The sequence below is a fragment of the Sander lucioperca genome, chromosome 10 (assembly GCF_008315115.2).
Source record: "Sander lucioperca isolate FBNREF2018 chromosome 10, SLUC_FBN_1.2, whole genome shotgun sequence".
In the NCBI taxonomy this organism is placed as follows: domain Eukaryota; kingdom Metazoa; phylum Chordata; class Actinopteri; order Perciformes; family Percidae; genus Sander; species Sander lucioperca.
The window spans coordinates 9,382,132-9,439,631 of NC_050182.1; the positions used below are offsets into that span (position 1 = coordinate 9,382,132).

At 39.4% G+C, this 57,500-nt stretch overlaps 4 protein-coding genes and 2 long non-coding RNA genes across 7 annotated transcripts; 4 read left to right on the top strand and 2 right to left on the bottom strand.

Moving 5' to 3' along the window:
- The first annotated feature begins 6,812 nt into the window (after window positions 1-6,812).
- On the top strand, window positions 6,813-7,383 carry LOC118496092. The gene is made up of 2 exons (XR_004898571.1): window positions 6,813-6,903; window positions 6,980-7,383. It is a non-coding gene; the product is annotated as an uncharacterized LOC118496092 (long non-coding RNA).
- A 451-nt stretch (window positions 7,384-7,834) lies between these two features.
- Window positions 7,835-11,527, top strand: LOC116037836 (C-type lectin domain family 10 member A-like). The gene is made up of 7 exons (XM_036006335.1): window positions 7,835-7,917; window positions 8,366-8,437; window positions 10,072-10,161; window positions 10,679-10,834; window positions 10,920-11,089; window positions 11,177-11,289; window positions 11,366-11,527. Exons 1-7 carry the CDS (start codon window positions 7,890-7,892, stop codon window positions 11,487-11,489), a joined length of 753 nt encoding a protein of 250 aa, XP_035862228.1. The 5' UTR covers window positions 7,835-7,889; the 3' UTR covers window positions 11,490-11,527.
- A 4,878-nt stretch (window positions 11,528-16,405) lies between these two features.
- LOC116037834 (C-type lectin domain family 12 member B-like) lies at window positions 16,406-21,727 on the top strand. Its single transcript, XM_036006379.1, has 9 exons — window positions 16,406-16,544; window positions 16,636-16,705; window positions 18,407-18,478; window positions 20,125-20,214; window positions 20,303-20,403; window positions 20,442-20,544; window positions 20,637-20,800; window positions 21,392-21,504; window positions 21,581-21,727. Exons 1-9 carry the CDS (start codon window positions 16,527-16,529, stop codon window positions 21,714-21,716), a joined length of 867 nt encoding a protein of 288 aa, XP_035862272.1. The 5' UTR covers window positions 16,406-16,526; the 3' UTR covers window positions 21,717-21,727.
- Window positions 21,728-22,357: 630 nt separating this feature from the next.
- On the top strand, window positions 22,358-41,962 carry LOC116063921 (CD209 antigen-like protein C). 2 transcript variants are annotated; one of them, XM_036006333.1, is made up of 8 exons: window positions 22,358-22,567; window positions 22,983-23,054; window positions 32,721-32,810; window positions 36,916-37,005; window positions 40,617-40,796; window positions 40,848-41,011; window positions 41,606-41,718; window positions 41,795-41,962. In XM_036006333.1, exons 1-8 carry the CDS (start codon window positions 22,540-22,542, stop codon window positions 41,928-41,930), a joined length of 873 nt encoding a protein of 290 aa, XP_035862226.1. In that variant the 5' UTR covers window positions 22,358-22,539; the 3' UTR covers window positions 41,931-41,962. The 2 variants fall into 2 exon arrangements, with proteins under 2 accessions (XP_035862226.1, XP_035862227.1); XM_036006334.1 differs by lacking the exons at window positions 22,358-22,567; window positions 22,983-23,054; window positions 32,721-32,810 and adding an exon at window positions 36,704-36,824.
- LOC116064012 lies at window positions 24,388-40,795 on the bottom strand. Its single transcript, XR_004108423.2, has 4 exons — window positions 40,726-40,795; window positions 39,627-39,633; window positions 33,809-33,818; window positions 24,388-24,398 (listed from the first exon to the last, which is right to left on the bottom strand). It is a non-coding gene; the product is annotated as an uncharacterized LOC116064012 (long non-coding RNA).
- Window positions 41,963-51,294: 9,332 nt separating the features above from the next.
- LOC116063870 (C-type lectin domain family 10 member A-like) lies at window positions 51,295-54,234 on the bottom strand. Its single transcript, XM_031318871.2, has 7 exons — window positions 54,071-54,234; window positions 53,894-53,965; window positions 53,604-53,693; window positions 52,661-52,993; window positions 52,397-52,563; window positions 52,137-52,249; window positions 51,295-52,060 (listed from the first exon to the last, which is right to left on the bottom strand). The coding sequence occupies exons 1-7, from the start codon at window positions 54,096-54,098 to the stop codon at window positions 51,931-51,933; spliced, it is 933 nt and encodes a 310-aa protein (XP_031174731.1). The 5' UTR covers window positions 54,099-54,234; the 3' UTR covers window positions 51,295-51,930.
- Window positions 54,235-57,500: the final 3,266 nt, after the last annotated feature.

Below are 57,500 nucleotides of genomic sequence, written 5' to 3' on the forward strand. Positions count from 1 at the left end.
TGCATCATTCATCAGGAATGTCTATGTAAGTTAGCCTGGTCCTACCAGACTCTGGTACATTTCATTTGTACAGAGAGTCTGGCCTCTCTCCATTGACAAGTGTTAACTTCCTTGAAGGCGGGTACTCTGTTGAAGTTTAAAACTATTGGATCTGTCCAGAGCCACTCTGGATCTGCCATAACCAATCGCTAATGTTTGGTCATGACGTATGTCATGCGCATGTGCAACAAGAGGGGAGACCGACAACAACTATCAGCTTATATTTAGCATTAGCATCGCTAGCGTTAGCCTTAGCCAACTCCTTCACCACTAACAGAGCGAGCTGGAAAATCAAACTTTTCCCAAACCCCGTGGGGAGGAGGGCCACAACATCACGGCCACCAACACAACTCAGCAAAGATTGTTCTTGCTCGGGCTTTAACTTCTGGATATTCGGCAGCGTTGCCACAACGGACCGAATGGCTTCGCTCGCATCTTTCTAGTGCACGTCCTCAACGTCATCGTTCTCAGCCACTCCCTCTGTTCACTGATTGGACCTACAAATATTTGACCGGAGAAAACCTAAGAATATACCGCAAACCCAGATGGAGTACTGAAGGGAAATGAAAATTGAGCGGAAGTAAGTAGGAGGGCGGAACCAGGCTATATGTAAGTCTGTATTGCAGCTTAATCATGTGGTGAATCCAGTAGTAAAACTTACTTACTGAAACGGTACAGTTTGGTTTTGAGCTACTATGCATGTGTTTTGTTGAAGTTTCTGGTGTAACGTTGCGACTGGAGAGCAGTATCACAGAACAGAAGGCAGCAATAAATTGTTGGGGAGGGTCATGCCTCTTTTCCCAATCATTTTGGAGGGTCATAGAAAAATGGATTGCTGGCGAAGGGAGGGTCAAGTCTATTTTGACTAAAGATCCCAAAACTCTTCCGGTAGCCCCTTAAATAAAAAACGAACAGTCCCTTACAGTGTATGCTGTTGTGACTTGAATAAGCCTTGTACCCTACAAAACTACCTATTTCCTGTAGATATGTGTGTTCTGTACTGTTGTAAAATGAAATTACACTAATGTTCTCAGTGAGGAAACATCACCGTATCACTCTCAGGCCACTAGAATTTACATTTCTGACTTTGTTCCCCCTGTGGTCATACCAAAATAGACACTGTGCACCCCCTTTACTTCCCCTTCACATACCCCTCATACAGGACTGCAGCAGGACTTTAAACATTTGTTCAGGATGAACAGAAATCCACAGGAGGAGGTAGGATGGAGATCAGTGAGCTGTGCTGAGAAACAAAGATGGATCTGCAAAATGAAGGCTTTATCTGTTTAAACACTGGAGTCAAAGTCTGCATGATATCAACTGGCTTATAAATACCAAACTATGAAGACTTCTACTTCACAATGTTTCAAAGCTGTTTTTGTCTGTCACTCATATTAAATGTATAAATGCAGTTAGATATTGGATTATAGAGGTATGGTGTGTCTGTCTACTGACACCAGCATTTAGGAAAATACAGTGACTGGCCTGAAGGGGCACTAAACTGTTAATTATCAATAACTTTAAATTTGCTTTGTTGTTCTTCTTTGTTAGAGATGCAATGCTAGAAGCTAATTAATATTTTGGTCCATTACATTGAATAAAGTTTTTGCCGCATGTTGATTTTCTCTTTCTATTGAAAATGTCAGTTTATGTAACATGTTCAATCAAAGATGAGACAGAAGCAGATCTGGCCTCAGTGTGTTTCTATGTGACACTTTATATTGATGCTCCTGATTGGCCAACAGAGAGCGCTGCATCACTTGTTCTCAACAGAATGTTCCAGAGAGGTTTCAATATTTACTTGTACAGCTGATGGTTGAATGTTATCTTTCTATCTAGAAGCAATTTCATATTTTAGTCTATTACATTGAAAAAAAGATTCTGCCACATGTTGTTTTTCTCTTTCTATTGTAAATGTCAGCACACTTTAATCAAGTGAGGAGGAAAACAGGGGCGTTTCTAGGACTTGAGGAGGTTCGGGGCTTGGCTTTGTGATCTCCTGATTAAAAGTATATATTATTTAAATAAACTGAGTGCAATGCAAAACGGCGATTGGCTTGTCCAGCTTGTTAATAGCCAGTGTTTGCTCATTTTAGCTGCCCAGTTTGTAGATGTTAGTTAGATGGCACCAACATTTGGTGTAATCACACCTGGCCTGGCAACCCAAAGGACAAGGTTTCATTTCCAGAATTGTGTGGTGACTTATGATGGGGGGGTCTGGGGGTCTCCCCCCAGAACATCTTGAGCATTAAACACTTTATTTCCTGCATTCTGGTGAGTTTTTATGCACCTATTTCTACCTTTTTCTGAATCAATTTATGCTGGAAATATCTTCATGTAAAGTGAAACATATATTACTATTCAAATTCCACCGAAAAGAGATACAACAAAAATATTTATTAACTTAATGATTAAATAAGGTAGTGTCTCCAAACTTACCTCAATTATTACTTGTCTCCTGCTAGTTGTACTACAGCACTTACCTTTAAAAAATAAGTTAAATTAATAAATATTTTAACTGTAATGGCTGTTTATACTAAAGAGGAACATGTAATGAGAAAACTGTGGGAATTTTGATAATAAACTTGTGATGGTCTGAACAATGTGAGTCTGTTGATCACAGTGTGTGTATTTAAGTATAGTGTCTAAATCTCTGATAACTTTTTTTTGTCTTGTCAGGGCATGATCAGTAAATACAGTAGATTAAATGTTTTATACCAGATTGATGAAAGGGAATCGTTTTAAATTTTAAATTGTTGCAGCAGGGGGCGCTGCATCACTTGTTCTCAACAGAATGTTCCCAACAAACTTTTCTTAAAGCATTTGTTTCCTGATAGCCTAGAAATCTAGACGCACCCTAGCGGCTGCAAATGGGTCAATCTAGTAACTCTCCGTTGGCTTGCGAGCTGGAAAAACCAAACTCTGGTCGGGCCAATCACATCGTGTATAGAGTCAGTGGGCGGGCTTAACATATTGACGGCAGAGTTGCGTCGCGTGAATTCCCTGCTACTTGAAAACAAAGGAGATCGCTGCTGCTGCTGGCGAACAGCGGTCTTTCGAATCGGCTTTGGCTGCGACTCTGGAATACTTGTAGGAACAAAGAACGGCACTGAAGTCATTCTTAAAAAAGGAAGATGTGTTCGGAGTTTTGCCGACTGGATACGTCAAAAGATTAATCTATCAACTTGCGTTGCTCTGGTTGGTTGTAGCCCTATCCTATTGCGTGCAGAGGGAATTTGAAAGACAACCGTTTATCCCGCCCCTCGGATTGAGCCCTTCCAATGGTGAGTTCCTTGTCAGGCTAGTTTCCTGATGTAAAGAATATTAAAATGAAGAGGTGACTAATGATTCAGTCCATTACTTTGAATAAAAATGCTGCCGCACATTGTTGGTATTGGTATTGTCTTTGTCTTACATATTGCTTATTGAAAATATCAGTAGGCTTTCATCAAGTTATCCTTTGTTCCGATGGCTGTCAGACTCTTTAACATAACATGACATAACATAATGTAACAGTATTGTTGTCTCTGTCACCAGGGGCGGAGCCAGAAGTTGTAAACATTCAACCTAGGACCAAAGCTAGGTGGGGGGGGGGAGCATGTTCCCCCAGGGAGATTTTTTTCCAGTTTTGACAGCAGACATATGCACTTTTTAAAAGTAAAAAACTGTACATTATTTAGGAAAAACATGATAGCTGCCAAAGAAAAGAATCATCCTGTGACATCATACTGTTCTCTAACGTTCTTCATCATACATCATTACAGTTTAACTGCTGCTGTTACGTGAACGGGCCTCAGCAGAGAGGCGGAGTGAGACAACGTCTCTGCATATTCAGGGAGTCAGGGCAATGCCAATAAAGCACTCAAAAGCTGATGACCTAGTTGAGCAGTTAACTGCTGACATAAAGGACGCACGGTGCATTTCACTTGCGGTGGATGAGTCAACAGACAGGACGGACGAGGCCCAGTTATGTCTTTGTCGGATACTTCAGCAAGGTAAAGGGGGAATTCTGTGAAGACTTGCTAGGCCTCATCCCACTTTGCCACACAAGAGGAGAGGACATCTATGAAGCCATAATGCAGATGCTTAATAAAAGGGGAATTGACATCAACAACGTTGTTTCTATTGCCTGCGTCTGAAAGAGGAGCATTCAGACCTTCTGTCATACCACGGTATAATACACCAGTCAGTGTTGTGTGCCAGTCTTGGAAAATAATATTCAGATGTAATGGCGACTATAGCTAAATGTCTCTAGGAGCCCAGGCCACACAGCCTGGATCTGTTTTTTGTAAATAAAATGCCATTAAACATTTTCATATTATACTGCCTGTGTGAACAACAACAGGGATCGAAGAAGCAGTATATCAGTCCTACTAAAGATGGCTGAATTCAACTTTATGCAAATGAGGTGCAGGCAACCCACTTCTTCTCCTGGAGAGGTATGGTGTGTCTGACTGACACCAGCATTTAGGAAAATACAATTGCTGGCCTGAAGGGGCACTAAACTTATTATTATAAATAACTTGAAATGTGATTTTCTTCTTCTTTGTTAGAGATGCAATGCTTGTTTCTTTGTGACATTGATTGGTCAACACAGGGCGTTGCATCACTTGTTCTCAACAGAACAAGTGATTATTTTACTTAAAATACAGGGGGCATAAGTCATTACCCCCCTATGTTAAATTCCCATAGAGGCAGGCAGATTTTTGTTTTTAAAGGCCAGTTATTTCATGGATCCAGGATACTATGCATCCTGATAAATTTCCCTTGGCCTTTGGAATTAAAATAGCCCCACATCATCACATACCCTTCACCATACCCCCACATCATCACATACCCTTCACCATACCCCCACATCATCACATACCCTTCACCATACCCCCACATCATCACATACCCTTCACCATACCCCCACATCATCACATACCCTTCACCATACCTAGAGGTTGGCATAGTTTTATTTCAGTTAGCCTAATCACTGGTTTGATTTGCATTGAGAGAAGATCTTTTGGAAAGTACCCCAAGGCAATTTCTGACTTATGCCCCCTGTATTTTAAGGAATAACATTTATTTATGTACGATACATTATTCATTCACAAAGATAATGGGTGTCCTTAAAGGTTAGATTTTTCCTCATTTTTTAGTTAAGGCATTAAGATCAATTTCCAAAATATAGTTTTTTATTCCTCTTTTTAGTCAACTTTAGCATGGGTGTATTCACTTATGCTGAGCACTGTATTTTCAAATACCATTAATTAGGTTGAAAAATAATCAATAATAATATTAATATCATATTGCAGTATTGATGTTTATTGGTTGGTCTCTGTTGTTTCAGTGAGTCAGTGTAAAGCTTGTCAGGAGGGCTGGATACTCAACGGGTCTAACTGCTATGTGTATAATAACGCTCCTCCTCCTTATCGAAAAAGCTGGGTAGAAGCTCGAGAAGACTGCAGAGGAAAAGGTTCAGATTTGGTTGTTGTACATAATGAAGAGGGAAAGGTAATGAGAAAACTGTGGACATTTTTATGACAATTATTACATTGAAATTAGGGGTGGAACGGTACACAGAAGTCACAGTTCGGTTCATACCTCGGTTCAGATATCACGGTTCGGTTCATTACAATGGAGGGAAAAGCATAACAAAAATGCAGAAGGCAGTTTTTTTTTTTTATTGTGCATGTCTCAGGCTGTACCACCTAGTGGCATCCAGTCTATCCCCTGAGCTAGCTGCAACAGCCTTTAGTGTGTAAAGTAAGATGTAAACAGTAAACAAAGAGTACCCCACATCATCTCCAGACTCCATCTGGAACTTGTAAACAAAATAAGACAATCAGCTATAAAACTGGAAATACAGAATCTCTTATTTATGAAAGTGCAAATTACATATATAAACAATAATAACAACAACAACAAATACGTGGACGGGATGGCATGTTGTAACGAGGTTCGAGCACATGCAGCAAATACTTGAAGCCCTATTTGTATTTGTATTTAAAGGCTGGTTAAGCACTGTAGGGAGGAGAAGTTGGACAGTTTTCTTTTGTCTCGTTCCAGTGATTGGTACAGCTGGGTGATGGCGTCGGATATGCGTTAGCATGTTAGATGTATTTCCACTTACATACCCAACAACTGCTGAACAACGGCGACACACAGTCCTCGTCTTATCCACCACTCTCTCGCCTGTACTACTGTAACTGACCTGAAGAACGAAGTTTTCGAGGCCGGGATGGCACCAGGCGGGAGGGCATGACACGGGAGGCTCCAGGCTTCATCCATACAGTCTCGAAGTTTTCCCAAACTTGCGATCTTAAAGAGGCCGGTGGGTCCTCTAACTCTTGTGGGTCGCCACCACTCGCCATACTCGTCCTTTAGTGCTGCTATCTCTGACTCTCTCACTGGACCGTCGACCTGCAAAAAACTGCATGTAGGCAGAGCTCGGCTAGCTTCAGAGCTAAGGCGGGGCTACAGATTAGGTGTCCCTAGAACCCGCGTATCTAACAGTAGTTCCGCAGTTCCGCATTACATTAGTTCCGCATTACATTAATTAATTTGCACGCAAGTTTTATTTATTTTTATACCGTGTATTCTCCGCGTAAATTCATGTACCGAAACGAGACGCCCGTACCGTTTCGTTTTAATACGAATACATGTACTGTTCCACCCCTAATTGAAATGTATTTTCTGTTTTTATTTTGTTTATATTTAAGTACAGTGTTTAAATATCTGATAACTGTTTCTCTCTTCTCAGAATACTCTCAATGAATTTATAATGAATTATAGTTCAGGAACTGATGGATACTGGTTTGGCCTGAGAGCTGAAGGTGGGAGATGGAAGTGGATTGATGGAAGTAATCTGACTGTAAGGTAAGAGACACATTCCTAAACACTCTGAATCATAAAATCTATCAGCCTTGATCTAAACATCATGTTCTTCCCTCAGCTACTGGACACCACAACCTCCTCCTACTGCTACTGATGGTCAGTGTGTAATGTCTGTCCAAAACGTAGGATGGAGATCAGTGAACTGTGCTGAGAAAAAACAATGGATCTGTAAAAAGAAGGCTTTATCTGTTTAAACACTGCAGTCAGACTCTGTAATGATAATATCAACTTTTTTAATAAAAAGGATCAGGGGTTTTATTTTTTATAGAAAACGAGAAAAGAAATATTTACAGTGAATTATTTTTCAAAGCTGTTTGTGTGTCTCGGAATAAAAACAGACACTTAGATTTGAATACATTTAGATATTTGATTATATAGGTATGCTAATGTAAGTCTGTGAAACATACAGTGACTAGACTGAAGGGACACTGTTATCATTGATACCTGTTGAATGAGCTTTTGTTCTGCTTTGTTAGAGATGTGATGATTATAATTTGTATATCAGCAGATTGATGACAGGGACAGACAGACTGCTCAGTCTCCTGTTTCCTATGTATCATGTAACATATATTGTTGCTACTCATTGGCCTCAGAGCTTTTTGCTTCAGCATTTGATGTTAAGAGTATTAACATGTAAAATGTTTTCTATTTATCTATCTAGAGCCAAATTCATGTTTTATTACATTGAATAAAAACGCTGCGCCACATTGTTGTTGTTATTGTCTTGTTCTTACATAATGCTGATTGAAACTATTTTCACCAATGTAGAACGAACAACATAATTCAGGAAGTTGCAACGTCATTGAACAGGATGTGTGAGACAAGCAGATTGAAAGAAAATATGACAATCACAACCATGAAGTGAATAAAATAGGGCACAACCTCAAATCAGACCATCACAGTGGAGCAGACGGCCTTCTAACAGCTCTCATACAGGACTGCAGCAGGACTTTAAACATTTGTTCAGGATGAACAGAAATCCACAGGAGGAAATTGGTACTTTAAAATATTTTTATTTTTATATGTTTACATCTTATCTACTAGATATTTATATGTACCAAGATGTTGTCTACATTTGCTATGTTTTTAAATGTGAGATGTTTTTGATGCTTCACAACAGCACCAACGGGTTTTAAAATGTCCAAATACATCTCCAATTCCCTCTTTTGCATTATGAGTTTTCCACTCTGCTCAACACATTGGGAATGATTTAATGTATTTTGTCTCAGAGTAAATCATGGAAAAAGCTGACAATGTATCAACTTAAGGAAACAGCAAATAGTGTATTTTAAAAAGGAGGATTTTGATGATTATTGATCTTGATGCTTTGAATGAAACTGATTTTACAATGTTAACATTGATTATAAAATCCATCTTTTCTCAACGTATTTGCCGTAAAACTGCATATAAACATATAAACATTTGTTTGATGTTGATCTTTCAGAGGAAATCGAGGAAGAAGCTAGCTATGTTAATGCACCAGTATGCACTGTGGATAAAGTGGCAGCCCCTGCAGGTACATTTCACACATTTATTATTATTAAGCATGAGATGTATGTATATGACTTTATTCATGTCGCAACCTTTTGTCTGTGATGAATTTTGGAAATGTGAATGTTTAAAAGCTTAATGTTTTCAAAGCACTTTTGACTGTATTAAAGGAAATATGTGGAATTTAAAGAAAGTCCTTGTTACTAATGACATAGTTGGCTGTTAAGTGAACTGCAGTCAACATCCTGTTGCTCGCACTCAATCGACGTGAGCGAGCATCCTGGGCATCATCTGCCAAAACAGTGGCGTGATGTACACAAGACTTTGTACTGTTACATAATTTATTGTTGGCTAAACACATTAACACAGTTTGTTATCATTTTTAAGTTAGTAACAATCTTGTTAGCTGTTGAAGTAATTTGGCGAACTAGCCAACTAACTAATCCACTCCGATAGACTGGACTCCTAAGACAGATACTGGTCCACCCTATACAGACCACACAGCCAAACACAAGAGGAGCAATCAAGCATAAACTGTCCAATGCAGTGAGGAATGAACAGATGTTGTATGTGTATATGTATATTGGTGAAACAATGCAAGGGCCGTCGCTTTAGGTTAAGACTCAGCAGTTTCCTTAACATCTAAAGCCACCGACACATGATCCGCGGTAAAAACCGCCTTGTGCTGGCCATTCCATTGTTTTCCTATAGGAAGAGTGGTGCCGCAAAACTAGACCGAGCGCTACCCTTGGCATCGTGAACCTCTCGGAATTGCCTCTGAGCGCTGGGTCAAAGTTCAAATTATTTCAACAACCACTTATCCCCCACTTACAATCCTGTCCTAGACTCACATTTGGCCTCGTAAGAATGCCAACAATGGTCGTTCAGACTTGGCCTTGGGTGTCTCCAATGACCATAACGACAAGCTGTCATTATAACAGGCAGGAGTTACAACGAACAAAGTTGTATCAATCATCTTGACAACGACCCCACAAAGGCTAAATAGCTTGTTTCCCCTACGCTTCAGTCACAACTGAAGAAGTCTTTTGGATTGAAGACAAAACGCCTTTGAGTTTAACCCTTCCCTGGATAACTATGACCTGGATCACTGAGAGCCTTCACAGACTCTTAGATAGTATTTTGCTATTGATAATGTTAGCAAGCAAGAAAGCTAAGGTTAGGCAGCTAATTGTAACTTATCTATGCTGCTAGTGTTTGGCGTTGGTTGATTCGTAACGTACGCTGAAGAATGAATTTGCAAATGGCAAGCTAGCCAATTTACCAGCCAGTTCAGTCCCAGAAGTCTGGATGAATTATCTGACATTGTCCACTCAAAACAGTATTTTCCTATGTTAGCTAGTTGGTCATTTGTCTGCATTAGCAAACAAGCTAACATTGTTGGTAACTGTTGGCCCTGTAGGGAAACTGAAGAGAGGCAAGTCATTCTAAAGTGTGCATAAACATCACATCCTTTGGATTTTTACATGGATGAATTAGCTGATAATAGCTGTTAGTTGTTTGCTATTTCTGGGAATGTCTCAGTTTTTAAGTTAAGTTACAATCCGTTCACACATTGGCAATGCAACGCAATTATTAAATTTCTTCACAATGTACCTTTAAATCAACATAAATTTAACTGAGTTCTTATTTTTCTCTCAGACCAGAGGTCTCTCTTCTTCACTCAGTCTTTTCCACCGATAGCAGTGTGTTGGCTGATACTGTTAGTTAACATGGGCCTTCGTATCCACTGTGAGTACCACTGTCTTAGCTTGTTGTTGGTAGTCCTTATTTAAAGGACAGGTTCACATTTTTGTCAATTCTGTCAGATGCCCATATGTACATAGAAACAGTTATTGCTTGGTGTTATCCTTCCTCCTCTTCATACTGCTCCTGTGCAACGATGAAGACATGACTTTGGAAGATATTTAGACTACTTGAACCTCATATTAGTTTCAGATAAAGTTATGAATGTGTTTTATCACAGAAGTAGGACTGTGGACTTTGTCCCCTATCTCTTATATTGGAAGTACATTAGAAAGGGATCTCTTATTCTCCAGTATGAACTGGAGGAATGATCAGAACAAGAAAACCCAGTATCAAAGTTCATATGGACATCTGACTATTGTTTAAAGATATATTTAAAACATGTCAACCTATCATTTAATATCTAAAATGATCATGTAAATTGATTCTTTCGTTGTGTATTTCTATAATATAATTCTTACCTTCAAACAAAGTCTCAAAGCCGAACACTCTGTCGCTATAGTTACCTCTGTCATTTCTGAAAATGACGCCAAGCTGAGGGCAGAAAACCAGCAGCTGACATCCCAAAACCAGCAGCTTAAGGCACGAAACCAGGAGCTGGAGACACAAATACGAAACATGACGACAACTGATGATTACTGCTCCAAAGAAAATAACGGTTTGTTAGGATCCAATTAATTAAGTCAAACAATAACCAATAGAAATAATATCACAGTGCAGTTGTTTATGGTTGGTGTCTGTAGGTTCAGAGAGACAGCGTAAAGCTTGTCAGGAGGACTGGTTACTCAACGAGTCTAACTGCTATGAGATTCATGATGCTGATCCTTCTAATCAGAAAACCTGGGAAGAAGCTCGAGCAAACTGCAGCGGATATAACGCAGATTTTGTTATTGTACACAGTCAAGAGGAAAAGGTAATGAGAAATCTGTGGGAACTTTTGACAAAATTGTGAAAGTGAAATGTAGATCATGTTGTCTGATAACCGTTTCTCTCTTGTCAGGATATGATCAATGGTTACAGCTGGGGTAAACAAGATGAGAGTGGATACTGGATTGGCCTGAGAGTTGAAAATGGGAGATGGAAGTGGATTGATGGAAGTGATCTGGCTGTAGAGTAAGAGACACATTCCTAACACTTTGAATCATCAACTTGTATCAGCCTTGATCTAAAGGTCTTGTTCTTCCCTCAGCTTCTGGATAGGAACTCCCTTTGACGGTCAGTGTGCAGTTTCTGTCCAGGGCGTAGGATGGAGATCAGTGAGCTGTGCTGACAGAAAACGATGGATCTGCAAAAAGAAGGCTTTATGTGTTTAAACACTGCAGTCATATTCTGCATGATAATATCAACTGGCTTATAACTATGAAAACTTTCAAAGCTGTTTGTGTGTGTCTGAAAAAACGTCTGTTTTTAGATTAAATGTAATTGAGTTAGATATTGGATTATAGAGGTATGGTGTGTCTGACTACTGACACCAACATTTAAGAAAATACAGTGACTGGCCTGAAGGGGCACTAAACTGTTAATTATCAATAACTTTAAATGTGATTTTCTTAGAGATGCAATGCCTGAGACCGATTATTAGAGGATCTTTGGCAAGGCTTATATTTCCTGTTTCTATGACATTTTATTTTGTTGCTCCTGATTGGCCAACAGAGGGCGGTGCATCACTTGTTCTCAACAGAATGTTCCAGAGTCTGTTTCAATATTTACTTGTACAGCTGATGTTTAAGTGTTGTCTTTCTATCTATGAGCAGTTTCATATTTTAGTCCATTACATTGAATAAAGTGTATGACAGATATTGTTGCTTTTCTCTTTTTTTTTCTCGAAAATGTCAGCACGTGTTAATCAACTAAGAGAAGGAACAACCTTATTCAGGATGTTGTAACATGTTTAATCCAGATGAGACAGAAGCAGATCTGGTCTTCAATTCAATTCAATGAACTTTATTTATCCATCAGGAAGTTCATTTGTGCAGAGCATCAGTGCATGTCCAATCCATATACCCAACAACACAACACAGTTCACATTCACACAGTCACAAGGGCATAACTTTGGGTTCAACATTGGGGGGTGGGGGGCTATTATGTTTTTCCACCACCCCCCAGTGGAATCTCTCGTCAGGAGGGAAACTTATCTAGCATTGACTTGAATGGCTGTGATTGCACGCGGTGCATCCAGAACGCAGTGCAGAGGTGACCAGTGGAAATAGGGGTTAGTCCTGAATGAGAGTGACCTGTGTCTCTGACCTGAGGGTAGAAGACTGTGCAGTGTGGGGGTGGTGTCTGAGGCTATCTGTGTTCCTTTTAGTTTAGTCCTTCTGTTGTGAATACTGATCAGTTATTCCTGTTTCTGTCCTTTTTTTATTTTGTACTGCTCATTGATATGACTTTGTTTAGTGGGTTACAATGGATGTTTGATAGTGACCCAAAACAGGCTGATATATTCAGTGGGTTCTCTGCTTTTAGAGTTTACATGTTCCCTCATGTTCACATGGGTTTCCTCTCACAGTCCAAACACGTGCAGGTCAGGTTAATGTGTTTGTGAGTTGAATCTGTTTCTTTCTGCCTTTCACGCATTGCATGCTGGGATAAGCTCCTGTAAACAGACATAAGCAGGTACAGGGGAGGAGTGATGGATGTTTTGTTCTCTGTGTGATGAATAATGAACTTCAAAAGTAGAATTTTATGTTTGTCAAATGGGTCTTCAATCTCAGCAGATAGAATTTATCAAATCTATTTGATTATGATAAAAGTTACTGTCTGTTGATGAAAGGTTGGTGGCAGCAGCGTGGGAAGATGCTGCAGACACACAGTGTGGGTTAACACCATTAAAGGAGAAGACTTGAGACATTAGCTGCTAACCAAAGAACAACTCTTTCATAGCTTCAAAGCAGAACTAAAAACCACACACTTTTCTGAGAAATTAGTACACTGTAAACTTCATCATTTCCTTCACACAGGCTCTGTTGTTTTAAAAAGATAAATGTTTCTTATCTGCTGGTGAGATACTGTAAGCATCTCATCTTTTGTGTAGTTTTAATATTATTTTTGATAATGCATGATGCTTTTAAAGCATGACAACACATTAATGCTTTTGAAATGGCAAAATTCACAGCAACATATAATCAAACATTTGTGTATTAACATTTGTGTATCAACATTTGTGGTTCATGTTTTTGTTACATTGTATACATTTGATCCAGAAAGTTTTAGTTTCACACTGCAGTTATGCAAGCGCACTAAAGAACTATACGTGACAAAACTACGTCCTGTCGTCATCACATACGTGCGCTGCGTCTCCCAACAGTTGTAACTGATTGGTTTGTAGACGGCTTCCCCGTCCTCTCGTATCCTCTCTCTGTGTCAGAGTTTCTGGCGGCTCTCTCTTTGTTTTGTTGCGTTGTTGAGAAGGAAGACACGGGAACTTTACTCGGGGTTTGAGGAGCTGCAGCATTTATTCAGAGACAAACTGAAACCTATGCTGTACATTTACTACCACTTAACAAGTAAACTGCTGATTTATTCTCTGCTCTGATAGCCGACAGCTGTCTGGTCTGAGCACGCTCACCACCTGCCACTGTGGCAGGTGGATTTAAAAATCCACCTGCCACTGTGACTTTTTACCAGCCATTTTTTTTTGCCTCATAAAGGTGAAAAACAGGAATTGCTGTGTCTTTATGATCCTATCCTGTCCTATTGATGGTAGCCTACTCGTGGACATTGCGCCGTCATCACACGCTGTAGTAGGGGAGCCAATTTTTTTTTTTGTATAGTTCTTTAAAAATAAAAAGGAAACTTGTTTTGGGGAGAATAATAATTACTATTAATTAATTACTCTGGGCTGAGATTTCCTAGGAACCTTACCAAAAAGGCTCAGGATGCTGCAAATGTTGGTATAATATGAAAATTGCTGGTGGATTTAAGACCAAAAAATAATTTATTGAATGAATCAAATATGAACATATCTGTCACTGTCAGTGGCTTGCAAAAGCTTTATCTGTTAAAACACTGCAGTCAGACTGCATGATAATATCAACTGGCTTATAAATATCAAACTGTAAAGTCTTCTACTTCACAATTTAAATGTTTTTTGTTTGTTTTATAATAAAAAGGACCAGGGTTTTTATTTTTAGAGAAAATAAATATTTACAGTGAATTATTTTGTAAAGCTGTTTGTGTGTCTCAGAATAAAAAGAGACACTTAGATTTGAATACATTTAGATATTTGATTATATAGGTATGCTAATGTAAGTCTGTGAAACATACAGTGACTAGACTGAAGGGGCACTGTTATCATTGATACCTGTTGAATGAGCTTTTGTTCTGCTTTGTTAGAGATGTGATGATTATAATTTGTATATCAGCAGATTGATGACAGGGACAGACAGACTGCTCAGTCTCCTGTTTCCTATGTATCATTAACATATATTGTTGCTACTCATTGGCCAAAATGGGGGCACTGCATCACTTGTTCTCAACAGAATGTCCTCAGAGCTTTTTTCTTCAGCATGTTAGGAATATTAATGTGTAAAATGTTTTCTATTTATCTATCTAGAAGCAAATTCATGTTTTATTACATTGAATAAGAACACTGTGACACGTTGTTGTTGTTAGTCTTTTTCTTACATAATGCTGATTGAAAATATTTTCACAACAAACAACATAATTCAGGAAGTTGCAACATCATTGAACAGGATGTGTGAGACAAGCAGATTGAAAGAAAAAATGACAATCACAACCATGAAGTGAATAAAATAGGGCACAACCTCAAATCAGACCATCACAGTGGAGCAGACGGCCTCCTAACAGCTCTCATACAGGACTGCAGCAGGACTTTAAACATTTGTTCAGGATCAACAGAAATCGACAGGATAAAGATGGTACTTAGGGACTGTTAGTTATTTATTTTAAGGGCCACCGGAGGAGTTTTGGGATCTTTAGTCAAATTAGACCTGGCCCTCCCTTCACCTGCAATACATTTTGGATGACCTAGGAAAATGATATAGAAAAATAGGATGACCCTCCCCAACAATTTATTGATGCCTTCTGTACTGGTTTACACTTGGCAGAGAGAAAACAGATAACCTTTGATTTTTTTACAGCCACAACATATGCGACTAAACCTCTGCATTCTCATCTTACGCATCACACTCCTCTGTTATGGTGTGGTGGCCATTTCAGTAGATTTACTCACTAACGTTGTGGAAACACAATAAGCATGGAAACTAAATGCACACTTCCTGCATTACTGCATTACTTCAAATACTAAGTTACTCCTCTAGTAAACTAGTATTCATATGAAATAAAACAATAAAACATTGAGACCATTCAGCAAAGGACACTGGGTATAAGAACACACTGGTTGCTATGGACTCATCACTAGGCTTCCTCAGTCATTGTATATTTTAGCATTATCCAAAACTCCATTTCTCAGACGAGCGTCAGTTTGGGAGCTTGCATGCTACCACTCCTTCCTTCTTATATATATATATATATATATATATATATATATATATATATATATATATAGTCTGCAAGCTTTGACTTTTCAAAATAAAAGCTTGTGTCTGATCCGTTATGTTTTCGTACGGTGTTTTGGATGTTTTTTAACTACACAGTTCGGCAATCACGCTAATAAATACAATGTCAGATCATCATCAGATGTCTTAGTTACAACACGATGGAGCTAGCAAAGCAGTTTTGTGTTTATATGTGCGAGCGGGATTTATTCAGTTTGGGAAATCCCACGGTCTCTAAAGCTACAGTTCATATTGTCTGGCTGACTAAACAGGGAGGGACCCATCTGCTAGTGATGGGGGGCCGACACTGAGAGAGCTACATGGATAAATATGCACCAAAGAAGCCACTTTGAAATGTTGCTGTTCTCATGAATACAAAAGTTGGGTGACCCTCCCCCCTAGACTTAAACAAATTGGATGACCCTCCCCTCAACAAAGAATAAAAAGACATGACCCTCCCTTGTTTTCCTCCGGTGGTCCATTCCATGAATACCGAATGCTCCCTTATACATATTCTCATGTTTATGTGTGTACCTGTAATACATGATCTACTGTATGTATGTACCAGGATGTTGTCTACATTGTTTGTGTTTTGTAATGTTAGATGCTTTTGATTGCAAAACTCTAGCACCAAGGTTTATTGAAATGCCCAAATGAATTATGATTTTTCCACTCTGCTCAACACACTGGGAATGTTAGGATTTAATTTCAGAACTAAAACCATATCTCTACCTGTGTGGTTTTTAGTTCTGCTTTAGTTTTATATGGAGGACTACAGGTGAACAGAACAAAATGAGATCAAAATAGGCTGACTGTTTCTTAGAAAATGTAATGTCTCTTTATCTGCAGGTTGAAACTTTACTCCAGTGTGTTCAACATATTGGCAGTAAAACTGCATCTAAACATATGAACATTTGTGTTTGATGTTGATCTTTCAGAGGAAATCAAAGAAAAAGCTGACTATGTTAATGCACCAGCATGCACTGTGGATAAAGTAGCAGCCCCTCCAGGTACTACTGTATATTTATATTTATATATATTATTTGTGTTTTTTGCAATGTGAGATGCACCAAAGGGGTTTACATTTCCCAAATTCATTCTGACTTTTCTACTCTGCTCAACACATAGGGAATAATAAGATTTTGGGTCCTATTTTAATGATGTAAGCACACGGTGTGAAGTGCCTGGTACAGGTGCGTTTAGGGCGTGTCCAAATCCACTTTTGCTAGTTTAACGGTGGAAAAAAGGGCCCGGGCACCGGGCGCATGGTTCAAAGGGGTTGTACTTAGTGTCTTCATTAATCATAGGTGTGTTTTGGGCGTGCAATAAAATCAGAGTGTCATCTCCCATTCCCTTTAAAAGCCAGGCGCGTTGCAATTATGATGGAGGATTTGCACCGTGATATTTTTATTTGTAATCTTTTGCATGTTTGTGTGCTGCTGCGCTTCCCTGTGTGTGTGTGTGTGTGTGTGTGTGTGTGTGTGTGTGTGTGTGTGTGTAACTAGCATAGTGTGGCGCGCTGTGCATAAACCTAGGCGCATTTTACTAATTTGCTGTTAAAATAACAATGAAATGCTGCGTTATTGACTTTAGACCAGGTTTTTGTTGGTCAATGGCGCGATCACTTCCCGCTGCCTCAAGATAGCAATACGCCCAGAATGCACCTGAACACACCTCCCTGTAAGACCAGCACGCCCATGGGCGCAAAGATGGGCGCAGGTGCATTTGCTATTTAAACAACGCGGGCAGGACAGGAAACTGACAACTGCGTCGGTTTTAAACTAGAAGAGACACTTGCGTCGGGCTTTGTGCTGCGCCGTACAAGATAGAGCCCTTCATGTATTTGTTTCTCAGAGAAAACAGAGAGGAGCTGTCTTTTAACAGCACTGTGGATAGAATGGCAGCCAGCTCAGGTATATTTTAAATGACGGTGTTCTCATCAGAAAAAAAGATGTATTAATGAGCAGAGGTTTTTTAAAGTGTGAGGCGGGCCTCCCCACGTGGACTCCAAACAGTTTCAGGGGAGGTTCAGTGAATGGAAGTGAAAAAATATGACTTAACAAAAGAAGATCACAAAGAATAGTCTAAATGTGTGTGTTGTTGCTGTTTTCCCCACTTTCCTAGAGTCAGAAACTAAGGAATGCCTTACGAGAGACTTATTTGATGTACCTGGTGTAGTCTGAAGTTATGTCAAACAGCAATATGAGGCTGTTTTGGCTCAGTTGTTGAGTGTCTATGGGATTAAATAACATTATCATGATCCTATAGGCATCACAGTCTCAGACTTTGGAAACCCCTGACTTACAGTATTACGGAAAAGCCAATTTTGTATTTTTAAACAGATGATTTTATTTTGTCTCCTGGGTCTTCAGTCTCAGCAGAAAGATATTTGATTGTGATAAGAAGTCCCAGTTGAAAAGCTGTAGTTGAAAGGTGAACTGCAGCAGCGTGAGGAGATGTTGCAGACAAACAGTGAGGGTTAAATCCTTCACAATGAATCAACATTAGCTGCTAACCAAACAACAACTCTGTCACAACTTTAAAGAGGAACTAAAAACATATCAGCCCCATGTGGAGTTTTTAGTTCTGCTTTAGGTTTGTATGGAGGACTGCAGTCTCTTTATCTGCAGGTTCAAACTATATTTCAGTGTGCTCAAAATGTTGACTGTAAAACTGCATATTAACATTTGTTATTGATGTTTATCTTTCAGAGGAAATCATAGAAGAAGCTAGCTATGTTAATGTACCAGCATGCACTGTGGATAAAGTGGCAGCCCCTCAAGGTACATTTTTACGCATTTAAAATTGTTAAACATGAGATTTATTTATTAATATTGTTAAAAAATGTGATAGTGATGGAGATTTAAAATATGAATGTTTAAAAGCTCAGCTTCTTTTTTCTGTAGTACTTCAAATGTATCCAAATCCCCTTTGACTGTTAAATCAACATCATTAACTCAACTGAGTTTTTATTTTTCTCTCAGACCAGAGGTCTGGGGGAAGATGCTGCAGACACACAGTGTGTGTTAACACCATAAAAGGAGAAGACTTGAGACATTAGCTGCTAACCAAAGAACAACTATTTCACAACTTCAAAGCAGAACTAAAAACCACACACATTTCTGAGAAATATAAATTAGTACACTGTTAACTTCATCATTTCCCTTACAGCCTTCTGAAGCAGAAGTCCAGTAAAGATCATCACAGCAGACCAGACGGCCTCCTAACAGCTCTCATACAGGACTGCAGCAGGACTTTAAACATTTGTTCAGGATGAACAGAAATCCACAGGAGGAAATTGGTACTTATCATGTTTATGTGTCTGTATATAAAACTACTATATGTATTTATGTACCACAATGTTGTCTACATTTGTGTTTGATGCTAATCTTTCAGAGGAAATCGCAGAAGAAGAAGATAACTATGTTAATGCTCCAGCCTGGACTGTGGATAAAGTGGCAGCCCCTCCAGGTACATTTCACACATTTAATATTGTTAAACATGAGATTTATTCATCAGTCATTATGTTCAAAAAATGTGATTATTATTTATTATTATTATTATTAGTTTATTTGTCAGGGTCATTTATCATAGTCAAAGCCATAACAATATGTGTAGATGGGTTGCAGAAAAGGTTTCTAGCCAATTGGCTAATTTGCAACCCCATTCCCTGTTCAAGCCTTTCTAGAAAAATAATCCAAATATAATTTTAAAAAGAACTACATAGTGTGAGTTACACAATCATGCAGCAAATACATTGTATACTAATATATTACATCAACATTTCACAGAGTCGTGACCACATTACACAGAACAGCACATCACGTAACAACACAAACCCCAAGCACCCGGACTCTCACACTCACTCAGCTATACCCTAACCATAACCTTGGCAGCCATATACAACCAGCCACGCATCCACAGACAATACATTACTACAACACAACTGACTCAGTGGTTACATCTTTGGTTTTCTTTCAGCCAGTATTTCACCATTCTATTAAATGTTTTCAGTTCAGTTTGTGTTTTTATTTCTGTTGGTAAATTATTCCAAAAATGGGTCCCTATCACTGAAAACATGACTGGCCCAAAGTGGTTTTGCGCCCCTCTGCTATTCAGTTGCCACCCACTGCTCCCCTAGTGGCCACTCTCCTTGTGTTTGTTTTTGTCACAAAAGGACAGAGTACGGCTGGAGCTAGATTATGATAAAAATATGAGTGTTTAAAAGCTCAGCTTCTTTTTGCCCTGTAGGACTTATGAGATGTATTTATCAAAAATGTTAAAAAAAATGTGATAGTGATGGATCTTTAAAATATTAATATTTAAAAGCTCAGCTCCTTTTTCCCTGTAGGATTTAAGATGTATCCAAATCCCCTTTGACTGTTAGATCAACATCATTAACTCAACTGAGTTCTTATTTTTCTCTCAGACCAGAGGTCTCTCTTCTTCACTCAGTCTTTTCCACTGATAGCAGTGTGTTGGCTGATACTGTTAGTCATCATGGGCCTTCGTATCCACTGTGAGTACCACTGTCTTAGCTTGTTGTTGGTCCTTATTTAAAGGACAGGTTCACATTTTTCAACATCATCCTCTGTCTGTCACTTTAGTTACTTCTGTCATTTCTGAAAACGACACCAAGCTGACTGCAGTAAACCAGCAGCTGGAACTGAGCACTGAATTTACCAAGACACGAGACTCTGGCGACACAGCACTGAAAACTCACGACAAACTGAGCTCAGACATGAGAATGAGAGGGACTACGTGATTGACAGCAGTACAAACTGGAATAAACTCAACGTCAGTCGAGCTCAGTGGAGCATTGATGCCTACTGCCCCAAAACAGATAAAGGTATGTTCAGATACCCATTAATTAGATCCAATAATAACATATAATATCACAATGCAGTAATGTTGTTTATTGATTGGTCTCTGTTGTTTCAGTGAGACAGTGTAAAGGTTGTCAGAATGGCTGGATACTCAGTGGGTCTAACTGCTATGGGTATAATAACGCTGATCCTCCTGATCAGAAAACCTGGGAAGAAGCTCGAGAAGACTGTAGAGGAAAGAGTTCAGATTTGGTTGTTGTACATAATGAAGAGGAAAAGGTAATGAGAAAACTGTGGACATTTTTATGAAACAATTATTAAATTAAAATGTATTTTCTGTATCTGAACACACTGAGTCTGTACACTGTAAAAAAAACTGAAACTGAAAGAAAGGAAACACAAACATTAAAACATTACAAAAACACAACATGGTAAAAGAACATTAAAAACCTGTAACTGTAAATAATAATTGCCATTTTGAAAAAAAATTAAATTGTTTTCACAGAAGAAGACCATTTCATAATTATTTTAAGTTCCCAAATATTAATATTTTACATCATATGGTAAACTGTTAAATTTAAGTTATACATTTCTTAGATTAGATCAAATTTGTTTTTACAGGTGTAAATATCCTTTATTAAATATTTATAAGCAAAAATGACACAAGATTTGATGTCAAATTAAAGCTACAAACTATATTTTCATATTGAAAATAACTTTTTACAAGAAAGTTATTTTACAGCATTTCTTTGGTGTCCCAGCTGCCAGATTATTACCATTTTTTGCAGGATTTTTTTTAACAATGTAGATAACAGTATGATTATTTAGTTAAAGTGTTTAAATATCTGATAACTGTTTCTCTCTTGTCAGACTGTTCTCAATAAATACAGCGTGGGTAGTTCAGGAACTGATGGATACTGGTTTGGCCTGAGAGCTGAAGGTGGGAGATGGAAGTGGATTGATGGAAGTAATCTGACTGAAAGGTAAGAGACACATTCCTAAACACTCTGAATCATAAAATCTATCAGCCTTGATCTAAACATCATGTTCTTCCCTCAGCTACTGGACACCACAACCTCCTCCTACTGCTACTGATGGTCAGTGTGTAATGTCTGTCCAGAACGTAGGATGGAGATCAGTGAGCTGTACTGAGAAAAAACAATGGATCTGCGAAAAGAAGGCTTTATCTGTTTAAACACTGCAGTCAGACTCTACATAATATCAACTGGCTTATAAATATCAAACTGTAAAGTCTTCTACTTCACAATTTAAATGTTTTGGTAGAAAACGAGAAAATAAATATTTACATTGAATTATTTTGTAAAGCCGTTTGTGTGTCTCAGAATAAAAACAGACACTTAGATTTGAATACATTTAGATATTTGATTATATAGGTATGCTAATGTAAGTCTGTGAAACATACAGTGACTAGACTGAAGGGGCACTGTTATCATTGATACCTGTTGAATGAGCTTTTGTTCTGCTTTGTTAGAGATGTGATGATTATAATTTGTATATCAGCAGATTGATGACAGGGACAGACAGACTGCTCAGTCTCCTGTTTCCTATGTATCATTAACATATATTGTTGCTACTCATTGGCCAAAATGGGGGCACTGCATCACTTGTTCTCAACAGAATGTCCTCAGAGCTTTTTTCTTCAGCATGTTAGGAATATTAATGTGTAAAATGTTTTCTATTTATCTATCTAGAAGCAAATTCATGTTTTATTACATTGAATAAAAACGTTGTGACACATTGTTGTTGTTTTTGTCTTTTTCTTACATAACGCTGATTGAAACTATTTTCACTAATGTAGAACAAACAACATAATTCAGGAAGTTGGAGCCTATTGAACAGGATGTGTGAGACAAGCAGATTGAAAGAAAAAATGACAATCACAACCATGAATTGAATAAAATAGGGCACAACCTCAAATCAGACCATCACAGTGGAGCAGACGGCCTCCTAACAGCTCTCATACAGGACTGCAGCAGGACTTTAAACATTTGTTCAGGATGAACAGAAAACCACAGGAGGAAATTGGTACTTTAAAATATTCTAATGTTTATGTGTGTGCATGTAAAACATTATCTAATGTGTCTTTATATGTACCAGGATGTTGTCTCCATTCTTTGTCTGTTTTGTAATGTTAGATGCTTCTGATGCTTGACAACAGCACCAACGGGTTTTAAAATGTCCCAATTCATTTCAAATTCCATCTTTTGCATTATGATTCTATTCACTCTACTGAACATATTGGGAATGATGAGATTTAATGTATTTGTGTCAGTCAACTAAAGAAGAAGCTGCTTATTTATCAAAGACTTATTTGGGAAAAAGCAAATAGTGTATTTTAAAAAGGGGCATTTAATTTTGGCTAATGTATATAATATTAAGAAAATACCAACCATATATTCCAGCATATTGTCTATATTTGTGTGTGATGTTGATCTTTCAGAAGAAATGGAGGAAGAAGCTGACTATGTTAATGCTCCAGTATGTACTGTGGATAAAGTGGCAGCCCCTCCAGGTACATTTCACACATTTAACATCTTAAAATAGAAGATAAAGGCTCTCTCGCGTCACATCATTATGAACAGGTAAGGAAGTGGTCTTGAAGAGGATTCTTTTTTTCTGTCTCAGTCTTGACTGTCTCTCAGTTGGACTCAGTCTCGACTACTTCAGGTCTTGGACTTGTTGTCTTGACTATAGAAATAATAATAACCAATAATAATAATAATAATAATAATATCACAATGCAGTAATGTTGTTTATTGGTTGGTCTCTGTAGTTTCAGAGAGACAGTGTAAAGCTTGTCAGGAGGACTGGAGACTCAGCCAGTCTAACTGCTGTGAGATTCATGACGCTGATCCTCCTCATCAGAAAACCTGGGAAGAAGCTGAGAAGACTGCAGAGGAAAGAGTTCAGATTTGGTTGTTGAACATAATGAAGAGGAAAAGGTAATGAGAAAACTGTGGGAGTTTTGATGACACAACTGAGCCCTGAGGTATTTTTGACATCTTATGGTCCGCCTGGTTTTATTTTCTAATAAATCTTGTAAAACATCAACCCTGCTGTGCAGTCAATCTGTAAACATTTTTTGTCAGAACAAACGGGGCTATTAGAATATTTTTGCTGCAGTGATGCCACTTGAATGTAAAAAAAAGTTATGGGATCATAACGGAAATTGAATCTCACAGACATGTATTGATATCACACACACAGCAATGCTACACTCAGTGCTTGAAGTGGAAAAAAGGTGCCGCTACTGTCTTGCATTGGCAAATCATTATGACATTTGAGATTTCTACAGTGAAAAACAAATTTGGAGATATTGCTGGTACAACAACAATGTATTGTTATTTATTAACAACATAAATGTATGTATTTCTTTAAACAAGTCGTGTGTGTGTGTGTGTGTGTGTGTGTGTGTGTGTGTGTGTGTGTGTGTGTGTGTGTGTGTGTGTGTGTGTGATTCTCTTGACAGCTTTAGTCCTCTCTCTGTCTGGTCAGAAAGTGACGGGATGCTGCTACATGTTTTGCAGCCCAGTTTGTTATCTTTGAAAACAAGCCAGTTGTTCGTGGAGCATATAATTGTATAAATTCATAATTTGGTCCCTTGACCAACAGTCAGGCCATCCATGTGTTTCGTTACTCATGTTATTGTTGACGTCGGTGTCATTGACTAAGGTAACGTTAAGGTTGGTAGCTGCAGACTCCTCATTAACGCTAGCTGTTCCGCTCACATCAACGTTAACGTTAGTTTGAAGCTCATGAATCGTACCTGATGTTTCTGGTTGGACCTCTGTTGACGTGTCTGGCTCTGGCACACGCATTCTTTTAGTACCTTTCTGAAGCCAGGCTAACATAACGACTTACAAACTCGGCACACTTCTTTTTACCTTTTACCTTTTAGTGACAAGTCTGTTACAGTCTGGCTGCAGGCATCAGGCAGCTTTTCTGAACTGAGGTAAGTCACGTAGTGCCCTCTGGTAATGTAGTTTATGTAACGTTAGGGTCAATCTCTCTGACACTGACGCTTTCTCTGTCAGTGGTGGAGTACCGGCTACAATGCAAGTGCAGGTACGCTTAAGAGTAAAATGTAGAAGTGCTGGTACTGCGTACCGGTGAGTACCGGCCCACTTCGAGCACTGGCTACACTAGCATTTCTGTTGTCTAAAACAGTTCTCCTATGTCTTGGGAGTCAAATAGTGAAAAAATGAACATTATATTGAAGATTATAACTTACATAGTATACAAACTATTTACATTTCTTCAAAAAACAAATGTGTCCAGGCCATTTTAGAATATCTTTGTAGAATAAGCAATAATTCATCTCTTTTCACAGCTTCTTTGCTTTATTCTATGACATACCAAAGGCATGCAAGTATACATGATAAAATAGCTTTCAATTTCATCACTTTTCAGGAGGAATGAAGCATTATTTAAATGAGCTGTAAGGGTACCAACAAATTTGAGCACGTCTGTAAATGGTAGTGTTGATAAACAACCAAAACTTAATAAATGATGGACATAAAGTGTATCAATCCTGGATGTAACAGTTTGAACTTATTGCACAAAGACCCCGAAAAACTCTGGATTTTCACGCTGGATAAAAAACCTTCTGTAAGGGCTACGAAGACACCAAAGACATCAACGGAACAGCACAAGTGTTAGCTTTTAGTTGCAGAAAACGCAATGTTTCTACTCATTATGGTTATGAAATGAGTAAGTCATGAATCAGAGATGCCGTTTTCTGTCGTATACGACAAGATCGGGCTCAGACGTATTTTCTGTAGGTCTTCACTGTGAGTCTGTAAATTACAGTGTGTTTATTTATATTATTATTATTATTATTATTATTATTTATATCTATAGTGTTTAAATATCTGATAACTGTCAGAAAGTACTCGATGAATACAGCCGGAGTAGTTCAGGAACTGATGGATACTGGTTTGGCCTGAGAGCTGAAGGTGGGAGATGGAAGTGATCTGACTGAAAGGTAAGAGACACATTCCTAAACACTTTGAATCACAAAAGCATGATAATCTCAACTGGTGTATTGTATATGTTAGAGGTAGCGGTGGAATGTAACAAAGTACATTTACTCCAGTACTGTACTTACGTACAAATGTTGCGGTATTTGTACTTTACTTGAGTCTTTTCTTTTCATATCACTTTCTACTTCTACTCCACATTTCAGAAAGAAATGTTGTACTTTTTACTCCACTACATTCATCTGACAATTCAATTCAATTCAATTCAATTTTATTTATAGTATCAAATCATAACAAGAGTTATCTCGAGACACTTTACAGATAGAGTAGGTCTAGACCAAACTCTGTACTTTACGAAGCCCCAATTATTACAGTGGTTGCCTCAAGAGCAAGCATTAGCAGTAGCTATTGCGACAGTGGCAAGGAAAAACTCCCTTTTTTTTGTTAGGAAGAAACCTCGGACAGACCCAGACTCTTGGTAGGCGGTGTCTGACGGCACCAGTTGGGGGAGTGGTGAATGGTGGCAATAATAGTCATAATAAAGATAGTGAAGCAGTGATCACAATGGTAGTCATAGTAGTTCATGTCATAGTAGGGCACAGCAGGGCGTTACGGGGTGTAGTGTGGCACAGCAGCCTGGGTGGACGCGGTTGGACGCGGCAGGACGCAGTCGGACACTGCGGGGAAATGCAGAGCGTAGCAGGGTGTAGTAAGTCCATAGCATCAGCTGCACCCAGGACCCCGGTGTAGGTGCCACCCAATTCCAAGGCGATGTTCTGGGTGAAGAAGAAGCAAAGGGACTCCGGGGAGAAAACTCCCCAGAGATAGGTTAGTAACAGGCATTTCTGGGACTAAGATGCACACAAAAGGAGACAAGTGAAAAGAGAGAAGAGGGAGCGGCTCATTGTGTCCTTGGAAGGAGCTTCCCACAGCAGTCTAGAGTTATAATAGCATAACTAAGAGAGGCAGGCTAAAGAGAGGGGCCCTGGACCGGGCTCGTACTCTCCCCTGCCGGAACGGGCTTGTACTTCCTGCCTCCCTCTACTCTACTCTACTATGCTGCAACTCCTCACTCCCTAACTATAAGCTTTATCAAAGATGATGGTTTTCAGTTTATTCTTAAATGTGGCGACGGTGTCAGCCCCCCGAACCCAAGTTGGGAGCTGGTTCCACAGGAGAGGAGCCTGGTAGCTGAAGGCTCTGGCTCCCATTCTACTTTTAGAGACTCTAGGAACCACAAGTAGCTCTGAGTTCTGGGAGCGTAGTGCTCTAGTGGGACAATAAGGTACTAAAAGCTCTTCTATGTATGATGGTGCTTGACCATTTAGTGCTTTGTAGGTCAGGAGAAGGATTTTAAATTCAATCCTGGATTTTACAGGAAGCCAATGCAGAGAAGCTAATACAGGAGAAATGTGATCTCTTTTGTTAGTTCTTGTCAGAACACGTGCTGCAGCATTCTGGATCAGCTGGAGGGTCTTGAGGGACTTATTTGAGCAGCCTGATAGTAAAGAATTACAGTAGTCCAGCCGGGAAGTTACGAATGCATGGACTAGTTTTTCAGCATCGTTTTGAGACAGGATGTTCCTGATTTTGGCAATGTTACGAAGATGGAAAAAGGCTGTTCTTGAGGTTTGTTTTAAGTGGGCGTTAAAGGATAGATCCTGGTCAAAAATGACTCCTAGATTTCTGACAGTAGTGCTGGAGGCCAGGGCAATACCATCTAGGGTAGCTATATATTTAGATAATGAAGTTCGGTGGTGCTTGGGTCCCAGCACAATAACTTCCGTTTTGTTTGAGTTCAACATCAGAAAATTGTGGGTCATCCAGGATTTTATATCTTTAATGCACGCTTGAAGTTTAGCTAACTGACCGCTTTCGTCTGGCTTGATTGACAGATATAATTGGGTGTCGTCTGCGTAACAGTGAAAGTTAATTGAGTGTTTCCTAATAATATTGCCTAGAGGAAGCATATATAAAGAGAATAGAATTGGTCCAAGCACTGAGCCTTGAGGAACGCCATGGCTAACTTTAGCGTATTTGGATGGTTTATCGTTAATATTAACAAATTGGGATCGCTCAGAAAAATAGGACTTAAACCAGCTTAGTGCGATTCCTTTAATGCCAACTAAATGTTCCAGTCTCTGTAAGAGGATGGTATGGTCAATAGTGTCGAATGCAGCACTAAGATCTAATAAGACAAGTACGGAGACAAGTCCTTTGTCAGCAGCAGTTAGAAGGTCGTTAGTGATTTTCACCAGTGCCGTCTCTGTGCTATGATGCATTCTAAATCCTGACTGAAAGTCTTCAAATAGACTATTTCTATGCAGAAAGTCACACAATTGATTAGCGACTACCTTCTCAAGGATTTTGGAGAGAAACGGGAGGTTAGATATAGGTCTATAGTTGGCTAAGACCTCAGGGTCGAGGGTGGGTTTTTTCAGAATAGGTTTTATCACAGCTACTTTAAAAGACTGCGGTACGTGACCCGTTAATAAGGACATATGATCGTATCTAGTAATGTGGTGTTGACCACAGGTAGTGCTTCTTTAAGTAGCTTCGTTGGAATGGGGTCTAAGAGACAGGTAGTTGGCTTAGCTGAAGAGACCCTTAACATTAATTGTTGGAGGTCTAAAGGATAAAAGCCGTCTAAATAAGTATCAGGTCTTATCGTTCTCTCTAGCCCTCCTGCGCCCAATGGTGAGTCGTTGGAAGCTGTGGGCAGAAGGTGATGAATTTTTTCTCTAATTGTTATAATTTTATCATTAAAAAAGGTCATGAAGTCATCACTGCTCAGAGCTATAGGAATAGATGGCTCAATAGAGCTGTGACTATCTGTCAGCCTGGCTACAGTGCTGAAAAGAAACCTTGGGTTGTTCTTATTTTCTTCTATTAGTGTTGAGTAATAGTCTGATCTGGCATTTCTGAGGGCCCTCCTATAATTTTTAGACTATCTTGCCAATCCACACGAGATTCTTCCAGTTTGGTGGAACGCCATTTACTTTCAAGTTTTCGTGAGATTTGTTTTAATTTGCGAGTTTGGGAGTTATACCAAGGTGCTAGTTTCCTTTCCTTCATCATCTTCTTTTTGAGAGGAGCAACCGAGTCTAAAGTAGTCCGTAGGCAGGCCGTAGCAGCGTCTACAAAGTTATCAAGTTGGGAGGGACTAGAGTTAACGTAACAGTCCTCTGTTATATTAAGGCATGACATTGAGTTAAGTGCTGTTGGAATAGCTTCCTTAAATTTAGCTATAGCACTGTCAGATAAGCATCTAGTGTAGAAACTTTTATTTAATTTCGTATAGTCTGGTAGTAGGAATTCGAAAGTTATTAAAAAATGGTCTGATAATAAAGGATTCTGCGGAAATACTATTAAATCGTCAATTTTGATGCCATATTCTAGCACAAGGTCGAGGGTGTGGTTAAAACAGTGCGTGGCCTTATGCACCCTCTGACTGAAACCAATAGAATCTAGCAGTGAATTGAAAGCAGTACTAAGGCTATTGCTCTCAATGTCCACATGGATATTAAAATCACCTACAATAAGTACTTTGTCTGATTGAAGGACTACGCATGATAAAAACTCTGAGAATTCAGATAAAAACTCAGAATATGGACCTGGTGCTCGGTAAACAACAACGAATATAATTGGCTGTACTGTTTTCCATGTTGGGTGTTGAAGATTAAGAACAAGGCTTTCAAACGAGTTATAATTTAGTTTAGGTTTAGGATTAATTAACAGGCTCGAGTCAAATATGGCTGCAACTCCCCCTCCTCGGCCTGAGCCTCGTGGAATTTGGGTATTATTATGACTGGGAGGAGTGGCTTCGTTTAAACTAACATATTCGTCATGGCCCAGCCAGGTTTCGGTGAGGCAGAATAAATCAATGTGGTTATCTGATATCAATTCGTTTACCAATAATGCTTTCGATGACAGAGATCTAATATTTAATAGCCCACATTTGATTTTCCTATTCTGTTCTGTCGTTGCAGTGGTTGTTTTAATTCCAATTAGGTTGTTTAGTATAGCACCTCTTTTATTAGTGTTTGGTTTAAACGGTCTCAGTCGGGGGACAGACACGGTGGTTATGGGATTATGAATGGGTGATTGCTCTGAAGGGAGCACAGAGGGGCGTATAGCGCTGTATCTCTGATTATTGACTTTGGGAGAGTGTGTCTGGTCAGTGTGCTTGTGGGAGTGTTTACGGGATGTAAACAGTCAATCAGAGGTCTGGGTATGCAGGGCGTGGTGCAAATTTCCACGTAGCATCTGGCTTCCGCGTGTATTGGGATGAATCCCATCCCTGCTGAACAGGGAGCCACGTTCCCAAAACAGATTGAAGTTGTCAATAAAACCTATCCTGTGAATACTGCATGTGAGCTGGAGCCAGGTGTTAAGGGAGAGTAGTCTGCTAAAGAGGCCTGATCCGCGACCTAGAGATGGAAGTGGGCCCGAAATAAAAACCGACTTCCCAGTGCTTTTTAAAGCCTCAATGAGAGTGGTAAAGTCTCGCCTTGTGCGCTCACACTCCTGAATCCGAGTGGACATGTCGTTATGTCCACAATGGACCACGATGCGTTTGATAGAGGTCGGAAATGAGGGTATCAGGTCCATAACTTTAGCCAGGATGTCTGCAACTTTGGCTCCGGGAAAACAGTGTGTGACAGCATTATGAAACCGTAGGTCTCTAGTGATGGAGTCCCCAATAATTACTGTGGTTAGGGGGAAGAGCGGACGAGGAGTGGGGGGGTGTGGGTAGCCGGTGACGGGAGCAAAACAGTCAGTGTCGGTTTCAGATGGGCAGGGAAAAGAAGAGGAAGAATGCTTACCGTTCGGTTGTGGAGATTGTTTTTGAGGAACGTTGTCATTTGGCTGATCCAGGCAGTGTAGGCCACCGGACCGTCTGACTACCGCATCCCTCAGAAGCTTTCGCCGCGCGGTAGCAATCGTCTTCCGTGACGACGGCTGGTCAGTCTGCTTTGAAGCGGGGCGAGCCCGGTGAGCCGCACTGGCCACCACCGGCTCCGACTCCGACAAAGCATTGAAGCGGTTGGAGAGGCTGAGGGCAGGAGGCGATGGAGCCCTACCCGAGGCTCTCTTTCGGCCGCAAACCACCTCAGTCCAGGGTGGCTTGATAACCGGTGTCGAGCAGGACGATGGGCGTGGGCAGGCAGCTGGGTCCCATGGCGCGGTATCCTGGAAGGCCGCCGAGAGAGATGAGATCCGGAGCGACTGATTGTGAGCCACGTCCAAGCAGGCGGTTAACAAAGCATCTTTGGTTTTTAAGTCCTCGGAAAGCCGACGAACATCTTCCCTGAGGTCAGCAATTTCTTTGTTTGTATTATTGAACAACGAGGAAATCCTGAGGGGGAGTGGGGACTCGCCAGGTGTAGAGGTAGCCATGAAGCTAGCGTTAGTTTAGCCGGTAGGCCTAGTCTTGATAAATTAGCGTGAGGCTAATACTTACTTACACGTAAAAATGTGTCTTTGGTTTTAAAAACACTTTATTAGTATAATAAAAACTAGGCGATAGAGCCGACTGTTAGGTAGGAGGTTGAAGGCAGCTGCCGGCTGCCTCGTCCCCGCCGACTGCTGTCGCTTGTGGATGACGTTCGCTTATGGATGACGTGCAGCAGCTCGTCGACAGAAAAGCCAGACAGAAAATCTTTGGTGACTAGAGTTACAGCTTTAGTAACTTTACACATTAAGATTTTTTTCACACAAAACACATGTAGTTTATAAAATATCATGTTTTATTTTAAAGTAAACTAGCCAACAATATAACAGCCTACAAGTCCAGCTGAGATGATCAGACCATTAAACACACAACTGTTTGGATCCTTGCCAGTTTCATTTTTCTGCATTGAGTAATTTTACTTTTTATACTTAAAGTACATTTTCCTGATGATACTTACATACTTTCACTGAAGTAACATTTTAATGCAGGGCTTTTACTTGTAACAGTGAATTTTTACAGTGTGCTATTAGTACTTTTACTTAAGTAAAGGATCTGAATACTTCTTCCACCACTGATTATAGAGGTATGGTGTGTCTGACTGACACCAGCATTTAGGAAAATACAGGTACTGGCCTGAAGGGGCACTAAACTGTTAATTATCAATAACTTTAAATGTGCATTTATTTTTTTTTCTTAGAGATGCGATACTTTTATTTCCTGTATTTATTTATTTTTAGATTATTTTTGGCTTACTTAAGACACAAAACACTCTGACAAAGGACACGGGGAAACACAGAGGCTAACTACACTAGGAAACGAGCAAACCAGGAACAGGTGAGACAACAGGTGACACACATCAGGGCGGGGCAGGACTATCAGACAAGGCGGGAAAACAGAATGTAAAACTAGACAAGACAAGACAGAAAACAGACTATCAAAATAAAACAGGAAACAGAAATATACACAGAGAACAGAACACAGTCAAAACGGGGTAAACAGAAATCTACACAATGAACAGGGAAATAAGTAAAACGAAATATACACAACAGAAATAAACAAAACCAGATACATACAGAAATCTTCAAACAAGGCAACAGAAATATACAAACAGGTAACAAATGTACCGAATAGATATACAAAAACATACAGAAAACATAATACAAGCAACACCAAAATACACAACCACAACAAGTGGCTTCAGTGAGGAAAATTCAAGCCAGCCCAGACATTCTCTGGACAGGCGTGGTGTTGCTGCTATTCATATGTTAATTAGGCCAGACACTCTCTGGCCAGGAGAGGTTTCCCTGGTATTCATATGCTTATTAGAGCCATTAGCACCTCTGTGGGAGCTCTCCACATACATCATGGTTCGTTTCCGACAATATGTGGCACAGACGAACGCGACGTTCACAGCCTATAAATTGTTGTTAACTGCCGAAAATTAGGGAGATACACGGGCGTTTACGGGGACGAAAATCCCACTTTTCATGCAGTGTATGTTAATGTACCAGCATGCACTGTGGATAAAGTAGCAGCCCCTCCAGGTACATTTTTACAGATTCAAAATTATTAAACATGAGATTTATTTATTAATATTGTTAAAAAATATGATAGTGATGGAGATTTAATATTTGAATGTTTATAGCTCAGCTCTTTTTCCCTGTAGGACTTCAAATGTATTCAAATCCCCTTTGACTGTTAAATCAACATCATTAACTCAATTGAGTTCTTATTTTTCTCTCAGACCAGAGGTCTCTCTTCTTCACTCAGTCTTTTCCACTGATAGCAGTGTGTTGGCTGATACTGTTAGTCATCATGGGCCTTCGTATCCACTGTGAGTACCACTGTCTTAGCTTGTTGTTGTAGTCCTTATTTAAAGGACAGGTTCACATTGTTAATTGTTGTAACACCATCCTCTTTCTGTCACTGTAGTTCCTTCTGTCATTTCAGCTGGAGACACTGATGCAGCATCTGAATTTATCCAAAGACAACGAGAATCTACTGGCTGCCATTCAGCATCTGACAAACCTCAACGACAAACTGAGCTCAGACAATGAGAAGTTGAGGAGGGACTATGATGATCTGACAGCAGTAAACCTGCAGCTGGAGACACAGAGGAACAACTGTGCTCAGTGGAGCGTTGATGCCTACTGCCCCAAAATAAATAACGGTATGTTATTATATAAAAGGGGAATTGACATCAACAACGTTGTTTCTATTGCAACTGATGGGGCTCCAGCCATGATGGAGAAGGGAACTGTCCAGTGGCTGAAAGAGGAGCATTCAGACCTTCTGTCATACCACTGTATAATACACCAGTCAGTGTTGTGTGCCAGTCTTGGAAAAGAATATTCAGATGTAATGGAGACTACTATGAAGCTTGTAAACTAACTGAGAGCCTCCTCTGCCCTTCAATACAGTCTTCTGTGGGCATTCCTCACTGAACTAAGTATTAATTTTTGATGTTTTATTGTAGCCTACTGTGTTTTATGATGGGGTGGGTGGGACATAGTGAGGTTGAGACTGCTAAGTGGTGACTACACACAGTGAAAGAATGCTTGTGTTACCGGCACCAGACCTAGGGGGAATCTGGACCGGCAGCAATGGCTACACAGGCTAGGAAGCACTGCGCAGCTTAAGGAAAACTGTGAATCAACAGAGAGCACGTTAGCGTGTTGCTCACGGCAAAACTTGTTTATTTCTGAAACAATTGCATACAGTTCCCATACATTCACTTCACATTCACTGGACTCGGACACCTACAGTCTTTGACATATAACCAATGCTATCCTGCTAACACAAATTTAACCGTAGCATAATACACACCCATACATACAACATTCTTACACATCATGTTCTCTCATACACGTGCACTTAATATTAGCACTTGACAAGATGGCGTCGCCATGTTACTGAATGACCGGGAATGTAAAACTAGCTTGAAACAGTATTTCTCATCACCATTTCCTCACTGATGGCTGGCTAATACTCTGAACAAAAGATAGAACATATTTTCTTATGTTACAGGACGCTAATATCAGTAACTTACACTTACAAACTACTATGAAAAACTACATTGTAAAACCAAAGTTCATACGAACTACTCAGCCTGCCGACACTGGTCGGAACAACTAGCTTCAAAGTTACGCTTTCTACTCCTAAAACAAACACCTCAAAATCAGCTCACAACATCACACAACGATTTCTATAACATTTAGATAATCTGCTGATACAAGCAGTATGAGGATACAATATACAATACCATATGAAAAAGTGAGTTTTTCAGTACCTGTGAATCAACAGAGAGCACGTTAGCGTGTTGCTCACGGCAAAACTTGTTTATTTCTGAGCTGCGCATGAGCAGAGCTAAGAGCTACGGTCTCCCTAATGGATCCACAGCAGCGCCATCTACTGACGTGGAAGCGTAATAGCTTCAATTAGTCTGTAAGGATTAGTTACAATGGTTCAAATATTAAACAAAAATTGGGGGGTTGTCTGTTTAAACAAAAACTAAACATACAGCCTTTTCAACCTACTACACTTGCTTTAGCCTACTTTATATTTTCAAATTAATTTCAAACACTGATACTGACAATAGGAATAATGCTGAATGTGTCTAGGAGCCCAGGCCACACAGCCTGCATCTGCTTTTTGTAAATAAAATGCCATGAAACATTTTCATATTTTACTGCCTGTGTGAACAACAACAGGGATCAGAGAAGCAGCATATCAGCCCTGCTGCAGAGGTATGGTGGCTGTCCATATATGCATTGTTTTCACGGATGGGATCTCCCCGTTTCCCAGCATTGCACGCTAGTGAGCTTGCCACCAGTTTCTCTTCACTGACCACTGACATGCAAAGAAAACAGTCTACACCCTCCTACAACCGCGATGGCTGCAGCTCATTGGATGATCGCGTCACGTGAGGCTGGCTGCTCCTGATTTTCAAAACTGACCATAATGGATGCTCGTTCGGAATACGAGCTCGTATTTTATGAAAATAGTTTACCGAAACATGTTTCTGAAAATATTTTAAGGGAGAAACAGGCTCAGCAGTTGCTGAATCTGTCTTCATTTCAGATTGACAAAGGTCACTTTAAAAGATTTTCGTCAGCTTTTGAGAGGCGCCTAACCGGCCGCTCTTCAACTTTATGCAAATGAGGTGTGGGCGACCAGCTTCTTCTCCTGGAGAGGTATGGTGTGTCTGACTACTGACACCAGCATTTAGGAAAATACAGTGACTGGCCTGAAGGGGCACTAAACTGTTAATTATGAATAACTTGAAATGTGATTTTCTTCTTCTTTGTTAGAGATGCAGTGCTTGTTTCTTTGTGACATTTTATATCGTTGCTCCAGATTGGTCAACACAGGGCGTTGCATCACTTGTTCTCAACAGAATCAATCAATCAACGTTTATCTAAATAGTGCTTGAATCAATAGTTTTTTTTATTCTGACTAAAGGAGAAGACTTGAGACGCAACCAAACAACAACTCTGTCACGACTTCAAAGCAGAACTAAAAACCACACACTTTTCTGAGAAATATAAATTAGTACACTGTTAACTTTATCATTTCCCTTACAGCCTTCACACATACAGGCTCTGTTACTTCCTAAAAAGATGAATGTTTCTTTCTGCTAGTGAGATATTCTAATATATAATAATAGAATACAACTTTAAGCATCTCTCTTTTGTGCAACAGTATGTTGTATTGTTACTTTTCGTAATGCATGATGCTTTTTGGCAGCAAACACTTTTGAAATGGCAAAATATATTATTTCATTAGAGACACTGCAGACAGTAATGTCCAACACTAGACTTCCCCTTCACAGCAACACGTTATTATTAGCTGCAGAACTGCAAAAAACAACAGTCACAAATTTGAGGCAGAAGTCCAGTAAAGATCATCACAGCAGACCAGACGGCCTCCTAACAGCTCTCATACAGGACTGCAGCAGGACTTTAAAGGGGTGATAGAATGCAAACCCGAGTTTACCTTGTCAGAGTTGAATAACGACAGTTCAGAGGGTAAAAGGGGCATACAGAGAACCTCAAAGTCCCACTGACACCTCTTTCCTCTGCAAATCTCACAATTTGAAACTGCTGCTGAAAACGGGCGAATCCCAACAAAGCTAATAGTTGACGTAAACTCGGTGGCGGTACCTGATTTGGCTCTGGTCTGTACCTTTGTCACGCCCCAAAATGTACATACAGACAACTGGTCTGAGACCAGCTGGTGTTCTGAATGTAGGTCGCGTAGATCTCAGACACTAGTTTAGTTACGCGCTGCTCTGTGTACTTTCACAGGAATTACAAAGAAGAAAGTTTGGAAGTTTTTCAAGTATATTGAAAACAAACTACGGTCGTAAATGCAGTGTTCCAGGCTGTACAGGGAATGCTGACACTTTTCACATTTCATTGCGAGCTGCCGGTCGTGGTGCTCCAGGTAAGCGGTAGTTGGTGGTTCAGTTACCCCAGAAAAGGTGACTGTGCGCTGGGTACAGAGCAGCATGAGCTGCCGGTCGTGGAGCTCCATCATGTCAGCGGTAGTTGGTGGTCTAGTTACCAGGTAACTAGGAGTGTGGCAGGCATGTTTTCATTTATATTGCAATGTAAATAATATACTTAACACTTACAGTACACTTAACAGTACCCCTGTTCAGCTTCTTTTTTCCCTGTAGGATTTTAAATGTATTCAAATCCCCTTTGACTGTTAAATCAACATCATTAACTCAACTGAGTTCTTATTTTTCTCTCAGACCAGAGGTCTCTCTTCTTCACTCAGTCTTTTCCACTGATAGCAGTGTGTTGGCTGATACTGTTAGTCATCATGGGCCTTCGTATCCACTGTGAGTACCACTGTCTTAGCTTGTTGTTGGTAGTCCTTATTTAAAGGACAGGTTCACAGTTTTCAACACCATCCTCTGTCTGTCACTTTAGTTACTTCTGTCATTTCTGAAAACGACGCCAAGCTGACGGCAGAAATCCAGCAGCTGGAGACACTGATGCAGCATCTGAATTTATCCAAAGATAACTCGACAATGAGAACTGGAGGAGAGACCACAACAATCTGACCCTCCAGGTTGACCACTTAACACAAGACTACACTGGACCTTGGAGCGTTTGGTCTGATAGTCCGGTTCGTTTGGGGCGGTGTGAAAGCTCATCTGGACTCTGGTGTGGATCAAACAACCAAACTCTGGTCCACTTAAAAACGGGGGTCTCAGTTCACTTCTAAGTAAACTAGAGTTCAGTTTCCTTCAGGTGAGAACGCGATCCGACCCAAATACAGGAAGTGAACCAAAAACAGAGCATTTACTAGCCTGAAATTTCAACCTTACACACAATGTACAGACTTATATATGATTTAAGGGACGATAACTTTCAGATCTATCAGCTGTTCTGAGCACACATGGCTGGTCGTCTGGGTGACATCATCATCATCTCTCTTCTTCACTCGCTGTCTGTCAGCAGCTCATTGTTCACCTTCTTCTGAAATATTACAACTCTAAAGCAGAACCAGAACACCTGAGTCGTTATAAATGTGGTGTTGCTCCATTATTTCTGAGACCAGAAGTGTCGGCGAGTTTGGGATATTCTGTCCAATAAACAAGCAACTGTCTCAATCGTGTGACGTGTGTTTACAGTGTTTGGTGTGTTTGACAAAGTGCAGTGTGAAAGTAAACCGAACCAAATGAAAAATGCAACAATGTTGCAACTTCAGCCATGAATCACACCGAGTCCACCGAACTATAGGTGTGATAGCGCCCTAAGTCAAGTGATGATCTATGTTTTCAACAAATCCCAAGTAAATCCTCAAAACAGCAATGTCATTTTTCTCTTTAGAACGGTTTATGGCCCTGACACACCAACCCGACGGCTGACCGTCGGCAGAAAAGGCAGTCGGACTGATCAGTCTGCTCCCCGAGGTCCAAAAAGTGCCTCAGAGCACTCCGAACCGACTTGAGCGTACGTTCTGCACGTGCGCGAGACTTAATACAAAAAATGAAAAACGGAAATGACGAACTCATCTCGTGGGTCTGATTTTGAGAGGCGTTCATCACTCATCCCGCTTGCCATTTCCGGGTTAGCACTCCACCAATCAGATTGGTCACTGAGTCCGACTGCCCGCCTCCGACCTAGTACGTCAGGTCGGCCAAAATGAAGGCCAACGGCCCCTCACACCGAACAGACTCGAGTCACCGACCTCGTCAGACTGTCCGACGGCCGATTATCGGGTTGGTGTGTCAGGGCCCTTAGTATAGAGGATCTTTGGTCATATTATAACTATTCTGCCCTCGGGGGATTCCTCTTCACTATATATTATCTTTGTTTCATCGGCAATGATGGACTAGCCTTCTATTGGTTGACAATACCTAAACAAGATTTTGAATTGTATATGTTAGAGGTATGGTGTGTCTCACTGACAGCAGTATTTAGGAAAATCCAGTGACTGGCCTGAAGGGGCACTAAACTGTTAATATGAATAACTTTAAACATGCTTTTATTTTTCATTCTTTTATATTGTTGCCACAGATAAGCAACAGCCAACATTGAATGAAAAATCTGTCACGTTTTTTTGTTGTTGTTTTTTCATTGGAAATGTCAGAACGCTTTAATCAACAGAGGAGGAACAACTGTATTCAGGATGCTGTAACATGTTTAATCCAGATGAGACAGAAGCAGATCTGGTCTCAGTGTGTTCGCTGCATTTAGAGTTTACATGTTCCCTCATGTTCACATGGGTTTCCTCCCACAGTCCAAACACGGGCAGATCAATCTGTTTATGCCTTTCATGCAATGCATGCTGGGATATGCTCCTGTTAACAGACATAAGCAGGTACAGGGGAGGAGAGATGGATGTTTGTTCTCAGTATGATGAACAATGAACTTCTATGTGAATAGTTATCAATTTGTTTATTCATCATTGTTGCTTGGGGGAAGATGCTGCAGACACACAGTGTGTATTAATTAACACCATAAAAGGAGAAGACTTAAGACCAAACTCTTTCACAACTTCAAAGCAGAACTAAAAACCACACACTTTTCTGAGAAATATAAATTAGTACACTGTAAACTTTATCATTTCTCTTACAGCCTTCCGAAGCAGAAGTCCAGTAAAGATCATCACAGCAGACCAGACGGCCTCCTAACAGCTCTCATACAGGACTGCAGCAGGACTTTAAACATTTGTTCAGGATGAACAGAAATCCACAGGAGGAAATTGGTACTTATCATGTTTATGTGTCTGTATATAAAACTACTATATGTATTTATGTACCACAACGTTGTCTACATTTGTGTTTGATGTTAATCTTCCAGAGGAAATCGATGAAGAGGAAGATGACTATGTTAATACTCCAGCCTGGACTGTGGATAAAGTGGTAGCCCCTCCAGGTACATTTCACAGTCATTTCAGTCATTATGTTCAAAAAATGTGATTATTATTTATTATAATATTTTTTTTATTATTATTAGTTTATTTGTCAGGGACAATGCAGCGCACATTATTACATACATTATTATCATAGTCAAAGCCATAACAATATGTGTAGATGGGTTGCAGAAAAGGTTTCTAGCCAATTGGCTAATTTGCAACCCCATTCCCTGTTCAAGCCTTTCTAGAAAAATAATCCAAATATAATTTTAACTGCAGAACTACATAGTGTGAGTTATACAATCATGCAGCAAATACATTGTATACTAATATATTTCATCAACATTTCACAGAGTCGTGACCACATTACACAGAACAGCACATCACGTAACAACACAAACCCCAAGCACCCGGACTCTCACACTCACTCAGCTATACCCTAACCATAACCTTGGCAGCCATATACAACCAGCCACGCATCCACAGACAATACATTACTACAACACAACTGACTCAGTGGTTACATCTTTGGTTTTCTTTCAGCCAGTATTTCACCATTCTATTAAATGTTTTCATTTCAGTTTGTGTTTTTATTTCTGTTGGTAAATTATTCCAAAAATGGGTCCCTATCACTGAAAAACATGACTGGCCCAAAGTGGTTTTGCGCCCCTCTGCTATGCAGTTGCCACCCACTGCTCCCCTAGTGGCCACTCTCCTTGTGTTTGTTTTTGTCACAAAAGGACAGAGTACGGCTGGAGCTAGATTATGATAAAAATATGAGTGTTTAAAAGCTCAGCTTCTTTTTGCCTTGTAGGACTTATGAGATTTATTTATCAAAAATGTTAAAAAAAAATGTGATAGTGATGAAGATTTAAAATATGAATGTTTAAAAGCTCAGCTCCCTTTTCCCTGTAGGACTTCAAATGTATTCAAATCACCTTTGACTGTTAAATCAACATCATTAACTCAACTGAGTTCTTATTTTTCTCTCAGACCAGAGGTCTCTCTTCTTCACTCAGTCTTTTCCACTGATAGCAGTGTGTTGGCTGATACTGTTAGTCATCATGGGCCTTCGTATCCACTATGAGTACCACTGTCTTAGCTTGTTGTTGGTAGTCCTTATTTAAAGGACAGGTTCACATTTTTCAACACCATCCTCTGTCTGTCACTTTAGTTACTTCTGTCATTTCTGAAAACGACGCCAAGCTGACGGCAGAAATCCAGCAGCTGGAGACACTGATGCAGCATCTGAATTTATCCAAAGACAACGAGACTCTACTGGCTGCCATTCAGCACCTGACAAACCTCAACGACAAACTGAGCTCAGACAATGAGAAGTTGAGGAGGGACTACGATGATCTGACAGCAGTAACAAACTGGAATAAACTCAACGTCAGTCGAGCTCAGTGGAGCATTGATGCCTACTGCCCCAAAACAAATAACAGTATGTTCAGATCCCAGTAATGTTGTTTATTGGTTGGTTTCTTTGGTTCAGGGAGACAGTGTAAAGCTTGTCAGGAGGACTGGGATCTCAGCGGGTCTAACTGCTATGTGTATTATAACGCTGCTCCTCCTCATCAGAAAACCTGGGAAGAAGCTCGAGAAAACTGCAGAGGAAAGGGTTCAGATTTGGTTGTTGTACATAATGAAGAGGAAAAGGTAATGAGAAAACTGTGGACATTTTTATGAAACAATTATTACACTGAAATGTATTTTCTGTATCTGAACACACTGAGTCTGTACACTGTAAAAAAAACTGAAACTGAAAGAATGGAAACACAAACATTAAAACATTACAAAAACACAACATGGTAAAAGAACATTAATAACCTGTAACTGTTAATAATAATTGCCATTTTGAAAAAAAATTAAATTGTTTTCACAGAAGAAGACCATTTCATAATTATTTTAAGTTCCCAAATATTAATATTTTATGTTTTATGGTAAACTGTTAAATTCAAGTTATGCATTTCTTAGATTAGATCAAATTTGTTTTTGCAGGTGTAAATATCCTTTATTAAATATTTATAAGCAAATAAGGATACAAGATTTGATGTCAAATTAAAGCTACAAACTATATTTTCATATTGAAAATAACTTTTTACAAGAAAGTTATTTTACAGCATTTCTTTGGTGTCCCAGCTGCCAGATTATTAACATTTTTTGCAGGATTTTTTTTTTAACAATTTAGATAACAGTGTGATTATTTAGTTATAGTGTTTAAATATCTGATAACTGTTTCTCTCTTGTCAGGATGCACTCAATAAATACAGCGTGGGTAGTTCAGGAACTGATGGATACTGGTTTGGCCTGAGAGCTGAAGGTGGGAGATGGAAGTGGATTGATGGAAGTAATCTGACTGAAAGGTAAGAGACACATTCCTAAACACTTTGAATCATAAAACCTATCAGCCTTGATCTAAACATCATGTTCTTCCCTCAGCTACTGGACACCACAACCTCCTCCTACTGCTACTGATGGTCAGTGTGGAATGTCTGTCCAGAACGTAGGATGGAGATCAGTGAACTGTACTGAGAAAAAACAATGGATCTGCATAATGAAGGTTTTATCTGTTTAAACACTGCAGTCAGACTCTACATAATATCAACTGGCTTATAAATATCAAACTATGAAGACTTCTACTTCACAATTCTTCAAAACTGTTTGTGTGTGTCTGGAAAAAAAAGACACTCAGATTAAATGTAGAAGTGCAGTTATCTTTTCGTCTTCTTTGTAAGAGATGCAATGCTTATGTTTCCTGTTTCTATGTGACAGGTTGGCCAACAGAGGGCGGTGCATCACTTGTTCTCAACAGAATGTTCCAGAGATGTTTCAATATTTACTAGCTGATAGTTGAGTGTTATCTTTCTATCGAGAAGCAATTTCATACTTTACTCCATTACACTGAATAAATGTTATGCCACACACATTTGTTGTTATTGTCTTTTTCTTGAAAATGTCAGCACGCTTTAATAAAGTGAGGAGGAACAACCGTATTCAGGATGCTGTAACATGTTTAATCCAGATGAGACAGAAGCAGATCTGGTCTCAGTGTGTTTCCTGCATTTGGGCCTCATTATTCAGTCTCACTGTCAACATCTGCACCAACAGAGCTCCAGAGAGGGACAGGAAGTCTGATTTATCAGGAAATCATTATATTATGTATTCTACAAAGAGGATTTTCCTGTTTTTCAGATGTGGAAATCTCACTTTTTACAATGTGGGGCCTTTAAAATTGAGATCAATAATGACACCAAGATTTCTGACTTGGTTCTTAGGCTTCAAAAAGAGGGAATTAAGATGAGCCTTTATTTTCTCTTTTGACACCAAAGACAATTATCTCAGTCTTATCTTTGTTTAGTTGTAAGAAATGTTGGCACATCCAGTCATTGATTGTCAACACGCCTGCCGTGACATCATCAAATGTGAATTAACATGTGTTTTTTAGGCCACTAGAATTTACATTTCTGACTTTGTTCCCCCTGTGGACATACCAAAATAGACACTGTGCACCCCCTTTACTTCCCCTTCACAACAACCATGTTATTTAACCTGTTAATTTGGAAAAACGACAGTCAAAACCTCGAGGCAGAAGTCCAGTAAAGAGCATCACAGCGGAGCAGACGGCCTCCTAACAGCTCTCATACAGGACTGCAGCAGGACTTTAAACATTTGTTCAGGATGAACAGAAATCCACAGGAGGAGGTAGGATGGAGATCAGTGGCTCTGAGGCATTCTGTATTGTTTTCAACTATTTATTCTCCTGTAGATCAACTTTTCTAATTATATCTGAGTCAGCACACATGTAGCCTAGCATCATTTACTCTTCCCTCTTTTGCATCTTTTGTTGGGGAAGTAGCCTCCTTAAATGTGCATATGACAATTATTCACCTCAATGATAAATTCATTAATTTGAATGAATTAATAAACCTCTGGACTGTAATATTCCAGATGTGTTTGAGCAAGATTTCTGCTCATGTTCAAAACTTTGTGCACATTCAAAATATAACTAATCCCATCTGTGTTCTCTGAGATTTGGAGGAGTCGTGACATTTTGAGAAATTAAAGTGATAATAGGCTATTACAAGAATACAGTCACTATATTTCAGAAAATAATCTACCTGCACCATAGTCTGCTGTGCATTAAGTGATTGCTCAGCTGATACGGTAGATCTCAGACCGTCTGATAGACACAGATCCCCGTTTGAGACTGGTCTCTGAATGAGACAAAGTTAATAGTCCAGTCATTTTATGAAAAAAGGAAGGACAAATTGCAACAGAAGCAAACTCAACTGATTTTGTATCCTCAATATGTCCTGAGTAAGGGAAAAAAAGCCCGAAGAATCCCATTAGGGGAAAGTTTCGAAAAAGACCCAAATATAGCTCATTCATACGCCTATTCATTCTTTTTCTCATGTTAATAGGGTAAAAAAAATAACCTTTAGATATCACCATGACAATTACTGAGTTGATTACTTACATCAAGACAAACAAAAAATGTATTACAAGTTTTTTGAAATTGTTTGTTAACATGGGCAAACATGGGATTATTTTTGTGAACCAGTTAAGCAGTGCTAACACTGCATTTGTACTGTATGTGTCAACCTCTAGATATAATATTACATTCACAGCTTCTACATTGTACAACTTAACCAATATTAGTATTGTGTATTATCAGGCCAATAGCAACCACAACAATTTGTAGTTAGCTGGATAATCATTTTTCCTAATAGACCATATAGCTACGTTACTGACCTAACGTTACCTGGGAGAGCATCGTAGCTCTGCTCGGGTCCTGCAGGTCTCTACAGAGAGAAGACAATAATTAATACAGCTCCATTGATTAAGGCCTCACGAAGAATAGCTACATGATTCCCATGGCAAATTAGCTCAGTAACGTAGCCGCTGGCTACAAGTTTTAGATAACGTTAGCAGTTAGCTAACGTTAAATGCTAACTTAAACAGCTTTACTAGCTAGCTAGTAACTTAACACAACGAAACAACAAACATCTAGTAACCATGCTTGCAACGTAGATCACAGATTATATATATATATAATCATTACTTACACTTTATTAATCTTGTAGGAATCCGCCGTGGAGTGGCTTATGTGTCCTCCAGACCAGACTCTGAGTCTCTTAATGTTAGTTTACCTGCACTGAGGCAGAGCTGTCACTCAAACTTTCCCTTAACACTCATTAGCCAATGGGGACGCACAACTCCCTCACATGGTACAACCCATGCAGAGGCTGCGGTGTCAGAATGCGGAACGTGTGTAGCCTACCTTTAGAGAAGATAGACTAACGTGACAAATGTCAACAACAAAAAAATCCTCGACCGGCCCAAAAGTGAAGTGGCCCACCGGGAATTCTCCCGATTCTCCCCATTACCCATCCTGGGCCTGGTTGACCATTCACTCAATTATATTAGATTTCTTTTAGGTAATAGTATAGTAAAAGTAGTAGCATAGAATAGTTGAAGGTATTTTGAAAACCTAAAAGATTTGGAACTTTAGAGAAAATATTTGGCGCTCAGCAGGGCGATCTCTACACAAGGGCTCTTCAACGTTTTTTAAGCCAAGGACCCCTTAACTGAAATTTACTACTGTACATATTGTATAAAATTAAGTTGAATATTAAACTAGGCCTACAATAATGTGTAGTGCGGCCTAAAGCCTTTATACATACCTTTCAGTGCATAGAATACTAAACTATTAAAATATTAATTGTTGGCATCATTTTAATAAATCATTTTTTATGAGGCACAGTGAATCTTTAGGATGAATTGTATCTGTGGGTGACTATCTTAGTGACTACCTTACCTAGAGGCCAGTAAGCCTATCGTCAATGGGGATTTATATTTGCTAATAATATGTGGAAATTATGTTTAGACATTTTCATTTTTGAAAAAAAAACTGGCCCCCCTGCAGTGACTCTGAGGACCCCCTAGGGGTCCCGGACCCCCTGTTGAAGATCTCTGCTCTACACTGAGCGAGTGGTGAAGTACCTGGACACAAGTCGGGGCCTTATCATCCCCGGCTGGGGCACTCGGGCAAGGGTGTCCGATGATAAGACCCAGGTCTAATATTGACAATGTCCAGCTTACACAAAGGTGTATTATGCGACTACTCTTATGTAACCCCCTGGGTTATTTTGCCCTAAAACCCTAGGTTATTTTTTATATTCATATGTGTACAGTTCATTGTGTGATCTAATTAGGGTTGGGTATCGAGACTCAGTACTAAAACGGCACTGGTGCCTTAACGACCGGTATCTACCGGATCGAATAGCAACGCGGATTTCGGTGTCTCATTCCGCTGCCACTGATATGCCTGCGATTCTCTCTGATGTTCCGAAAACGGACGTTAGAGGCAACAGTTCTGCATCGCGGCACATGACGCTAGTCAACACTACACTCGACAGCAGCTAACGTTAGCCTACCGTTAGCTAGCAGCTGGATTAAACACGGTTAAAATGCTGACAGCTAAACAGTGTAAAGTGTGACTGAATTTCACTGTAGAATTTGTTGTTTGTAGATTCCAACAGCGGGACGTTAACAGTCTGCAGCTGCAGTTGGTGAGAGATAAAATTGCAGCGGCTGTTAATTATGAGTTAACGTTACAGTACAGTGTGTTTACTGAAGGAGTCGTGTGTTTTTGAAAAAAAGTCGCCAAGGGGGTCTGAAAAGTTGCTAAATCTAGCGACAAAATCGCTAAGTTGGCAACACTGCACGTGCATAAAGGCTCGATGGTGTTTTTTACCCCCAACTGCTCCTGACCAGGCAATGGCCTAGAGCGGCACTTTGGCAAGGTGGCAAAATGTGGGCCTATAAAAAATGCCAACTGTTTTGTTTGGTCCTCATTTTGTCGCCTCTTGCAGTCTATTGGTAAGGAATGTGTGTCTGTTAATCAAAATCACCAATCAGCGCCCTAATCCCCCGCCCCCCCATCCCGTTTTAACAAGGTCAGAGGTCGGAACACTAACTGTACAGCAGGCTACATGTAAATATATAGCATCGCCAACTGTACACAGACAGGTGATGAGGATATGAAAGATACGACCAAAACTGTCTAGTTGTGAGGACAATAAAAAGAAAAATAGCAAAGGAGCAAGCGCTCCAAAAACAAAATAATTCTTTATTATATTGATCCTGATAGAGAGTAAAAGGAAGATGCTGGCCTTTCCAGAGCCCCGGAGACGGGCGTAGCCACAAGCGTTACCAGGAGTGACACTGACTTTGAGTCCACTAAACATAGAACATTAACGTTGCTACCTGTGCACGGACAAGGTGAGGAGGATATGAAAGAGCCCAGCAAACGGCCAAATACAATAGCGCAAGAACTAATAGACATTTTGACAGAGAGAGGACCATATCAGGTCAGAGGAATTGATTACCCCAGGGATGATGTGCACAGAAAAAAAGCAAGATAGACTAACCTTTTTTTTCTCTAGTGGTTTTAAGTTGTGAAACTGCTGATATTTGCCTTGCTGTGCACTTGTGTGTGTGTGTGTGTGTGTGTGTGTGTGTGTGTGTGTGTGTGTGTGTCCGTGTGTGTGTGTCCACCCACGTATTTTACGCACAAGGTTTTGTTTATATAAAGATTTGCAATATTATTACTGTGGCTATTTATATAAGTTGAAATTTGCTTATTTAGAAAATAGCTGTGCTGTCGTGACACTGCTGTAAAGGTGTTTGTGTTGTTGCTGTTTTTTTGCTTATGACCAGGGCTTAAATTGAGCTGGAACATGTTCCGGCACCTCCGACGTTGGATCCGGACCCTTTTTTATTGGATCCGGCACCTCCTGTGTCACTATGAAAAATGAATCGCCTAAATGAAAAAAATAAACTACTGTTTGTGTAGTGTTCAATGTTGTTATCTGTCTTGTTAGTCTTTATTCCCCATTGGAGTTCCACAAAAATCTTTTTTCGATGTGTTTTGAGGTGAATTTTCAGGGTGGGGGTTAGGGTTAGCAAAAACCGTTTCTGCCGATCAAGAATGTGGAGACCACGGTGGGTTTTTTGGTTAACTTAATTGTCCGATGGATAATTGCTGCTTGTTGCAGTGTATTTTTTATTTCTTTACATTTCGCACCGATGCACTGCACGTTCTGAAATAAAAATAAACATTGCCCTGATGTACACACAGTGTCGTTTAGGCTTTTTTAGTCAGAGTCAGAGAAGCTACGTAGGCAGGTGTAATTTTTTTTTTGGTTCCGTTACCTCCAACCCCCGTTTTGAGTCGCCGGATCCACCCCCCCTCTGTGCTCCGGGATCTCCCACTTTACAAATTAAGCACTGCTTATGACGTATATTGACCTGTAGGGCAGAATAGTGTTACACTTATCTTAGGTCAGTAAGTATGAACAACATTATTCAGGATGTGGTTACGTGATTAAACAGGATGGTCAAACAGAGCACCATAGCTCAGACAGGAAGTCTCAGTTATGGGGAAGTGTCGTATTGTGTGTTTTACAAAGAGGAATTTTATGTTTTTTCTTTTGTCTAGAATGAAGTAAAAATGTGATGTCGTTCATTGCTGAATATTTTATCATAGCTTGGTAACATGCACTTGTTATTGTTTTTTCTTACATAGTCATTGAAAATCAGATCAGAAAGAACAATCAGAATCAAAATTGACTTTATTGTCATTGCACAACATTATAAGTGCTACTCTATGCTGCAAACATAAAACCCACACTGAGAACAGCGGAGAATGTGAAGATGGTAAAAGGGTTAAAACTAGAGCTAGAACATAATTCAGGAAGTTGTAACATGATTGGACAGCATGAGACAGAAGCAGATCTGGCCTCAGTTCATGTTATTCACTTCATCCAACATGAGCAATGAAAAATGTTTTGTTTCATAATTAATGAATTATTAAATCAATGGATATGTCACGGGGCGGAAGTAGATTTTATTTAAGCATGCTTTTACTTGAAGTGCTGTGTTTTTACTATTTGCTGTGTTTTTATATTGCATGCTTTTATTTTGAAATGTGTGGTGTGCTTTTAATGTTGGTTTTACTTCCGCCAGTGAACATTTTAGCAATTAGGATTTAAAGACTTGCACCTGGGAGCCAGAGGTGATTGACTGGTTTTGTTTTTTTTTAGATAAAAAGAGACAGGAGACATGGGAGAGACAAGCATGGGAAGCACATGGAAAATGGAGAACACTGAGAGCGAGGCAGCTGCGGACACGACAGACGGGAACAGAACAGGCAGAGGAACGGACGGAGAGACAGAGGAACAGACGGAAAGACAGAGACCGGAGCCTGGAGCCCAGTGAGAAGAGTATCGGCCCTGGTCAGAAGGAGACCGGAGGATACATCAAAAAAACCTCAAACACCGAACGCTAGCGGCAAACAGTGGGAGGAGGTAAAACTCCTCCCTCCCGCGTAAGTCCCCTTCTAAGACCGGTGTTTGTGAGTAGTATGAAATTGTGGCTCTTTTAAAAGGATGTTTGACTGGCCCTGAGTTCTCTTCACAGGCTATGCCTGAGGGGAAGAACCAACAGTAAAAAAGCTGGTTGCCAGTGGAAATCTGTGGACATTTTAATCTCCGACTCCTCTCTGCTGTGTCATTGTTTTAGTTTTGATTTTAGTTGTTTGTGGTTTTGTTTTTAAAATTCTTTTTAAAGAGGAATTTTAATTGTGTTATGCCTTCTTTTAATAATAAATTGTTATTCCTCAAAACTGGGTTTTATTCACTGGTTTTAAATACACCTTTTTTAATTGCTCTCCCCCGGTACAAAGAACCTGTTTTTAATCTTTTAAGAGGTCCTAGGCCTCAAAGTAAAAACCTAGGTGGCGTTGTCAGCCCTTCTTTACATTTTTATATTCACACGCCCCCGGCTCTTTCTTCTATTTACAGATACATGCACTCCAACACTACATAACAAAGATATTATTTATCCTGTATTTCCTCTCTATTTGTTAATTAGATTAGTAGTTTCAAGAACCCCTAAACTGACATAAATTAGACCAAAGACCCCCCATTTGTTTAGAAATTGTCCCAGAGCCCATCCAATAGGATTTCTTTTTAGATGTTTTATTACAGTAAGTGTATGAAACCCATTGTTAGTTAGCAAAAGGAGGACCCAAATGCAGTAGACCAGTGGGCAGGTGGATTGGACAAAAAGCGAGCTTTAATGTAATAACAAAGCTGGATGCAAAAACAGACAGGTAACAAAAGCAAATCCAGAAAGATAAAAAAAAAAAAAAAAAAAACACTACTGTAGGAGTACACAGCCAAGAACGAACGCAGACAATCTGACACTGAACAAGAGAACACCAAGACTAATAGACATGATGTCCAACGAGGTGTCCATCGTCAGGAATTAATGGACGACAGCGGTCGGACAGTTGCCTCCGCAGAAGTCCATTCATTTCTGACAATGGACGCCTCAAAGGGCATTAACCCGCTTAGGGACCGTTTATGGAATGGACCACCAGAGGAAAATAGGGGAGGGTCATGTCTTTTTATTCTTTGTTGAGGGGAGGGTCAGCCAATTTTTGTATTCATGAGAACAGCAACATTTCAAAGTGGCTTGTTTGGTGTATATTTATCCATGTAGCTCCATGTAGCTCTCTGTGTCGCCCCCCCATCACTAGCAGATGGGTCCCTCCCTGTTTAGTCAGCCAGACAATATGAACTGTAGCTTTAGAGACCGTGGGATTTCCCAAACTGAATAAATCCCACTCACACATATAAAGACAAAACTGCTTTGCTAGCTCCATCGTGTTGTAACTAAGACATCTGATGAAAAAAATATTGTATTCATTAGCATGATTGCCATACTGGTTAGTTAAAAAACATCCAAAACACTGTTTGAAAACATAACGGACCAGACACAAGCTTTTATTTTGAAAAGTCAAAGCTTGCGGACAGCACCAGCCGGGAGTGCATGAGACGGGAGGTCTCAAGGCTGCAGCCATACCCGACTCAAATAACCTTTCGGTCATATATATATATATATATATATATATATATATAAAACGACAGCCTTTTCAAGGCATTTGAGAAGGAAGGAGTGGTAGCATGCAAGCTCCCAAATTGACGCTCGTCTGAGAAATGGAGTTTTGGATAATGTTTAGATTTGGCAACTTTACCTATATGCTAAAATATACAATGACTGAGGAAGCCTAGTGATGAGTCCATAGCAACCAGTGTTGCGTTTGTTATTACCCAGTGTGCTTTGCTGAATGGTCTCAATGTTTTATTGTTTTATTTCATGTGAATACTAGTTTACTAGAGGAGTAACTTAGTATCTGAAGTAATGCAGGAAGTGTGCTTATTGTGTTTCCACAACAATGTTAGTGAGTAAATCTACTGAAATGGCCACCACACCATAACAGAGGAGTGGGATGTGTAAGATGAGAATGCAGAGGTTTAGCCACATATGTCATGGCTGTAAAAAATCAAAGGCTATCTGTATGTCTTTGCCAAGCGCAAACCAGTACAGAAGGCATCAATAAATTGTTAGGGGAGGGTCATCCTTTTTTTCTATATAATTTTGGAGGGTCTTTCAAATGTATTGCTGGTAAAGGGAGGGCCAGGTCTATTTTGACTAAAGATCCCAAAACTCCTCCGGTGGCCCCTGAAATAACGAACAGCCCCTTATACCATGGTCACTTGCCAAATAACATTTAGTTTTAAACCATTAATTTATATTTGGATGTGTTTTTACAATCAATGTCCAAAGTTTTTATCAAACAATAACTCCGGTTCTCTGGTTACACCTGAGAGTTTGACTAATACCTGGAAACAATCATTCCCATCCCATAAGGTTCTTATGCAATGCAAACGTTGTTCACTGCTCCAGAAAATAGGACGGGCCTTAGATACAACTTTCCGGCCTTAGCAACGGGAGATATATATAGTCCGCTCAGCTCATACAACCCTTCCGCTCACACAGCAACGACCCAGAAAGCTAATGCAATGCTATCAAGGTTAAAAGTTAGTAACATTGTGTATGGCTGATAATCAGTGAATATAATTTTACAGCATGTTTAACAAGACAAGCTAGCTATGCAGCCATGTCATTGTCCCCAAATCAACATCAAGACTTTCACAAATAAATGATCCGCCATGTGAACTGTTGGCCGCAGCCTGAAGTAACGATCTGAAAAGCGAAAGTTTTGAGAGGTGATCGCTGTGAAACAGAGTCAGTTCAGAGAGGCAGCGCAGGGTGTATCTTACTTCTTGCAGCTTGAGTCGTAGGCGCCATCCTGTAATGTTCAGAGGACTACACAGTGTTGCGGATTTACATTCTATTTTTATTTTAAAGTAGCGCATTACTTTAAAATGCTAAACAGTTTCACCAGAACTTGTTAGTATGTGTCCTATATCACTTTTTAATGGACACCCTGCATCCAATCAGAATTGAGTATTTATCCAGACCATGGTATAAAATCCAATACCTAATTGCAGCTATACATTTAATCTGATACATGTTTTTTTTAGACACACACACAAACAGTTTTGAAAATTGTGAAGTAGAAGTCATAGTTTGATATTTATAAGCCAGTTAATATTTTCATGCAGAGTATCCAGTAACCTTCTCAAGTATGACTGCAGTGTTTAAACAGATAAAGCTTTCTTTTTGCAGATCCATCTTTTTCTTTTATTACAGCTCACTGATCTCCATCCTACGTTCTGGACAGACATTACACACTGACCGGGAAAAGGATGTGGTTGTTGTGTCCAGTAGCTGAGGGAAGAACATGATGTTTAGATCAAGGCTGATAGATTTTATGATTCAAAGTGTTTAGGAATGTGTCTCTTACCTTACAGTCAGATTACTTCCATCAATCCACTTCCATCTCCCACCTTCAGCTCTCAGGCCAATCCAGTATCCAATGGTTAATGTACTGTACCAGCTGTAATAATTGAGTGCATACTGACAAGACAGAAAAAAGTTATCAGATCTTTGAACACTATACTTAAATAAACACACTGTGATCTACAGACTCACAGAGAATACAGACCTGCAGAAAATACATTTCAATTTTACGTGTCATAAAAATTCCCACAGTTTTCTCTTCACCTGTTCCTCTTGATTATGTACAGTGACGAAATCTGAACTTTCTCTTCTGCATACTTCTCGAGCTTCTTCCCAGGTGTTATGACCAGAAGTAGAAACAGCGTCATGAACCACATAGCAGCTGGTCTGGTTGAGTCTCCAGCCCTCCTGACAGGCTCTACACAGTTGCACTGAAACAACAGAGACCAACCAATAAACAACATTACTGCATTGTGATATTATTATTATTGGATATTCTTGGTATGAATTAATTGGAACTAAACGTACCGTTATTTGTTTTGGGGCAGTAGGCATCAATGCTCCACTGAGCTCGACTGACGTTGAGTTTATTCCAGTTTGTCTCCATGTTTTGTATTTGTTCTGTTAAGTTGTTCCTCTGTGTCACCAGCTGCTGGTTCACTGCAGTCAGGTCTTTGATCTTGCTTTCTAAGACAGTATAGTTTTGTGTCAGGAGATCAAACTGGACAGTCAGATTGTTGCAGTACCTCCCCAAGTTTCCATGTGCAGCCAATAAAGTCAAGTTCAGATGCTGCGTCAGTGTCTCCAGCTGCTGGTTTACTGCAGTCAGCTTGGCGTTGCTTTCAGAATTGACAGAAGTAACTAAAGTGACAGAGAAAGGTGATGGACTTTGAGACTTTTTTTCAAGGCAAGTTGATTGACACACATATTTTATACAAAAAAAAACATAAGGAATTACAGAATGGGTTAACTTGTTTTAAATCTATCTTAAAACAATAGTCAGGTGTTTATATGGGGTTTCTTGCTCTGATCATTCCTCCAGTTCATACTGGAGAATAAGAGATCCCTTTCTAATGTACTTCCAATGTAAGAGGTAGGGGACAAAGTCCACAGTCCTACTTCAGTAAGTGTTAATCTTCCAAAGTCACTGTCTTTTTATTATAAAGTGTCTTCTTTGTGTTTCTATCACTCTGCTGCAGAAATCCTGTCTGGGAAACACAGAGTGAACTTTGTACTAAAAAGGTTGTAACTTTAGATGATACACACTTGATTTCTCTAACTCACACTGCTAAAGCCTCATATTAGCATCAGATCAACTTTGGAATACATCTTTACACATGAGCAGTATGGAGGAGGAAGGATTACACCAAACTGTTTCTATGTACATATGGGCATCTGACAAACTTGACAAAATGTGAACCTGTCCTTTAAATAAGGACTACCAACAACAAGCTAAGACAGTGGTACTCACAGTGGATACGAAGGCCCATGATGACTAACAGTATCAGCCAACACACTGCTATCGGTGGAAAAGACTGAGTGAAGAAGAGAGACCTCTGGTCTGAGAGAGAAATAAGAACTCAGTTGAGTTAATGATGTTGATTCAACAGTCAAAGGGGATTTGAATCCATTTTAAGTACTACAAAAAAAGCTGAGCTTATAAACGTTCACATTTTCAATCTTCATCACTTTTACATTTTTTTAACGTAATGATTGATAAATAGATATCATGATTTATAATATTAAATGTGTGAAATGTACCTGGAGGGGCTGCCACTTTATCCACAGTCCAGGCTGGTGCATCAACATAGTTATATTCTTCTTCAATTTCCTCTGAAAGATGAACATCAAACACAAATGTAGACAACATTGTGGTACATAAACATATAGTAGATAATGTCTTACATGCAGACACATAAACAGAATATTTTAAATTACCAATTTCCCCCTGTGGACTTCTGTTCATCCTGAACAAATGTTTGAAGTCCTGCTGCAGTCCTGGATGAGGGCTGTTAGGGGGCCGTCTGGTCCGCTGTGATGGTCTTTAGTCGACTCCTGCTTTGTCGTTTTTCCAACTTAGCAGGTACAATACAGCAGGACTTCTGTTTCAAGGTTGTGACTGTCGTTTTTTAATCAATTCGGCAGCCAATAAGAATGTGTTGTTGTGAAGGGGAAGTCTAGTCTGCCGTGTCTCTTATGGTAAGACCACAGGGGGAACAAAGTCAGAAAAGTACAGATTCTGGTGGCCTAAAATTAGAGTATGTCAAAACACGTGTTTGATTTTATCATGGTGTGCATAGGGCAACGAGTGAAGGACACAAATGCAGACAATAGAGGCAGAAGGGGCAGTTCAGTGATTTATTCACAAAAGTAAATATACAAAATGTCACAGACATGTAGCACATCCAAACAGTCCAAAGTGAAGTTGTAGGACTATAAAGTCCACAGGGTATCTTTCAACACAGGAACCCTACAAACAGATGTAAAACCTGAAATATATTAAGGCTGCTTTTCTCCTTTCAACCTTCACCAACTAAGTTTACAGATTTCTTCAGCTAAGCCTCTCTTAGTCCCTGTTAACTAGTCTACTTAAAGAAGCTTTATCCTTGTTAACACGTCTTTACTAAATATGATCAATATGTATTTATCAACAAGTTATGTACCACAGTCACTATTGACCATAACATCCAACTACAGAGACCAGAAAATATAATTGGCAGGAGCCACACTAAGCTGGTTTAAGTCCTATTCATCACCTCGATCTCAGTTTGTTCATGTTAACGATGAATCCTCCAGGCATGTAAAAGTTAGCCATGGTGTTCCACAAGGCTCTGTGCTTGGACCATTTCTATTCACCTTATATATTTTTCCTCTAGGCAACATTATTAGGAACATTTTCCATAAACTTTCACTGTCATGCAGATGACACCCAATTATATTTATCAATCAAGCTAGATGAAACCAACCTAAGAAGTGTTTTTTTGCCTGTTGGTGAATGACCTGACATAAAATCCTGGATGACCTACAATTTCTTTAAATTAAACTCAGACAGAAGTTATTAAACTTGGCCCCAAACACCTCCGAAGCTCATTATCTTAAGACACAGCTACTCTAGATGACGTTGACCTGGCCTCCAGCACCACTGTAATCTCTGGGTTATCTTTGATCAGGAAATATCCTTTAACGCTCACATAAAATAAACTTTAAGGGCTGTCTTTTTCCAACATGTGTAACATTGCAAAAATTATAGGCACATCCTTTCTGAAAATAATGCAGAAAAAGTAGTCTATGCATTTATTACTTAGAGCCTGGACAATTGTAATTCCTTATTATCAGGTTGCACCAAAAATACTCTTAAATAAAGATGCTGCCACACATTGTTTTTCTTACAAATTGCTGAGATTAAAGGGACTTAAGTTCAGATTCAATTAATAACGTTAATGGTCCTGATCAAAGAACAACTGCAGAAGACAAAATGCAGATTTGGCTGTTATAGGAGTGTAATATAGTAATAGTATATAAGTGCAGAGGAACAGGTGCTGAGAACACTGTGGGTATGGCCAATGAGGATGTGAACTTTTTGGAAATAGCTGAACCACAGTTTAAAAATACATTTCTATCTCAGAAATGAAATCAAGAAATGCACGTCAACTGAAATACATTTTGAGAATATTAGAAATACCTTTTGATTGAATACTCACAGGATTTCTATTCCCAATGCATTAGAAGTTTAAGAAAATCATATTTCCAGAAAAAAGTAGGCAATTAAAATAGATGTAAAATGGCTTCATCAAATTTTATTAAGGTGATATTTTGAATTGGATAACCAAAAGAACTTCTACATGTTTGTTTGTTTTCGTTTGTTAATTTGTTCCATAAACATAAATACAAACATATATATGGCTAAAAAAAAATGCACCTATATGTGGCGACATTAAAAGCATCAGCCAAATGAAATGTAAATATATATATATATATGTGCAGATAAGTTGTAAAAGTACTTGCCTATACAATTTTACAGTGTGTTGAATATGGATAAATAATGTCCAGAAACATGTACTGTATTGTGTACAAAACCTCTTATTTTAATGTCACCTCACTGGCAAACGTTAACTCCTTCAAAACTTGCCGTATAATTAACATTAAGCTAAAGATTATTATTTATTTTTAGATTTATGAAGATATTGTGAATGTGAAGGTTGAATACTGTGATTATGTCTATTGAGTCAAGCTTTAAAAAATAAAGTAATGGGCCTGTTATTATTTAGGTTCTGTTAATGTTCTTTAATAGGCACTTTTTTTTTTTTTACATTTCTGGTAGCATGTTCTAACAGCTAATTAGTGGGAATGCTGTTCAGCAGCATTCCAACTATTGTTATTCTGTTCTTTATTTATTTATTTTTTTAATTAGTGGGAATGCTGTTCAGCAGCATTCCAACTATTGTTATTAGTGGGAATGCTGTTCAGCAGCATTCCAACTATTGTTATCCTGTTCTTTATTTATTTAGTGGGAATGCTGTTCAGCAGCATTCCAACTATTGTTATCCTGTTCTTTATTTATTAGTGGGAATGCTGTTCAGCAGCATTCCAACTATTGTTATTCTGTTCTTTCTTTATTAGTGGGAATGCTGTTCAACAGCATTCCAACTATTGTTATTCTGTTCTTTATTTATTCTTCTTATATCTTAATCTTCTTATTCCGTACGTTTTTTGGCTCTCTGTAACTTCTGCATACATTCAGCTATTAAAACCATTCAACTTTTAAAATGTTCAGCTCTTTCAGCTAATGATGGGACTTCTTCAACTTTTTTTCTGCTATTTATACTTTTTTAAATATTAAGCTTTTTATGACTTTTTTTTAACATTGAAGTGAATGAGAGCATGCTTCAAATCCTTCAAATCTTCTTCCGCTCCCAAAATTTTCAGCTCCTTCATACTTTCACCTACAGAAGCCAAACAAACTTTAAAATGTTCACAAAATATTCAGGTATTAGGCTATGGCTTTTCAGTTTGATATCTTTTACAGTTTTTGTGAAAAAGCTGTTTAAGTTTAGTGATCATTTCAGGATTTTTCTGCGTTTCTATGGAGTGTGTATTGCGTGTCCTAGAGTGGATGATGTCATCGTTAGAGTGCAGCAGCTTAGGAATAAAATCTTCTTCCCCTCTCTATAAATTGCTCTCACGCCCACAATATCTACTTGTCATACACAATTTATACTTCAAAACGTAGGTATTTTTGTCTAGTTTCAGGAAATGTGCTCAGTTTTGCGATATGCCTTATACTTTTGGCTTGATGAGCTTCCAAATGACAAGAGTTCCACATCTGCCTCCATTCACGGCCATGGTAAATGTCCTCCACATTTCCCAG

Coding starts and splice junctions, on each gene's coding strand:
- LOC116037836 (XM_036006335.1), top strand. CDS start 7,890: ATGAACAGAAATCCACAGGAGGAAATTG. Junction 7,918..8,365: donor AAATCCACAGGAGGAAATTG/GTACTTTAAAAT, acceptor TTGATCTTTCAG/AGGAAATCGAGGAAGAAGCT. Junction 11,290..11,365: donor GGAAGTGATCTGGCTGTAGA/GTAAGAGACACA, acceptor TTCTTCCCTCAG/CTTCTGGATAGGAACTCCCT.
- LOC116063870 (XM_031318871.2), bottom strand. CDS start 54,098: ATGAACAGAAGTCCACAGGGGGAAATTG. Junction 52,994..53,603: donor CATGGGCCTTCGTATCCACT/GTGAGTACCACT, acceptor CTGTCACTTTAG/TTACTTCTGTCAATTCTGAA. Junction 52,061..52,136: donor GGAAGTAATCTGACTGTAAG/GTAAGAGACACA, acceptor TTCTTCCCTCAG/CTACTGGACACAACAACCAC.
- LOC116063921 (XM_036006333.1), top strand. CDS start 22,540: ATGAACAGAAAACCACAGGAGGAAATTG. Junction 32,811..36,915: donor CATGGGCCTTCGTATCCACT/GTGAGTACCACT, acceptor CTGTCACTTTAG/TTACTTCTGTCATTTCTGAA. Junction 40,797..40,847: donor CTGCCCCAAAACAAATAACA/GTATGTTCAGAT, acceptor TCTTTGGTTCAG/GGAGACAGTGTAAAGCTTGT.
- LOC116037834 (XM_036006379.1), top strand. Junction 20,545..20,636: donor CTGCCCCAAAACAGATAAAG/GTATGTTCAGAT, acceptor CTGTTGTTTCAG/TGAGACAGTGTAAAGGTTGT. Junction 21,505..21,580: donor GGAAGTAATCTGACTGAAAG/GTAAGAGACACA, acceptor TTCTTCCCTCAG/CTACTGGACACCACAACCTC.